Here is a 72089-nt window from a genome sequence, read left to right as displayed (position 1 = left end):
TTGGAAAATGTTGAATAATTGTTCCCTGTAGTTCACAGTGTCGCTCTTTGATTAAGAAATGTTTTGGATACAAGATACTTTATTTTGAAAACATATCTTTTGCCATGTTAGATCTTTTAGAATCCTTCAGTCTTAACACCGTTTTTTTCTTTTCTTTTCCTTTTTTTTTCTTCTGTATCCTAACTATGCTTAGACTATGTAGCTAGGACATTGGTGTCATTTCTTAGATTTGATCTTTTGTGAACATCCCTTGTGTTCCTCTTTTAGAACTTTTTAGAAACTCTCACACCAAACAATGATATTAGCAACCCTTTCAAAAGACTCCTCCTATCTGAACCACTCAGAGTTTGAATTGTCCCTTGCTACCTTTGACCTTAATTTGACAACAGTAAGATGACCGATTCTTAAGTTTGAAAAGTGTTGAGAGCTCATTGGTTCAATATCCTAAACTTAGGAGTAAAAGTCTCCCTATTTCCACAAGCAATGTTTGTTACTCAGCTGGTATAAGACACACAATCATCTAGATATTTTGACAAAGAAATACCTCTCCCTAAAATTGGAATCAAATACTGGTTAGTGAAATATCTCAAGATAAAATCTCAAGTGCACCTTAATCCCTTGGGAATTTTGCAACTTTGAAAAGTAACACGTGACTAAAAGCAAACACACAACATAGCAAAACACACTTGCAGAAAATAAACACACTTGTAGAAATAAAAATCTAAGCTAAATGTAGAAATAGAATCTAACTAGTTTTTTCTTCTTTTAGGCTTCAAAATCATGCTTCAAAAATTGCCCATTCACAGGAAAAGGAAGGAATTCCCCCTATAAGGAACTGAGCCTAAAAGTGTTTTCTTTGAGAATTTTTGCGATCTGGTAAGGACCCGTCCACAAGTATTGAAACTTTGTACGAGTGCCCATCTTTTCTTTTGCCTTATCCCATAGTAGAACAAGGTCAGAAATCCTGAATGATTTTATCATGGCTCTCTTGTCAAACCATCTCTTCATGACAACTTGATGTTTAGTCATGTGCTCTAATGCAGCTATGTATTTCTCGTCTATCTCTACAAGATTCATTAATTTGATTTGTATTTTGTTAGAATATTTAGCATATCCACTTATGAACTTCAAAATAGGAATTTTGAGGTTGAGTGAAAATACTAGCTCTTGTCTATAAACGAGCAAGTATGGCAAAGTTCCCAAAGCATTTTTGACTCTCACTCGATTTATCCATAAGGCATATTTGAGATGCTTATACCAATCCCTAGGATTTTCCTTCAATAATCATCTTATAACCATGATCAAGTTCTTATTTGTGGATTCTACTACCCCATTTCCTTGTGGGTAGTAATTTGAAGAGAACTTGATAATGACTTGATTTTCAAATACCCATTGGGTCAAGAATGCTGATGCAAAAGCAGACCCATTATCACACACAAGGGAAAATGGCATTCCAAACCTAGTAACAATGTGTTCTTCCAAGAAGTCTATTACCACCTTACCAGTGCAATTTTTGAATGTCTCTACTTCTATCCACCATGTACAGTAGTTTGTAGCTATGAGGATAAATGCATGTCCAGTTGACGATGGCGGATTAATCGAACCAATGAAATCCAATCCCCACTTTGTGAAGGGTTGTACCTTGTACACAGGCTACAATGGCATCACCAAATTCCTTTCTCTATTGGCACCAGTTTGACAAATATGGCAAGAGCTTACATGCTTGAAAGTATCTTTGAATATCAAGGGCCAAAAATAACCTGATCTTAAAATCATGTGAGTCGTTGCCTCTGCTGAACCATGTACTATACCATACTTATCATGGAAATGTTCTAAGACTTCCTTTGCTTCTTCACATCCTAAGCATTTTAGATAAACCCCTTCATAGTTCCTTTTATATAACTTGTTGTCACATAGTGTGTAGGATTTACACTTCATTTTAAGTCCCCTGTATTGTGAACTATTCATCCAACTAGGGCATTGGTCCTATAGAAGATAGTAAATAATGTCTTGATACCAAATGTCTTTCACCACACCTTGGTCAATATCAACTTGAGATACAAGAATTTTATTCTGATCATCCTCATTTATTTCAGTATCAAACTTAAATTTCTTTTCATTTCCTTCCTAGTTATCAGCTATCATTCTTGACAATCCTTGACCTCTGACTAATCTCATAGGTTGAATTTCTAGATCAAATTCTTGAAGTATGGCCATCCATTTACCTCTCCTTTCACCAAGTTTATTCTGCATCAAAAGCATCTTTACTGCTGGATCAGGTACAATAGCATACACCTTACTTCTTAGTATGTAATGACCGAACTTCTTCATAGCCTTGATTAATGCAAATGATTGTTTATCAAGGTTTGAGTATTTTAACTTGGAATTCTTCAAAGGGAAACTAATGAAAGAGATTGGTCTTTCATCTTCCTTTTCCTTTTTCTATTTCAATATCCCAACACAAGAGTGTTCTGAAGCAAAGGAATGTGTCTTAAAAGGTAACTCATAATTAGGACTCACTAAGACTAGAGCCATTGTAATGGCCACTTTGATGTCTTTGAATGATTTCTTAATCTCTAGAACCCATTCTATCTTGGCTCCCTTTTTTAATAAATCATTAAGGGGATGAATGATTTCTACAAATCTGCTTATGAATTTTTGCACAAAATTTATCTTCCTGAAGAAAAAGTTGAGTTCTTTTCGACTATAGGGAGGTGAAAACTTTAGAATAGCTTTGACTCTATTAGGATCTCTAGAGATCCTAGTTTAAAAAATGATATGACCCAAGATCTTTCCTTTAGTAAACCAAAACAAACATTTCTTGGGATTGAGGGATATATCATAACTATGACATCTATTGAATACTCATCTTAAATCAACAATGTGAGTACTTTGATCTTTTGAAAATATGGTTAAATCATCCATGTAGATGACTATACACTTATTTACCAATCCATTAAAAGCTTCATCCATGGCTTGCTGAAATGTAGCCCCTGCATTAATCAATTTGAAGGGCATTCTCTTGTAGGAAAAAGTTCTCCATTTGGTTGTAAAAGCAGTCTTCAATCTGTCCTCTTCTTCTACCATTATCTGATTGTAACTAGAATATCCATTGAGGAAAGACATCATTTTTGAACCGTTCACAACTTATAAGACTTCATCTAGCAAGGGAAATGGGTAATTGTCCTTTTGAGATGCTAAGTTCAAATTGCAAAAATCTACACAAAGTCGAATCTCACCAGTCTTCTTTTCTATAGGAACTAAATTAGCCACCCATGTAGAAACTAAATTAGCCACCCATGTAGAATGACACAGGGAAGATGATCTTTGAATCTAGCAATTTCTTGACTTCCTTCATTATCAGAGGCTCAAGGATGGGATTGATAGCTCTCTGCCTTTGTCAAAAACATTTGGTATCAGGTTCGAGCAAAATATCATGTGTAATTATCTGAGGATCATATTTCTTCAGATCTTCATAGCTCTAAGCAATGTCATCTTTATATTTAGTAAGTAGTTTGAGCATTTGAGCATTTCCTCCCTCTCTTATACATTACATGCTTTCCCTATCTAGACCATCCTCAAATCTTCTTTAGTTCCTAAGTTGTATTCATCACACTCCTCAATACCCTTTTCTTGGATCATTCTTTTATTAAGTGCTGATTCATCACGATAAAAAATGCATTCTAACTCAACCATCCCCTTAGGACCAGTATTAGTCTTCAAATTTAGAATCCCATTTTCATCTTCAAGTTCATTGTCCTGTGGTTTTTCCTCCAGATTATCATCAATCTCTTGTCCTTTAAAGTGACCACTACACATGATAAATTCAAGTATGTGTTGATCATCCTGAAAGACTTGAAAATTTATAATATTGTCTGGAATAGATGGGACAATAAATAATTCTACCAAAAATCTTTTCAACTTCATTCTTTTGATTGGTTTTAATGCGCTTGCTGAAATAGCGAGAGCATCTTCCACAGTGTTCTTCCTCCTTGGAATAGACCTTATATTTAGAGCTTTAAAATCATCCAGTAAATCCCATACTCTTTTCCTGTAAGAAAGTAACCTTTTGTCATTGCAAAATTATAATTATTTTACTTGCTGAATAACCAACTAAGAATCTCCTTCAATTATGAGAGTGGTGACTCCTTTCTTGAGTGCAAAGAGAAGTCCTCAGATCAATGCTTCATATTCTATAGTGTTATTTGTGCATCTAAACTGTAATCGATATGCTGCATAAAAAGACTTATCCTTTTGGTTAACCAATTCTATACCTGTGCCAACCCCTAATTTGCATCTAGAACCATCGAAGCAAAGTGTTAAAAGATTGCTTCTTGGGAACCCATTGCAACTTCTTGCGAGATGGACTTGATGATTCCCCATTGTAACAAGTTGATAGAGGAAATGTATTTTTTTCTTCTTCATTTTGAATTTCCTCTATAAATTTTTTAATTTCATCTATTTTGGGCTTAGGATGAATGATTAAAGAAGTCGATCCTTTGACTTTCATGTACCATCTTCTTCTTTGAACCTTGATCATCCTCGAGGGAGGAGAAGACAAACCTTCACCATCTGAAGAGGTATCACTGTATGATAAATTTAGACCTTCAATTTCTTCCTCAATTTTCTCTATCAACTCAGTTGAATTTATAGGACTTTGATCTCCCATAGATCCCTTTTTTGGAATTTGATTATCCTTACCTTGCATCATATGTGTTAGCACCTTTGTAACTACTTCTTGGCATGATGAGCATTTAGAATGGTTAACTTTGTGTAATTGGCAAAATCCCAGGAGGAGTAAGATACTAGGATCAGCTTCTTCTCCCTAGCATTGCAAGTTAGTCACCATTTTATCTATGAATTGTGTCATGATCTCACCCTTTGGGATTGATATTTTGAGTTATTTATCCTGATCTTGGGATATTTTGATTGGAATAGTGTCAAACACCATCACTTTTTATGAACCCAAATCCAATCATAAGAATACTATCTCATTTGGGGCATTGTATTCTATAATTATCATTTTCAATTTGGGTTATGCATCTATCTTGATTTGATTGTTCAATCCTTTCCATGGTAACCATAACTGAGTGAAATCTATAGAAAACCATCCTCTTAGGAATTTCACCCATTCTCTACTCAGGAGAAACCCATATGTCTGTGGAATGTCCACCACATGTATATCAATAACATCTTGAATTTGAGGATCGACTATCAACCATATTTGAATGTCTTTCAATACACTGATGACTTTCACCTCCATTTTGTCCAATTGTATCACTATCTAATTGGAAGGTTGAGGACTTACCCCTAACCTTTGCACTATTGATAGTGGCATGACATTATAGGAGGCTTCCGAATCAATCAAGCAATTGTGAAGATTCTTTCCATATATCCTAATGCTAAGCAAAAATTGGGGTACTTACAACCTTGTCCTTAAACATAGTGGGCATTTCTTTTGCAGCATTGACTTGTTGAGACACTATCTTTTGAGTGATAGTATTTGTGTTATGGGGTACCTTCTTATGATCTAGAGTCTTCATGAGTTCTTCTCATTTTTGTGAAAATGTTTACAACATGTCAAAGATGGACATGTTTGCTTTGGTTTGTTTCAAGTCTTTGATAACACTATACTTCTCAGTAGACCAAGCGAGATTTTTCAATATCGTTGGTACGTTCATTGGGTTCTAATTCTATTGTCCTCCATATGGTGGCTCAATTGGTGCCATATTATTACTCACTCTCAGATCGGGAGGAGTTGGTTGTAAAGCTGGAGGAATCCCATCCGTCAAAGGTTCCTTTCTATTTCTCAAATTATATGTGTTTCTATTATCATTGTGAAAAGAAAACATCTCATCATGCTAAAGATCAAGTTCCTGATTAAATGGAAAAGAGAACTCTTCGCTAGCTAGTTGTTTTACCTACACATGCTATGTAGAATTATAGGATTCTAGTAGCATAGCATTAAAGTACACAGGAGGAGCATTATCATTTACTTGTGAACTTTGAGCCATCTCTTAATTTCCATTGTAATACAAACCATCATTGTTGGGTACATTCTGACTATCATCATATTGATTAACATCTGCATATTGAACATTGTTATTATTGTTGTCGATAGGACTACTTCCATTATTCAGCTGAGTGTTCCATTGCTAGTCTGTCTTTAGAAGCCATTGTTATGATTAGGAGGATTGAATTTGTCCCACCCATTGTTGTTTCCTACATTATTGTTGTTGTTCCCATTGAAGTTCCTATTATAATTCTGGCCATAATTGTTATTATAGGGACTAGCATTGTTCCTTTGGAAGTCATTTTTTTGTCCTTGAGACAACCTAAGATGAGTCAATTCATTGTTCATTTGGGACATAGTATTTTTCATCTGACCAAATTCGGAAACAAAACCATGGTCTTCTTCAACAAGTGCTGCTACCTTTTGCTCAAAGAAGGTAGCTTTTGTAGGTTCAAGCCCTGGATACATTAGAGTAGGACTTTGTAGAGTGGGTGCCTATTGTAATGGAACTAGATTCATAGGTATGAATTGACTAGGCATCATTGGTACTTTGGAAGGGTATGTTGGCATTGTTGTGATAGGTGGAGTTGGAAGCATTAATCCTCCTCTATTAGGATTAGCTTTCTTAGTGAAGCTAATTGTTTCTGCGAAGACTTTATCCAATGTGTCAATATCTACTGGTGGAAGTCTTCTTAGGAAATAGCAATAAGATGGTCCATAAAATTCAATCTGAATAGCAGCTTCGATTAGTATAGTGTATGGCACCTCTAGCTTGTGATATGCCATATGAAAGTGATGGTTAAAGCGAGAAACCATCTTAGCTGGGTCCCTTTTGATTGATATTAATTGTTGATGTATCACAGTTGGGTTGATGAATGTTTTGAATTGTTCTAGGAATAATTTTTCAAAAGTGTTCCAATCTCCAATACATCCAGGCAACAAATTAATGTACCAAATAAAGGCAATTTCCCCCAAAGAATAGGGGAATAAATGAAGCACCACATCCTCATTAGCAACCTGCTTCCAGTTGCAAATATCTTTGAATACCGTGATGTGATCTTTGATAGGTCACATTTCACCATAGATGAACCTTGGGAAAAAATTATTGGGATTCTTAGGGAGGTCATGGAGTGCACCTCTCAAGTTTATCAGCGAGTCAATAGTGTTTACAAAAAAGGCCATCAGAGGGTTTGGCAAACCTAAAGGTGGTTGTTGTGGTGTAGCTATTGGAATATGTGGTCCACCAGGGGGTTGGAGTGGACGTGGAGTTGAAGAAGATGATGAATGCTCGAATGAAAGTGGGTGAATTTGGGGGTATTCCCTTATTACTATGTGGTTTTTTGAAGTGGGTAAGCTCAAAAAACTCATGTGCACTTGGCGTAGATCTTAACACTTGCTAAAATGGAGATTTTGGATCAATATCCTCTAGTTTGCATCAATTCTAGAAAAAGTGCACCTTTGCAGAAGTACACTTTCTCACCTTACTGAATTTTTTAGACCATAGAGCTTTGCACACCTGCATAGCTATAGATCTATGTACCTGCATACTTGTGGACCTGTGGGGCTACACACCTGTGCACCTAAATTTCTCAAAACTCAAAAAACTTTCTAAACTTGTGTGAGGTGTAGATTTTTTCAAAAAGGTGCATAATTTTGAAACTTTGACAAAATCTCCTTTCTTTTTTGAGAATCAAAAGTGCGGCCCTCCTTCTAGTGCCACTTCTATTGAGCTATCATTTTACACGATGCTAAATGATAGGAATTCTTATGAATTCCTCTCTTGAAAAGCTAATTTTGTGAATCAAATCCAAGGTTCTGGGTGATCTTGTTACCTATTGGAATCCACTCAGTTAAAGATAAATGTGAATGTCCATGAGGAGGCCTTTTCTGGTTCATTTTTATTTAAGATGAAATAGAGAATCTGCACACTATTTCAGAAATAACACTAAAAAAGAACTATGCTTTTGTATTTTTTATGAATGCAATCTAACCATGCAGCTAGTATGAAAGCCTATTCTAACAAAGGGTTTAGTAAAGAAAATAACAAGAACTTTAAAGAAAATAACATTAAATTTAAAGAAAATAATGTGAAATTGAAATCCTAAAAGACATAAGCTACAAAAAACAACATGTCTGCAAGTTAAACTTTCAAAGAAATCGATAGGTAACCAATGAAAGTAGGAGCAACACTTCCTCAATTTCACTAATGAAATCATCAGTGAGAAACTTAGTAATCATATGATATTTCACTCTTCATCAAATTGCAAGGCCATGAAAAGTGCACTCATGTGAGATAGAGAGTTATGCAGGCACAACACGATGCTTTCTTCTCAAGGTCATTACGTCAACAAAATTTGTCAAATTGTAGAAAACACCAAAACTAAAAGATCACACAATCATAAACTAAGAAATAAACCTTTGGCTCAATCACAATTCCATGAACAAAATTCACAAAAATATGACACATTGAGGCAATAATCACTACACTCCAAATGCGAGCACCAAAAGCATAATTTTATTGCAAAATAATGGTGGCCCCAATTACATATTATAGTATTTATAAGAAATCATCTCCTCAATTTGTGTTGAGAGTGAGAGATATCTTCATGCAATAACATACTTTTTAAATTAATAAAATAGACTAATTATATAAAAACTAACTATCTTAGTAGTGCTAAACAAGACTCCATCCAATTTTATTCATTAATTGGATGCATGAGCCTTACCATGTTGAAAAATAAAGAATGATGAGAGAAGAAAAATTGATGAAGGTCCAAGTCAAAGTGGAAGTTTCTGGAAGTGCCAAAAATAGAAGTTGATCCTTCAGAGGGTATTTTTAGGAGTTAAACTGCCATTAGAATGTTTTTTTGATGCATGGAAAGCTCTATTTTTGGAACTGGTAGTTAACCGTAGGTGAAAATTTTCCAAAAATGCACACCTACGGAGCTGCGAAGCTCAAAATAGTCCAAAATCTCAAAATTTTACTAAGTGTCAAAATAGAAATTCTAGCAACTAGGTTTTGTTCTTCTTCACCCAAAATTATGTTTGGATGTTTGCCCTTGAATTTCTCTATAATCTCAGTAATTTTGGTCGCATCCAATAAATTCAAGGCATTATATTTATCTTTGACCTTTTGCCTACAATTATCTACCTCTATATGGGTTTTAGCAAAATCCTCAAGCTTGGTATCGAGTTCTAGAAAAGCTTCTTCTATCCTGAAGGCTTGCCAAATGTCTTTATCAATAGAAACTTCTTCAAAAATGTTTCTTAAAATCTCTACTATTGTCTCTATAGGCAGTAACTTTTCTCATTACTCATCTTCAAAAATATCCAAGCATGCATCGCTATAGTATTTCTCTATTTCCAAAATTATCTCTCAGACTTCGTCCTTGAGCCTATGAATCTCTTGATGTAATGTTTCCATTACTTTATTGCTATTTTCTATTTTCTCTATCCAATCATCAATCATATCTAATTCTTTCCCTATGTATACATCTATCAAAACCTAGTACCCTTGCCCCTTTATGGCTTGCAGAGTTTGTAAATCCTTACTCCAAGCCCTCATTTCATCCATAGTATTGAAGTCCTACTTCAAAATTGCAAAAATTTTATTCACGTTCTCCTGTGTAGCATTCAATAACTTCAAATTTCTTGTGATAATTGGAATACCTTTCTCCTCAAAACTTTCCTACCATTGCTGATAGGATTTCAAAAAAGGATCCAACTACATAGCTCCTCCTTCTCTAAGAATGGTATTCAATGTGTCCTCGGGGTGCTTAGTATCAAGAGGACCAACTACTTCAGCCAAATATCCCTTTAGGATCTCAATCTACCTTCAAAGTGTTTGGAGTTTGACCTCATCCTATCCCATGCTCTTTGAGACCTCTTTGACTCCCATAGTCACTATCAATTGGGTTGTATCCCATGTAGGTCTTCCCAACATAACCTCTTTCTATTGATAATCTTTAGGACCAAGGATTTCTACATTCGTGTCTTCAGAAGGAATGACCACTTTTGCAAATAACTCTTGGTCCTGTATATTGGTGACAAATGGCAACGGTCTTGCCTCGTGTGATGCGGACTCAGGTTTATTCAAAATCTCTGCAATCTCAAAAAAGTCTTCCTCCAAATTATGAAATTGAGGTTTGGTAATTCTCATTATCTCTTTTTGGAGCCATCTTGGGATGTGCTTAGCTGAAGACCTTCTTCTCGAGGATGAAGGGGCATGTTCTACTACCTCCTTTCCCTTATCGCTCCTCATTGGAGTTGTTTCCCTCTGTGAGGGCTCTTATTCTATGGCCTCAATCTCAATAGACCCAGTCATTTGCACCTTAGTGTCTTGAGAAGATGGTTGAGAATATTCCATTATTTATCCCTCCTTGACACTTCATTGATGGCCCTTTTTTTTAGTTCCTCTCCTTGTGATGGTTCCTTAAGAGCCTATTCCTCTTTTGAACTTTGAGGCAGAGGAGTAACTGAGCCCTTATTTACCACTGTGACTTGTGGTGGAGATGGGGGAGATAGATCAGGACCCTATGAATCTGGTAAGATCTACGTCTAGTCTTCTTGTTGAGGCTCACCTATAGAGCTATCCTTGATCTTATTCCCAACTAACTTTGTACTAATGGGCATTAAATCAAAATTTGACATTTTGAAAATGTCATCACCCTCTTTAGTTTTCTCATCCACCCACTAGTGTACTTCATCTCCTGAAGAAGAGACTTCTAGGGGTCCTACTGGGGTGGATAGTGATGTACGTATGATACTTCTCCTTTCTTGTTCGGTGGCTCTAGCTAGCTAGTTTCTTTTCTGCAAGAGTAGTTGTTCCTCCTCATTTTTCTCCTCTTCTTCTTCCTCTTCACCTTCTGGAATGGTCTTAGGAACAGATGGAAAAGGCACCATTCTCCTAGTCACCCTTTTCCTTTTCTTCATTCAGATCTTGATCATCTTTTTTTTTGTTGAGGTAGAAGGGGATGTTGGCTCTTCTTACTAAGGAGGAATGGGAATTTATTGACTCTCTCCCTCTTTTGATAGTGTAGGCACAAAGGGAGGCAATTGGGGGTCATCCTGGACTTGGGAAGCTCCAGTATCCTTAGACCCTTGTACACTCTCTTCCTATTACTAGGGAGGTACCTGCACTTCACCTTGTTCTATTTGAATCCTCTGAGTGGAGGTCCTCTTTCTTTTGTTCTTTCCTTTCCTCTCTGAAGGATGGTAGTATCCAACTAGGCAGTCAAGTTGGTATACTATTTTTGGCCTAATGGGAGATTGGGTCACAAAGGTAGGAATTCTGACCTTTCTCCTTCTACCTTTCTCAAGGTGAGCTTGAGTGTGGAAGATAACCGTGTCAAGAATTGGATCAAGTTGAAAAGGCTTCTTGATCCAATCCTTGGTCATTCTCACTACATGCCTTGTCTAATTATTAATATCATCGCCTTCTTCCCTGTCAACCTTGGTGTTCATAATGGGTCTCTCTCCAATTTTGTCCGAGTTGAGTAGGGGGTGCAACAGCTCCTGTGAATCCTGTTGCCTTACTTCCTCTGAGATGTCTAGCTTGAGAGCCTTCTCTTCTATGGCATCCTCATGATGGAAGTCCTTGCTGGCCAAACTCTCCACTCTCCTGATATTGTTGAAATAGAGCCTAGGGGAATTGTACTCCTCAATAGGATAATTCTCCCATTCCCATTCAAAGGACAAAATATCTTGTTTCTATTTTATTTGATATGGTCCTATGACCAAGGGCCATGCCCAAAAAGGTCTCCTTTATCTCTTCACCCTCTCATATGCAGATTCAATCTGCTAGGAAATCTCTAATAACACCAGTTTGTCACTTGGATATCTGGGGAGCTTCTTGGTATTGATAGTGGCACCAACTACCCACAAATATGTGAATGTCTTGAATTGGATGAAGTAGGCCCCAAGAACTGTTATCTATGCTTTTGCCTCATCAGGTGGCCTCTTTGCATAATCTCCTTCTATGAATCAGATGATTGCAAAGATGAACATGTCATTCAGGATTCTATACTCCTTACTTTGAGCCAAAAGCTTCTTCCTCACCAACTGAGGGTAAAAAATATAGGGCAAAGCATTAGGATCTTGCATACTACCTTTCTTGTACAAACCAAGGTAGTTTGTCACCCTTTCTGCAAGAAGATAAACCATGTAAGAAGTCATGTAGAACTTCTTCTTTTCCTTAACTACCCCCAATTACTCACACAAGTTTTGACTTAGTGTGGTGGCCTAGTCTAGTGGCATCTTCACTGTCCTCATTGTCTTAATGAAATTAACCATGAAGGCACTGAGGTGGCCAACTGCTGGTAAATCCATGACTCTAGTCAAGAGGATAATGGAGTATCCAATATCATCCTTCCTTTATCCCCTAGTCATGTCGACGTTTCCTGTGATCCTGCCCCGAGGAGGCATCTCAATGAGATAAGATGATTGGATAATTTTAGTCACCTCTTTCTTGTGTTCCCTATACCACCTCTCTACTATTTCATTGGAAAGCCTAATGAATTGGTCTACCCTTGGGAGGTGGAATACCCTCTCAATATTGTCAGGTCGCAGGTCCAATACAACTTCTCTTGTTATGCTTTTGACCACTCTCTCTTCAGAAATAAAGTGTTGTGCTAGTATCATAATCAACTCGACTGACTGCATTGAAACCTCAATTTTTATGGTATGCCTTGAAACTTGAACACGATGGGCTTGGGTGCCATTTTCTCTCTAGAAGTGGATGCCATAATATTCAATTTGTATGACATGAGAAAAAATGTTTATTAGTTCACAATAATAAAACTTGGAAATAAAATGCAAAACCTTAAGTTTCATTAACGAAAAATAAACATAGAGAACAAAAATGAAATGCCCAATTTGGGCACTTTTATTATTTTTCAAAATCTATTTTTCATTCTATTATTATATATTTTTATTTATTTATTTTCTATTTTAATTTTAATTTTTCTCTTTTTTTAGGTTTTAGGGTGGAAGAGGCACACAGGTGCGCGGTGCAAGAGACAACACGTGCGGGCCTAGTGGAATGCATGCACACTAGCGTACAATGTGGTGCACACCTGAGGTTAGGGTTTGCGCAACACATGATGGTGGATGGAAGCATGGGGCAATAGGTTGGAGATGCACAGTGCCACTTTGGAGTGCACGCAGTGGAGTGCTCTTTGGAGACATGTGACACCATGTTAAAATTCAATGGGCACATAGTGCCATGTAATGGGTGCGCAGCGCCATGGGCGCACAACACAAAGTAAAAATGGGCGCACGATGCCAAGTAAAAATGCATGCAGTGCCAAGTAAAAATGAGCAGGCAGCCAAGTAATGTGCATGCGGTGCCATGTAAAAATGGGTGCACAATGCCAAGTAATCTATGCACGGTGCCATGTAAAAACAAGCGTGCATTGCCAAGTAATGTGCATGTGGTGCCAAGTAAAAATGGGCATGCGGTGCCAACCAATGTTTAGACACACCTTTTTGTGAAGTATGCTCACATAAAATGTTTGAGCAAAATGAACTTTTCAAATGTGGGGGGGGGGGAACTTTATAGCCCCGCCCACTCGCGGGGTGCACGACATACCCCTGCGTGGGTGCACAAGTGCACGACACACACCTCGTGAGTGGCGCGTGCCTTAATGTGGTGCACACTTTTATTATATCCATATATATTTTTATTATTATTTATTGTTATTTTATTTTATTTTATATTTTTTTTGAAATTTTATAGTTTTTATATTTTTGGATTTTATATATTTTTACTATATTTTCAATTTTCCAATTTTTTTTGAATTTTGATTTTTTTTGGTTTTTAAAATTTTTTTTTGGTTTTTTGACTTTTCAGTTTTTTGATCTTTTATGATTTTTTGACTCTAACATTTTCTAGAATCTTGAATTGTGAGTTCGAGAGTCCAAAAAAATTAGGGGGTCCCCATTTTGAGGGAATGAGGTGTGATTTGTGGAACCACAACAACTCCCACAAGCTGACTAACCTAGAAGTTAACAACCAATCATCTCAAAACATGAGAGAGGAGCCAGAATATTGCTTCATTAGGGGTGAACTATGTCCTTGATTGTCCCATTAGTGGTGAATTGTGCCACTGATTGGTTAGGATAAAATTGCACCTCTAATGATCAGGTGCACGAACCCCCAAGGTTGTATTATAGCTCCAAAACAAGTCTCAAAATCTGAAAATCAAGTCAAGATTCCAAGGAAATTTGTTTTAGTGTGAGAAGATTCCAAGTGGATAGGTGAATGCAAGGAAGGACTTAGGGGAAATAGATCCTACCTTGATTTTAACACTATAAATAGGATCTTTAAAGAGGGTCTATTATGTTTTACCCCAATTCCACCTAGGGGGAAGGACAGAAAAGGGAAGAAGAGATGAAAGAGATAAGGCAATTGATGATCTCACATTAAATATGTGCTAGACCTTCATTAAATTTGATTGCTTCCAATTTAAGATGGTACATTTATCCCACACTTTAGTGGACATGTGGATCCACCCACACTTGTGATAATTTAGAGAGAAGAATAAGAGAAGAAAAATTGGACAAATCTCAATGAGATATGACATTGCTTAATCGAAGATAACAATCCCCAAGACCAAGGGTCATAAATCTACATACATGAATGCAGATCAAAAGGAATTAAAAAAGAAAAAAAGGAAAAGTCACAACAAAAAAGTGGTTAGTACTAAAAAAATCCCATATTAACTAGTGAAACAAATCTCAGCTAAAGAAACATCCCTTCTAATAATATCACATTTGGAAAGCCATTGCAAGAGCATAAGTGATGGAATAAGAAATGAAAGACTAATATCATTGATAACATAGCTTATTGATGTATTCTACTAGCATGAAAGTGAAAGGAGATAAAAAATAAAGTGTTTAACTCTCCTAGTAGAGTTCCCACCATTACTTTGAATCACCAAGATAGTTTCTGCAAAAGATGGCATTGAAATAGTATAACGGGATGGTAACCCACTAAAGTTCCATCCATAGATCAACATAAATTGTATGACCATGGCATGATCCTATGTCAAATATGTGTTACCCATCTATGGGACTTATCATATTGTGTTTGAGTGTGTTACCTAAATATAAGATTTAGCATATATGTATTTTAATGTATTACCCATAAATGAGATTTACCAAGTTTATTTGTGCTACCTAATATGAGATTTAGCATATTTAGGAGGAGATTTCTCACTAGGATCATGGAAAAAATTAGTGCAAGAAAAAATAATAGGAGGAGGAAAAAAAAAGTGGCCTTATATTTTCCCCTATTATGAGTAATAGGAGGAGAAATAGGCTTTTCAAGGAAGGTAGAAATATCCTCTTTGTGAACTAAAGCTTGATCCAACCACTAAGGTTTTCACATAACCCAAAGAGGTAATAATCCAAACACATAGAAACCTAAGCACAATCTTGAAAGAAGGAAATAGTGTATTCATCAACCTCATAATAGCATAAGAAAGGAAAGTGTGAAGAGCCATAAACACTCTAAAATGCATGAAATTTTCATAAACATGATAAGTTCTATCATGAGATGCAAGGAATAGAGTATTGAAAAAGACAACCATACAAAAAAATATCTTCATGATGCAAGATGTATGCAAACCAAGAGAAGAAAATGAACAAGAATGAACAATCTAACTCAAAGAAAAGAAGATACAAGTTTGGTTCACCAATAAATGGTGAACACCCAATGAAAAGAATTCATTGAGTTCACCAATAAATGTTGAAAACCCAATGAAAATAATCTATTGGGGTCACCAATAAATGGTGAAAACCCAATGCAAAGAATCTAACTCTAACACAAGAAAGACATGAGTTGGGTTCACCAATTAATGGTGAATACCCAATGCAAAGAATCTATCAGGTTCACCAATTAATGATGAACCAATCCAAAGAATCTAATTCTTATACAAAAAAGACACGAGTCGGGTTTACCAATAAATGGGGAACACTGAGTAAGAATTAATTGGGTTCACTAATTAATGTAGCGTAGGAAAAATAGAGCAAGCCCACCCCACATAAATAAAAGAAGGAATGTTGAAATCTACCCCTTTTGATTTGATTAGTTTGATACCCAAGGAAATACCAACCTAATGGATAATGACAAAATAAGAGTGAATGAATCATGTTTATTTCCCTTTTGCCCCCACCTAAGAGGATTTAGATAAAAATAGGTAAATATTGAAATGAAAAATATGGAAATAAAAAGAAAGAGATAATACTTTATGAAAAGAAAACCTAAAAATTTGTTGTTGAATGATGCTAGAGGCTGATGTAACTTGGGGTCTAGGCTATAATCTACATGACAAACAAAACCTAGAAATGTTTTGGTGACCTGTCAAGGGCAAACCAATGCTTCAAGGGTAAAATAATTCATCAGGGGTGTAATGCACCCCTAATGATGATGTCTGAAGTTGATTCCAATTTAACAGTTATGTGAAAATCCAAAAGGGGTACTCTAATATGCAACCTGTTTGTCAATCTAATATCTAAATCATGCAAAACAAAGAGATTGTTTGTTTTTTTTTGGGGGGATTTGCCTCAGTCAAACCCCAATTTAGGAATTAACCTTGAATTGAAATAATTAAAATGGAATGCTAGAATGTAATAGTGATAGATCTAAATTGAAAACATTGTAAATCTATGAATATATTCTTGAATTTGGAATGAAGTCAAATATGTTGATGCAATAGCTTTAACTAAAATGAAAAAAAACTCAAGAAAAAAATTCAAAGTGAAAACAAAATCTTCATGAATATATGTGCTTGAAATCAATCTTTGTAGATCATTTAGAAGATGCAACAAAGGAACTTAAATGTATGAAGGGAGATCTTGAAAATACAATAGAAGATCCAACATAAACTCCTTCAATGGCTTGAATGCACAAATCCTTGATCTTCAATGGAGGAATCTTGAATTCTTGAATAAAACTTGAGAACTTGAATATGTTGGAAACTAAAATTGGAACAATTGCTTTTTATTGATGTAAAATCTACTGATGATACATGTTTCTATCTAATATAAATGTCTTATTTATCTGATTGATGAAGAGGATTTGAGAGTTTCTCATAACAAACACACCTAGAGGAAAGGTTGAGTTATGAAAAGGAAGCTACAATGGACATTTGATTAGTTAGACTTTGACAAGACAAAGTGATTGTTTATATCATGATGATATTCAAGTCTTTTTAGTTTAAGTCAAGATATATCACTTATGTAAAGCTTGACTGAGAAATAGAGTAAATGACTAAGGAATGCTGAGTGATGCTAGTTTTAACCAAGCCACAGTACAAGCCAAGAAAATTTACTTTTGACCAAGCATTTGTATTGACTGAGTGATAGTTTTCATGCCAAGCTCTACATGGACTGAGAAATTCAGTGATGACTGAGTGCAAGAACTTAGTTATGGCCTAGTAATTATATTTTGAATGTATAAAAGCAATCATGATTTCCAACCAACTAAGTTGATTTCTTGGGATATGGAGAACATGCTGAAGATAATATTGATTATTTGTATCATTTAATTCAAGGAGAGGATTAAGTATTATACCTAATGATCAAATTTGAAGGATGAGAAGTTTCTAGAAAAGAAGAAGATGGATAGATACAATGAACTTGATGAATTAGACCTTAAACCCTAAGATCTATTGTGATCATAAAAAATGGCAAAGCTAGAATTACCTATTCAAGGAGGTATAGAGATTAATTTTGAATATATACATACATGGAGAAAGGTGGAATAGAGACACACAAGGGTGAATGTACTAGCGTGTGAGAGAAAAGAAAAGAAAAGGAAATGCTTGCGTAGATACTATTGAAATTGATAAGTGAATCTAAGCACAAGGCTTAAGTTCGATGTGAATAAGGATGATTTCTTGAAGGGCTACCAAGTAAATAAGAGACAAAGTTGACAAGGAAGACTTATCAAGGAATCAACACATGAACCAAATAGAGATCTAAAACTACAAAGTGAGTTGTAATCATACAGATCAAAACCTAATGTTCTCTTTCTAATAATTGTGAATAATTTGTATTGAAATTTTTTCAATCAAAGGTTGACCTAACAATCATTGAAGGACTTAGCAGCCTATGTAAATCCTTTAGCAAGGTGACATTCTAAATAGAATAATCAAAGTCCTCTGACAAGGCCACTCCTAATAGAGTGATGAAATCCTATAACTAGGTCACATTTAATAGTGTGTATTGCAACCTTTAATAGGGTTCGCTCCTAATAGAGCTCACTTTGAAAGAGTGAAAAAGTGGTGACATGTTGCTGTTATTTTTTCCTAAATTGGGTTTCCACATAAAATCCTAGTGTTAAACTTGTGTTGATTTTTTTTTTCCCAAATTGGGTTTCCACATTAAATCCTAGTTTCTCAATTCAAAATTTCAATATAGGACCACATTAAGATAATAACATACACATTACATCTTTTCACAATTGCATAATATTGTCATCTCATAGTCTTCACAACTCTTCATAGATGCAACATTAGGATGTGCATGTTTGACCACTACATCTTATTTATGTCTTCTACCTCTATACAATTTCACTTAACCAAATTCTATCTATATTAGGAGACAATCAAAATATCAGTAATTTCTTCTCAGGGACTCTAAACATTTTCTTCAATAAATCTTGAATAACTGTCAGTTATCTTTATACACACTTAGTCACATCATCATGAAACTTTGTAGAACATGTCATCAACTATGCATAGTCTCATCTTCAATCCTCGAATTGCAGGACCTCAATATTTTTCTACTACTTTGTCAATCTTCTATAGAATAACATGTATATTGACATTTATGACTTAGAAGAGTAGTTGATTAATTACTCAAATCTAAAAACTACATTGTTTGTCTTCTTGATTCTATCTAGATTATACAGTATTTGGTGCTTATATATCTCACATATGTTGGATTTCTCCTTTTTGATTATTATAAGGTATACTACATGGATGAATCCAACATGTACATAATTTAAACTTGAACTATAGTTCATTTTGTATCCAATAACCTTTCTTATCAATCTAACATCAGTCTCTTTGATCATATCTATTTTCATATTCCTTCCATCTGGTATAATCTTCAAGTTTTTCTTAGCCAACTTCTTAACATTCTTAACATTAACATGGTTTATGTCTTCATTACATAATCTAGTAATTTTATGAATCATGTCATTGTCTATCATCATAGGTATGTTACAACCCTAGAACATATCCATATGAATACGACTCATAATAATTCATGTCCACTCATGGTTGTAAAATTCTATATAAAATGACCCATTTCTAGGCTTGGTAGGGTTAATACTATTCAAAAAAGGGTAAAGGTTTGCTAGACACCACCAAGGAAGGATGGGTTAAAATTAACTTTGACGGGGTGGCTAGGGGAAACCTAGGGGTCTTGAGGTGTGGTTGTGTAGCAAGAGATTACAAGGGCAATACTCTAGCCTTTGTGGCAAAACGTCTACATGATGGCATGAATAATGTGGTTGAATGTTATGCAACAAAAGAGGCTCTTATATTAGGAGCCAAATTGGGCATTAGAAGAGTCCATTTGGAAGGAGACTCAAAGATAATCATAAATGGCATAAAGAAAGGGAAGATGGAGGCTTGAAACCTAGATAAATATATTTAGTAGATCAAAGGTTTGCTAATTGAATTTGAAGACTTCAAGGTCTCTCATACATTCTAAGAAGCAAATAGGGTGGAAAACATGTTGGCCAACATGGGCACAAATGTAGCAATGGGAACCTAGAATGAAATTTTTGAGGACCTGAGACACCTTGTATTAGATTAAAGAGAGAAAAATATTTTTTCCTTGGCCAACTTTTCAAATTAAAATATTTACATCTTGGTTGATTTCTTGGGGATGTTGGAAATGATTGAAAAGATGATCAATGAAGAATGGAATTGGTAAAGAATGTTTTCAATCATTTTTTTGTCATTGATGTCAAACTTGCTACTTGTAGGAATGACAATTTCTTAAGTGATCCAAGTACTATCAATTGGTTGATTGACAAGGAGGTGGCAATCAATAAGATGTAACTAGAGCACCTAGAGAAAGGTTGAAGTTATGATGTTGTAATGAAGTATAAGGATTAGCTAAGCCATTGATGAAATAGTTTATTGATGAAATACTCTAAGAGGATGGACACACTGAGACACATCAAAGATGTAAGCTTTAACTAAATCATTTGTAAAGCTTAACTAAATTCATTGGAGAGAGCCAAGCAAGATCAACTTCAGTGTGTGCCGAGCAATCCTTCAGGTGTCGAGTATCAGAAAAAGGTAATGGACACTGAGTAAGTCTTCAAGTGTTGAGCAAAGCATAAATGCTATGGGTTCCAAGCACTAGTAAACAAAAAATAGGAGCCGAGAAAGACAGAAGGTGCTGAGCATTAGTAAACCAATAATGCCAAGTTGCTACATTATTTGTTAAGTCAAAAGATTTGCCAGATCAGTAGCGATAAGTTTGTTACATCAAATTTTGTGAATTAGTTGGATGATAAGGAAGATGAGTAGATGTCACAAAATTTCATGTGAACCATGCAAACCAATTCAAGGGGAATGCTGATGGATCTATCATGAAGTTTCTGGGTCACCAAAATCCTTAGTGTTATGGTGTGATGGATGTTTACTCTTCATGGTTGTTTAATATTTAATTGCATGCATGATAATTTCAGTTATATATCATTAAAGATTTGAATTTTTTTTTGAATTGGACATTATTGGACATTGAATAATTGATTCATCCCCCCCTCTCAGTTATTCTAAAGATTTCTAACAATTGGTATCAGAGCACACTGCTGATTTGTTTCAAGGTACTAGCAGTAGGAAGATCAAGATGTCCAAGAGAGAAGTTCCTAAGTTAAACAAAGAAAAATTTGTTGTATGGAAAAGTCTAATGAAGCTACACCTTGGATTAATAGGTGACTATGCATAGACCTCAATCACAATTGATCATGTAGACCCTACAAGACCTCTCACTATAGATGACATGAGCAAGAAGAAGGAGCACGATCAAGAAATGTTAGATATTGCTTTAGCACTAAGCTATGTTGAGTATGATGACATCAAAGAATGTGGTACTACACATTAGATGTGGGAAACATTATCAAGAATCTATGGAGGTGACAATAATGTCAAGAGAGCCAAAAGAGAGAGCCTAAGAGGAAAGTTCGATGACATGAAAATGGAAGAAGGAGAGAATGCTTCTCAATACAATGCAAGGATGAAGGAAGCAGTAAGTGCCATAAGAAGCCTAGGAGGATAGTTAGCAGAAGAAATAGTATGTAGCAAATACCTAAGAACTTTGCTTCCCATCTATGCTATAAGAGTTTCAGCCACCCAAGAGCTAAGGTATGTACCAGGCAATGCATCGTCATTTGAAGGAATAATTGGAAGACTCACTACCTTTGAGCTATCCAACTTTGACAACTACAAGCTAGAAAACTTTGAATCTACATTCAAAGCCAAGATGACAATAAAAGACAATGAGGAGGTGCAAACAAAGAAAAAGAGTGGAAAAGGAAGGTATGTATCTAGTGACAGTAGCACTGATGAAGATTATGTAGACCAATTGGAGGCATTACTAGTAAGAAGATTTCACAAAGGAAGAGGAAAATTCAAAGGTAAACTGCCAATTATTTGTTTCAATTGTAATGAAGTTGGTCACATTGTAGCCAGATGCACACAAAAGAAAAATTACAAGGATGAAGGCAACTTCAAGAACAAGAAAGAAGACAACAAGGACTACAGAGGTAAAGGAAAAAGATGCTACATTGTTGAAGGAGACTCTAACAAGAATGATGATGAAGTAGTCTATGTGGCTATGAAGGATGAATCAGATGAAGATGAATCAACTACCCTGGTAACCTGCATGAACAAGAATGATAAATGGATCATAGACAGTGGATGCTCTCATCACATGACTGGAGATAAAAGTAAGTTCATTTCCTTTACTCAATATGAAGGAAATAGTGTTAGATTTGGTAACAATGCATGATGTCAGATCAAATGGAAAGGTAGTATCAAGCTTACTAGAAAGATATCATGTGATAATGCATACTATGTTGAAGCCCTAAATTATAACTTGTTAAGTGTCTCACAATTTGGCAACATAGGATGCAAGGTTGAATTTGAAAGAGGAGTTGCTAAGATTTATGATTCTCAAGGACGTCTAATAGGAAAAGGTGATCAGACTAGGAGTAATTTGTTTTATCTAGACATGGAAGATGCTTCTTGTCTCATTGTTCAAACTGACGATGTATGGTAATGGCACAAGAGGCTATGTCATGTAAATTTTGACAATTTGATAAGCATCAGAAAAATGAAGAAAGTCAGAGGTCTAAAAAGTTGAAGAAGCCCAATAACACCCCTTTGCAAACAATGCCAACTAGGGAAGATGATCAAGTCAACTTTCAAAAGCAAGGCTAATACTTCTAATGAAGTATTAGAGCTAGTTCATACTAACTTGTGTGGTCCTATTGAAGTACAAAGCTAAAAAGTTGATAGATACATAATGCTATTTGTCGATGACTATTCAAGGATGATGACAGTCATGTTCCTGAAACAAAAATTAGATGCATTCCAAATGTTCAAATGGTACTTGGCTAGAGTTGAGAAAGAGATTGGAAAGTGTCTAAAATGTCTTAGATCTGATAGAGGAGGTGAATTCACATCAAGACAATTTGAAGAATTCTACAATGAAAGAGGAATCAAAAGGCAGACATCAACACCTAGGACTCCACCTTAGAATGGTATAGCAAAATGAAGGAATAGATCAGTTATTGACTGTGCCAGGACCTTAATGATGGAGAAAAATGTTGCACTCAAGTACTGGAGAGAAGCTATAAGTACTGCAATCTACACACTCAACAGAGTTCAAGTCAAGAAAGGGACAAATGCAACACCTTTTGAATTATGGTATGAGCATTCTCCTAATGTAAAACATTTCAAAATATTTGGATGCAAATGCTATATATATAAAGAGTCTAGAAATGGAAAGTTTGATGCAAAGAGTGAGGAAGGCACATTTCTTGGTTATTCAACTAGAAGAAAAGCTTATAAGTGCTTGAATATTAATACTAACAAAGTAGTAGAAAGCACAAATGTGAAATTTGATGAGCTTGTAGAAATTCAAAGTGTTGAGAACACCAAGAAAGTAGAAGACTACAAGAAATTTGTAAATTTTATGAAGGTATATTTAATAATGGTGAAGTTGTAACTCAGAATGATAATTAGCAACAAAATCTAGTATTCGCCGTGTCACAGACAGTGAATGCCAAACAATAGATACATTCAAAAGCCAAGCTGTAGAATATAGAGAATGTTCATTCAGATTCTGAGAGCAACCAACATGAAGGAAATGAACAAATACCTGATGAAAATATGTATGAGGATTCAGATTCTAAAAGAGACAACATGCAAACAAGGAAAGAACCAGTATTGGCAAAGTATGTAAGAATAAATCATCCAATAGATCAAATTATTGGAAACAAAGAGGCAGGACCAATGACAAGGAATAGACTCAAAAGTGAGACATGTCTACTCATAAAAATGGAACTAAAAATAGTAAGTGAAGCCATAAAAGATGATGACTGGTACAATGCTATGAAAGAAGAAATTGAAGAAATTGAAAAGAACAAGACATGGACCTTAGTCTCAAGACTAGCTGACAAGAACACAATTGGAATCAAGTGGGTGTTTAGAAACAAGTTGAATGAAAATGGTGAAATCACAAGGAACAAGGCAAGATTAGTCTGCAAAGGATATGCACAAGAAGAAGGACTAGATTATGGAGAAAATTTTGCTCCAGTTGCCAGAATGGAAGGAGTAATGACCTTACCGGAATATGCAGCCTTCAAAGGATTTAAAGTCTATCAAATGGATGTAAAGTCTACATTTCTGAATGGTATACTTGAAGAGGAAGTCTACATAGAGCAAGCATAAGGCTTTGTTGATGAAAAGAACAAAAATAAGGTATGAAAATTACATAAGGCTCTATATGGATTAAAGCAAGCCCCTAGAGCTTGGTATGAAAGACTTCACAAGTATCTAGTGCAAATAGGATTTGAAAGAACTGATGATAACAACAACATGCACATCAAATCAGAAGAAGGTAAGGATATCCTTGTATCTAAAATCTTTGTGGATGACATAGTTTTTGGAGGAAAGGAAGTGCTTGGCAAACTGAAACGTGAGTTTGAGATGTCTATGTTTGGAGAAATCAAATTCTTTGTTGGATTACAAGTACATCAACTAAAACATGGTATATTCATGACACAATCAAAGTACATCAAAGAGCTACTCAAGATGTTTGGATTGGAAGACTCCAAACCAGTCAGCACGCCAATGGCAACAAGACATAAGCTATCAAAAAATGTTGAATCAACTAAAGTCAATCAAACAATGTACAAATCCATGATTGGAAAACTATAATATGTTGTACATAGTAGACTAGACATAGCACTAGCAATTGGAATAGTCGCTAGATTCTTTGGTAATCCTAAAGAAAATTATCTCATGGTAGTAAAAAGGATAATGAGGTATCTCAAAGGAACTGATGATTATGGCCTATATTACAAAAAGAAGGAGAAGTTTGAGCTCAATGCATACACAAATGCAGATTGGGGAGGCAACATTGATGATAGGGAAAACACAAGTGGAGAAGCATTATTCTTAGGTAAAAGGCTAGTTACTTGGACTAGCAAGAAACAAACATGCAAATCTCAGTCCACTGCAAAAGCAGAATATGTGGTAGCAGCAGTCAATTGCACAAACATTGTGTTGCTCAAACATCTATTGAAAGGAATGAAAGAAGAGGTAATCAAACCTGTGATACTGTATTATGATAATACAAGTGCTATAAAAATATACAAAAATCTAGTAATGCATGCAAAAACCAAGCATATTGCAATCAAGTATCACTATGTTAGAGAACTGGTGGAAGACAAACAAGTGAAGATGGAGTACATTCACACAAAGGAAAAAATTGTAGATATCTTCACCAAACCATTGCCCAAGGATCCTTATGAATATCTTAGAGGAAAGTTGGGGGTAATGCCCCTAACTCAAGTAGTTTAAAGCAACAAAGAAGCTACCCTGCATCAATAGGAGTAGATTATTGAAATATCAGAAGAATGATGCAGAGGATGACAAGAGGAACCACAATTCCAGATTAGTCACAAGCATGGTGACAACAGGAGAAAACATGAAGATGCAAAGCTTATATTTAGCATGTTGAAAGATGCTACATATTTGGCATTTATGTCAAAGAGGGAGATATGAGAAACTGATCAATACAAATTAAGAGGGAGATGTATATGAAATTCAGAGATTCAAAAGAGATACAAATATTAAGAAGAGATAAAGCATTGATTAGCAAACAACTATGAAGGAAGGATTAGGAATACTAAGTGAGGATGCAACAGTCAAGAGGGAGAAGTAGAACAAAGGATTCAATTTGTATCAGCAAAAGGGGGAGTTATATACCGAACAGTTATATACCAAACATAAAACATATATAATTTTGGTGGTAACTAAGTTGATCAACTCAATCAATTGATTATTTTGGTTTGCCATCAATGCCAAAGAGGGAGATTGTTGGAAATGATTGAAAAGATCATGAGTGAAGAATGGAACTGGTAAAGAATGTTTCCAATCATTGTTTTTTCATTGATGTCAAACTTGCTACTTTTAGGAATGACAATTTCTTAAGTGATCCAAGTACTATCAATTGGTTGATTGACAAGGAGGTGGCAATCAATAAGATGTAACTACAACACCTAGAGAAAGGTTGAAGTTATGATGTTGTAATGAAGTATAAGGATTAGCTAAGCCATTGATGAAATAGTGTATATTGATGACATCCTCTAAGAGGATGGACACACTGAGATACATCAAAGATGCAAGCTTTAACTAAGTCATTTGTAAAGCTTAACTAAGTTCATTGGAGAGAGCCAAGTATCAGAAAAAGGTAATGGATGCCGAGTAAGTCTTCAAGTGCCAAGAAAAGATGAAATGCTATAGGTACCAAGTGCCAGTAAACAACAAATAGGATCCGAGTAACACAGAAGGTGCTAAGCATCAGTGAACCAATAATGTCGAGTTGCTGCATTATTTGTTAAGTCAAAAGATTCACAAGATCAGTAGTGATAAGTTTGTTACATCAAATTTTGTGAATTAGTTGGATGATAAGGATGATGAGTAGATGTCATAGAATTTCATGTGAACCATGCAAACCAATTCAAGGTGAATGTTGATGGATCTATCATGAAGTTTTTGGGTCACCAAAATCCGTAGTGTTATGGTGTGATGCATGTTTACTTTTCATGGTTGTTTAATGTTTAATTGCATGCATTATAATTTCAGTTATATGTCATTAAATCTTTGAAGAAATTTTTTGAATTGGACATTATTGGACCTTGAATAACTAATTCACCCCCCCTCCTAGTTATTCTAAAGAATTCTAATAGGGGAAGGCATCATGACTCCTACCCTTGATGGAATTTATCATTTTATGACATGTAGAGATCCCAATCCTCCACATGTGTCAGGTTGTGTGAAATCATTTCTTGACACTCTAGCATTTGGTTGTTTCCAAAGAGTTTCAAGCAAGTTATATTCAGGTAGAAGACAAGCCAAACCTATATTTTTTTCAAAGGGAAACAAAAATGGAGGCTAATATTGCTTTAGGATCTAAGAATCAGACATAGACTTATGAGAGAAAGATCACTAATCGACACCTTAAGAACATATTTTTGTTTAATGATCCAAATTTTTTGTAGGTATTTCAATAGATGTTTGGGCCAGAGTACCTAGATGCATATTGGAAGCATCGATCAAACCTAGTGTTGGAAATCTAATTGAAAAGCTCATTTATTGAAGATTAAAGAGAGAGATTGTTGCAAAGAAAGAATATTTTTGTTTTCAATCATTTTTTCTTCATTGATGTCAAACTTGCTACTTGTAGGAATGACATTTACTTATAAGATCCAAGTACTATCACGTAGTTGATTGATGAAGAGGATTTGATCAACAAATGTAATAAGAAAACCTAAGGAAAAGTTGAGTTATGATGTTGTAATGAAGTGTAGGGATCAGTTAAGAAAATGGTTAAATAATATATTGATAGCATAATCAAAGATACAGAGGTTGGTTACACTTAGAAATATTGGAGGAAGAAGTTGTAACAAAGGTTGACTGCAAAGCTTAAACTAAGATCATTAGTGGGTGTTGAGCAAGTTAGTTGAAGCCAAGAAAATTCAACCTTCAAGTGCTTATTTAAGATTAGGTGCTGAGCATTAGAAAATTTTTAGTTGGTGCCAAGTGATCTTCAGCTGTCGAGCATCAGGAAAAACACAGTCGATGCCGAGTAACACAGTATGTGATGAGCGCCAGTATTTCCATAGTGTCGAGCTACTGCATTATTTAAAATGATGAAGATTCACCAAATATGAGCTGGCAAAGTGGTTATCTTGAATTTTTTGAATGAGTTGGAAGATAAGGATGATGATCTAGTGGCACATAATTCTATGTAAACCATTTTTGGGCAAATTCTAAAGGATTATTCAAGAAGTTTCTAGAGGAAACAAAATATGGGTTAGATGAAATGAATCCTACTTAATCCATATGAATTGAAATTAAAAAATGCAAGAATCAAGTGGGAAAAGGAACTCCAAGATTTCTATTTAAGGAGTCATAGACCAAGAAGAATAGAGTTGCTGATACTATTGTTGCTAAAGAGCCCAATCTGCGAAGTAATCATAAGGCTATCAAGGAGAAGATCTCTAGGAGAAGGAAGAGCATAGAGGTTGGTCATGAAGAGATGATTGCACTGGTACATTGAGTATGGAGACTCAAGGGGAATAATCTTGAAAGGAGGACAGTTGTTTGAGTTACAAAGATTGAAGGCTAAGCAAGGGTATGAGCTAAGAAGTGATCTCAGATCTGCAAGATAAGTTGTATATTGTAGTCAGGTCAAGATTTTCTAATAATCTCTAGCAATTGTATTAGATCCAAAAAATCCTATGGACTTAGGTTGGTTTAATAGCCATTTGTAAATCATTTAATAGGATGGCATTCCAAGGCCCACTTCTAATAGGGTGGTTAAATTCTCTAATAAGGTCACATTTAATAGTGTGTTGTAAACCTTTAATAGGGCAAGCCTTCCATAGCGAATCACTTCAAAAGAGTGAGAATAGAGTAGCATGTTACTGGTGGTGTTTCCCAAATTGAGTTTCCATGTAAATCACTATGTCATGTGTTGATTTCTTGTGTGTTATTCTTGCATGTTGATTTACAGTAACTTGTTAGTTAGAAAGGTTAAAGCTTGGATGAATGAATGATTGAATGGGCTCACTATACTTGGTGGAAAGTTTGAATATGATATTTGGACCTTGAATAACTGATTCACCCCCCCTCTTAGTTATTCTAAAGTAATTCTAACAATTGGTATTAGAGCCATCTACTGATTTAGTTTCAAGGTACTAGAAGCAAGAAGATCAAGATGTCCAAGAGAGAAGTTCCCAAGTTCAATAAAGACAACTTTGCTACATGGTAGAGTCTAATGAAATTGCACCTTGGATCAATATGTGACTATGCATAAACCTTAATTGGAATAGAGCATGTGAATCTCATAGGACCTCTTACTATAGATGATTTGAACAAAAAGGAGCATAATCAAGCAATGCTGGAGATTGCCTCTGCACTTAATTATGTAGAATATGATGACATCAAAGATTGTGACATTGCATTCAAGATGTGGAAAGCCCTACTAGATATCTATGGAGGAGATTAGAATGTCTAGAGAGAAAAGAGAGAAAGCTTAAGAGGAAAGTTTGATGACATGAAAATGGAGGAAGGTAAAAATGCTGCTCAATATGCTGCAAGAATGAAAGAAGTGGTAAGTGCAATAAGAAGTCATGGTGTTCAATTGGAAGAAGAAACTATCATCAGAAAGTACTTAGGAACTCTGCTTCCTATTTATGCTTAGGTGTGTACAAGGAAACACACTAATCTTTGAAGGAATAGTGGGAAGACTTACTGCATTTGAGCTATCCAATTTTGACAACTACAAACCTAAGAATCTTGAATCTTCTTTCAAGGCCAAGATGACAATAAAAGAAACTAAGGAAGAAACATCAAATAAGAAGAGAAGAAAAGGAAAACATGCATCTAGTGATAGAAGCATAGATGAGGAAGATGTAAAATAGTTAGAAGCACTACTAGCTAGGAGATTCCATAGAGGTAAAGATAAATTCAAAGGTAAAATCCCTATCATATGTTTCAATTACAATGAAGTAGGTCATATTGCTACAAGATGTCCAAAGAAGAAAAATTGGAAAGAAGGAAACAAGTACAGGAACAAGAAGGAAGATGATAGCAAAGACTACAAGGAGAAAGACAAAAGATGCTACATTGTTGAAGAAGATTCTAATGAGAATGATGATGAAGTAGTCTATGTAGCTAGGAAGGATGAATTAGACAAAGATGAAGATGAAGCAACAAGATTGGATACTTGCATGAACAATAATGACAAGTGCATCATAGATAATGGATGCTCACATCACATGACATGAGATAAAAGTAAGTTCATTACCTTTACTCAATATGATGGGAATAGTGTTAGATTTGGTAATGATGCACCATGTCAGATCAAAGGAAAATGCTCTATTAAGCTCACGGAGAAAATTTTATGTGATAATGCATACTATGTTGAAGGATTGAACTACAACTTGTTGAGTGTATCATAGTTAGGCAATGTAGGTTGCAAAGTTGAATTTGAAAACAAAATTGCTAAGATCTATGACACAAATGGAAATCTGATAGGAAAAGGTGAACAAAATAGGAGTAATCTATTTTACCTAGATATGGAAGATGCAACATGTCTTGTTGTTAGACTTGATGATGTGTGGTTATGACATAAAAGACTCTATCATGTTAACTTTGATAATCTAATTAGCATTAGCCAAAAGAACAGAGTCAGAGGGTTGCCCAAGTTGAAGAAACCTAAAAACACAATGTGCAAACAATGTCAACTAGGGAAGATGGCTAAATCTAGTTTCAAAAGAAAAACATAGACTTCTAATGAAGTACTAGAGTTAGTCCATATAGACTTACGTGGTCCAATAGAAGTGCAAAGCTACCTAGGAGATAGATACATAATGCTATTTGTAGATGACTATTCCAGAATGATGATTGGTATGTTTTTAAAGCAAAAATCTGATGCATTTCAAATGTTTAAGTGGTATTTGGCCAAAGTTGAGAAGGAAATAGAAAAGAACCTGAAATGCCTAAGGTTAGAAAGAGGAGGTGAGTTCACATCAAAATAATTTGAAATATTTTGTAATGACAAAGGTATCAAAAGGAAAACATCAACAATAAGAACTCCACCACAAAATGGTATTTCTAAAAGAAGGAATAGGTCAGTGATTGACTATGCTAGAACTTTGATGATGGAGAAAAATGTTGCACTAAAGTACTGGAGAGAAGTAGTAAGTACTATAGTCTACACATTGAATAAAGTCCAAGTCAAGAAAGGTACAAATGCAACACATTTTGAATTGTGGTATGGTCACTCACCCAATGTTAGACATTTCAAAGTATTTGGTTGTAAATGCTATACTCTTAAAGATACTAGAAATGGAAAGTTTGATGCTAAAGTGATGAAGGCATATTCCTTGGATACTCCACTAGAAGTAAAGCATATAAGTGTTTGAATACTAACACTAACAAGATTGTGGAGAGTGAAAATGTAAGTTTTGATGAGCATGCAAAAGTTCAAATTGATGAGTCCAAGCAATCAGAGGATTATAGATCCTTTGTGTTCTTCTATGAAGGAATGATTGTTGAAGACAATGCTACAAATCAAGTTGGGAATTAACAAAAAATTTTAGTATTTGTCGAGTCTTAGCCTGTGAATGCTGAGTTGCATTTAGAAGCCGAGTTGTAGAATGTAGAGAATGCACATTCTAGTTCTGAAAATAATATACATGAGGGGAATGGTGAAATTTTAGATGAAGAAGAAAAAAATGACTTTGAAGCTAAAGGATCAAACATGGAACGGAATATAGAACCAAGGTTAGCCAAGTATGTGAGAAGACATCACCCTACAAATCAAATCATTGGTGACAAGGATGCCAGACCAATGACAAGGAATAGACTGAGAAATGAATCATATCTATTGAGCAAGGTTGAACCTAAAATAGTGAAAGATACACTACAAGATGATGACTGGTATAAAGTCATGGAAGAAGAGATAGATCAGATTGAGAAGAACAAAATTTGGTCTCTAGTTCCTAGACTAGCTGATAAAAATGTAATTGGTACCAAATGGGTGTTTAGAAACAAACTTGATGAGAATGGTGAGATAACAAGAAGCAAAGCCAGGCTAGTTTGCAAAGGCTATGCACAAGAAGAAGGATTAGATTATGGGGAAACATTTTCCCCTATTACTAGAATGGAAAGAGTTAGAACATTACTTGCATATGCTACATAAAAAGGTTTCAAAGTCTACCAAATAGATATTAAATCTTCTTTTCTGAATGGTATACTGGAAGAGGAAGTCTACATAGAACAACCAGAGGAATTTTTTGATGAGAAGAACACGGACATGGTTTGCAAACTACACAAAGCACTTTATGGATTGGAGCAAGCACCAAGAGCATGGTATGAGAGATTACACAAATATCTTGTGAAGATAAGATTTGAGAGAATAGATGACAACAACAATTTGTATATCAAAGCTGAAAAAGGTAAAGAAATTTTGATATCAGAAATATTTGTTGATGATATAATATTTGGAGGAAAAGATGTTCTTTGCAAAGATTTTACTGATCAAATGAAGCATGAATTTGAGATGTCAATTTTTGGAGAAAATGAATTCTTTCTTCAATTACAAGAACATCAATTGAAGTACGACATATTTGTGACCCAATCAAAATACATCAAGGCGGTACTCAAAACATTTGAGTTAGGAGAGTCAAAACTAGTTAGCACACCAATGGCAACTGGACATAAGCTATCCAAGAATGATGAGTCAACTGAAGTGAATCAGACATTGTATAGATCAATGATTGGAAAGTTGCAATATGTTGTACATAGTAGACCAAATATTGCATTAGTTGTTGGAATGGTGGCAAGATTTTTTACAAATCCAAGAGAAAACCACTTAATGGCAATAAAGAGAATACTAAGGTACCTGAAACGAATTGATGAATTTTGTTTGTACTACAAGAGGAGTGAAAATTTTGAATTGAAAGCCTACACTGATGCATATTGGGGAGGTAACATTGATGATAAAAAAAGCACCAATGAAGGAGCACTTTTCTTAGGAAAAATGTTAATTACATGGACTAGAAAAAAGTAAAGCTACACCTCACAGTCCAGTGCTGAAGCCGAATATGTGGTAGTTGCTATAAACTACACCATTTTTTTTATGGATCAAACATTTGTTGCAAGGTGTAAAGGAAGAGGTAACTGAGCCTGTGGTCCTTTATTGTGATAATACAAGTGCTATTAACATATCAAAGAACCCTCTTATGCATGCTAAAACTAAGCACATTGTAATCAAGTATCACTATGTAAGAGAGTTGGTGGAAGAAAAACAAGTGAAGATGGAATATGTTAGCTCAAAGGAATAGATTGCTAACATCTTCAAAAAAGCACTACCTAAAGATAATTTTGAGTATTTTGGAGGTAAGTTAGGGGTTATACCCCTAGCAAAGGCTACTTAAAGAGAAAGTAAGAATGCCCTAAATCAAATGAGCTGACTATTGAAGACCTTACACATTGATGTAGAGGATGTTTACTTTGGTATTCATGCCTAAAGTAATAGAAGTGCTGAAGTTCTAAATTAGTCACAAGCAAGGTGATAGAGCGAGAAATAGAATGAACTGCAAAGCTAGACTTGCATATTAAGATGCTACTATGTCTTTGGCATTGTTGTCAAAGAGGGAGAAATAGAATAAAACTAATCAAGAAGAGAAATTGATTGAAGTAATCAGAGGTTGATCAGAATAGCAGAAGATGAGCAATACAGAGGAAAAAAGAAAGAAAGAAAAAGAAAAAGGAGGCAACAACAAAGAGGGAGAAGTAGAAATGAAGCAATCAAAATAAGTAGAAGGAGATGAGAATATTACAGTTTATTTTTTGGCATTTGACTTACTATTTAACCTAGTAAGCTTATGGTTAAATAGTTTAGTTTGATGGTTGATCAGTTTGGTTTTCCATCAATGCCAAAGAGGGAGATTGTTAGAAATTTGATTGAAAAGCTCATTGTTGAAGATCAAAGAGAGAGATTGTTGCAAAGAAAGAAGATTGTTGTTTTCAATCATTGTTTTGTCATTGATGTCAAAATTGCTACTTGTAGGAATGACATTTTCTTATAAGATCCAAGTACTATCACTTAGTTGATTGATGAAGAGGATTTGATCAACAAGATGTAACAAGAGAACCTAAGGAAAGGTTGAGTTATGATGTTGTAATGAAATGCAAGGATTAGTTAAGACAATGGTTAAATAATGTATTGATAGCATACTCAAAGATATAGAGGTTGGTTACACTTAGAAATATTGGAGGAAGAAGGTGTAACAAAGGCAAAGCTTAAACTAAGATCATTAGTGGGTGCTGAGAAAGTTAGTTGAAGCTAAGCAAATTCTTAGCTGGAGCCGAGTTACAAGAAATTCTAGTGTGTGTCGAGCGATCTTCAAGTGCTGAGTGAAGATCAAGTGCCAAGCATCAAAAAATTCTTAGTTGGTGCTGAGTGATCTTTAGGTGTTGAGCATCAAGAAAAACACAGTTGATGTTGAGTAACACAATATGTGCTGAGCACGAGTATTTCAATAGTGTCGAGTTGCAAAATTATTTCAAATGATAAAGATTTGTCAAATTTGAGCCAACAAAGTGGTTACCTTGAATTTTATGAATGAGTTGAAAGATAAGGATGATGAGCTGGTGGCATAGAATTCTTTGTAAACCATTTTTGGGTGAATTCTAAAGGATTATTCAAGAAGTTTTTAGAGGAAACAAAATATGGGTTAGGTGCAATAAATCCTACCTAATCCATATGAATTGAAATTAAAGAATGGAAGAATCAAGCGGGAAAAGGAACTCCAAGATTTCTATTTAAGGAGTCATAGACCAATAAGCATAGAGCTACTAATACAATTGTTGTTGAAGAGCCAAATCTGTGAAGTAGTTAGAAGGATATCAAGGAGAAGACATCTAGGAGAAGGAAGAGCACAGAGGCTCTGCTTCTACCAGTGGTCATGAAAAGATGATTGCATTGGTACATTGAGTATGGAGACTCAAGGAGACTAAGTTTGAAAGGAGGACACATTTTTTGAGTTGCAGAGATTGAAGGCCAGGCAAGGGTATGAGCTGAGAAGTGATATGAGATCTACAAGATAAGTTGTATATTGTAGTTAGGTCAAGATTTTCTAATACTCTCTAGAAATTGTATTAGATCGAAAAAATCCTATGGACTTAGGTTGGTTTAATAGCCATTTGTAAATCCTTTAATAGGGTGGCATTCCAAGTGAATGTTCTAAAATCTTTTAACTAGGCCCACTTCTACTAGGGTGGTTAAATCCTCTAACAAGGTCACATTTAATAGTATGTTTTAAGCCTTTAAAAGGGCATGCCTTTCATAGGGCATCACTTCAAAAGAATGAGAATAAAGTAGCATTATACTGGTGGTTTTCCCCAAATTGGGTTTCCACGTAAATCATTGTGTCATGTGTTGATTTCTTGTGTGTTATGCTTGCATGTTGATTTATAGTAACTTGTTGGTTAGAAAGGTTAAAGCTTGGATGATTGAATGGACTCACTATACAATGTGAAAAGTTTGAATAGGACATTTGGACCTTGAATAATTGATTCACCCCCCCTAGTTATTCTAAAGTAATTCTAACACCTAGATGTAGCATCTCTATTTTTGGTGTTGGCACTAATGGTGGGGTAAATGAAGGAGGTTTGTCATGTAGTCATAGCTTGTGTTGATATGTAGTGGCTTTTAGGGTTGGAGGATATAATTGAATGAACTATTTTTTGCATGGGCATAGAGATGGGAGAGGAGCCTTTGAGACTAATTGTTGGTGGGGAATCATCTGTTTAGCCACTAGTAGTGTGGTCCTCTACAAATCCACAAGGAGTGCATCTCCCAAAGGCAGAGCAAGGTTGGAGAAAGATTGTGAATTTTTTGTTTGGATGAATTTGGATGTCGACTAAGAGTAAGTGAGGCTTCATGAAGGCTACATTGAGAAAGAGCATGCTTGCTCTAGGGTAACTATTGCACCACAACCTTGTGAAGAAGAATTAGCAAGAGGGGGGAGCTTCCATGAAAAAGGGTGTTTGGGTGGATGCCTCACTGCTTGAAGAGGATGGGGATGGTAGTAGCAAGTGTCACCAGATGAGGTAGAGGATTTTAGTGTTGGACGATCACTCTATGCCAAAATTGACACGTGAGGAGGAAGTGCATTGGTTTAAGGAGTAGCAATAGGATGATGGTGGAGACAACATCATTAGCTTTTGGGAATCCTTTGTTTTGTTTTGTCTTTGATTTTTTGTATTTGGTTTGGACGGTCTATGCTTTTAGCAGGGTTTTAATACTCTGCAATTTTTTGTAATGTTAAATGTTAAATGTATGGCCATAAGACAAGTAGATTTATGGTAGTAAGGTATATGACCATACCTCAAATTTTGTAATCTCTCTTTAATATCAATATAATACCAATAATGTTACCTATCAAAAAAAAAAATTCCATGTAAAACATGTGCCTAGTGATGTTTAGGTCTTTTAAATTCTCAAATCCTTGTTTAAATAATAGGTAATTTTTGCAAACTAAATCCATTTAATTATGGATATCATTATCACCTATTGTCTCAAACTTATAGTGTATGGGTGAAAGCACAAATCTGTGTCACTGTTTAGGATACCAAAACTTTTTTTGGTCAAATTTCATTTCTCTATCAAAACTCATTTTTTTCAAAAAATAAAAATACCCTTTTATAGATCTTAGATTCAATATCATCATTATATTAATTTTTGAGTGTTTTGATTAGTTATAGTATGTTATAATCTCAAAATATTATAAGTTGATATTTCAACATTTCAAAAGATGCTCCCTCAAAAAGGAAAAATAATAGTAAATCGTATCAAAAAAATTAAAAAATCATATTTATCTCTAGACGAGGGAATCCTCTTCACGAATATGTAATTTTTTTCAAGAAGGTATAGAATTTATAGGGAAATTTTGACGGAAGGAAAAAACTATTGGATTCTGATAAGGTCAAACTTGAGTACTTATAACAAAGAAAATATATGTCAAAAATAATTATTTCTTTATTTGTTCCCTAGCTATACATGTCATATATAAGATATTTTCAAATGAGAACAAAAATTGATGATTTGAATATACTTATTTGACGAGAACTACACCCTATATTTTTTATAGTTAAAAAAGGAACTTCAAAATAAAATAAAATGAAAAAATTCTTACTCAAAAAAATTATAAAAATTATAGGCATAAAATTCATCCAATTCTACAAATTTCATCAGTTTACATCATCTTCATATTCTAAACACAAATACCATTTTTTTTTTGTCATTAATGTTGAACTATTGCATTTTGATATCCCATTTCTTTATAAAAGGTGACACAGGTTTGTGCTTTTACCCGTATGTATGCTTGAATATCTTCTACATGTAACACATTATGGGGTACTTGAAAGAATGCTGCTAATGGGTCATCTTCCAGTGAAATGTAGGGATGCTTATTGAATTTATACCTAGGTCTTTCACTTACATCACATATAGTAGGGGTTTCCATTTATTTCAAATTCAAACTTCAAATTATGATTGTGTGGGTGATTAATACCTCAAATTCATAAAAATAGGGCTCGCTAAATTCACTACTTAGATCACTTCAAATTTTCCTTGAAATTTTCTCCAAAGACTCCTTTAATTCTTGCATGATCAAATGGTACTCAACAACTTGATTTCAACTTTTATATCACATGCAATTCACTTATGCATTAATTGTACAAGTACACAATCAATAGAAACATTATTCTAGTTTACTAGTGAACTCCTTTTACTTTGGACACACACATATGAACTCCAAATCATATGTAGACTTAAGCATAGCTTCATTGTATCATTCTCTACCACATACTAACTATGCAAGTATCCAAATTGTGGATTCTTACCCAAACACTATATTAATTTATTTAATATTTCCCTTCACATTATAATTGATTATTTATTAATTAATTATATTTTTCATATTCTTCTACTTATTCAATTAAATAGGTTCACCTCCCTAAGGTATTTAAATTTAATTTGAATACTTCACCCTAAAGTGTTAAATTTATTTAATGCACAGTGCTCCATAAATCCCCTTATAAATAAATTCTAATTTATCTTATTCCCTCCACTTTATTAAATTCTATAATCCTATGATAAATTAAATCCTATTTAATTTCATCCTAATCCCACCTAAAACCTAGCCTACCACCCATCACTCTCATCGTTCTACATCTACCCACTAGCTAATCCCACTTAATTATCTTAAATACCCTCTTAAATACCTTTTACCTCCTAATTGGTTGAACACACATGTGTGAACAATGCAAAATCCAAGAAAAACCCACTTTTCATTAATACTTCCAAAAGCCTCTTACACTCTTACACACTTGTCCCATTTCCTTTCTCTAAGGTTGCTCACACATGTGTGAGCACACCTTGAGCCATCTCAATCACCAAAAAGGATTATGTTGACCTTTGCATGGCTTGTCTCCTTAGCCCATGTGTCTCCCTTGTGGCACCTATGTGGATGCCACATAAATGCCACCTCCCCAAGCCATCTCTCAAGCCTATAAATAGATTCCTTGTCTCAAGAATTCTTCATCTCCCTCATTTGCATTGTTATCATGTTAGTATAGTTCTAGAGCTCTTATTAATTGTATGCATTTTGCTAATCTTTGGTAGTTACTAGCTTTATTTTATTTGCATGTTTAATTTAGTTTATTTCCTTGCATCCATCTTCACCATCCTTGAGTGCTTTGAGAATGGTTGCATCCATAACCATTGTTTAAACATTCTCTTCACATCTAGCTACCTTCATACATCTTTCATTTCATTTCAAATTATCTTGGGATTCAAATAATTGTGTTTGGGAGAGCACATCCACATCCCTCCAACTAGAGTGCACCAACAAGGTTCACATAGATGCCTTTGTTTAGTTGGTTCGAGGTTGCATGGGACTCATATCTATTGGTTGTTTATCTTAGTAAAATGCAAGTAGTTTTAGTTGTTTTATTGTTTGAATCTTGATATATGAACATGTAAAACCAAATTTTTTCTTTTTTAAGCATGCTCCTAACAGGTTAGGTTTTCATGTACACACAAACTTCTATTTAATTTTAAACTAGGTTTATGATCCTAAATTCCCAAGGTTTTAAAGAATAAGTTGTTCAATCAGACAATGATTGGTTACCAACTATCATTGACTTCAATATATTAGTAGATGCTTCAATTTCCAATACAACATATGAACTTGATGGTTTCTTAGCTATAAAAAATGACTCATCAAGGTTTCCTACAAGATATTGTATGTTTTCTCTTTGATTATTCTTATTTCTTATGTTGTTGTTCATATGCCTTCTAGAGTTAGGGTTTCTCATGTTGTTCCTCATGTTCATCCTACAAAATCTTGTTGTGCGTCCCATGTTGTTATGACTTTGACAGACTATAACATTGTTTCCATATCTAGGTCTTGGTTGTAAGTGAGAAAAATGGTTGTAAGTGGGTCCTCTTGACCTATGGTTATTTGAATAAGTCCTTGTACTTTGTCTAGCATTTTCAATTCATTGGGTCTTTTATTTACAACATCTTTTTAAAATTCTTGTGCTTGGTCTTGTAATTGGGGTTATTTTATTCCTACCATGTCTGACAAAGTCAAATTTAAGAAGGTGAAGTTATCCAAACCATTTACCTACAAGGAAAGGAAAAAGTCTAGCACACAATGATAAACAATTCTGAGATGCTATCAAAGACATCAAAAAGGAAGAATATAAACTTGATCGTTATGATAGAATCTTATACAATGCTAAACTTTAAAATTGGTTCATTTTCCCTAGAGTAAACCTAATATTTTTGTTTCTAGTGAGAGAGGATTAAGCTACCCACATAGAGACCATATCAAACTCATTTTCCACATCAAAGCATTTTCATATTTTCTTTTTCAAAGCTTCTAGTCTTCCATTTGCAAAATTTCCTCTAGAGAGCTTGATCATTTAAACCTTAATTTTTTGGATTAAGAACATCTTAGTCACAAAACTTTTGAGATTACAACACTAGCCACAAGAAAACATTTATCATAGTTACACTCACTCATTTGGGATCACAAGACCATCTCCAAATATTGAGTCCTCTATTTGGTGTCTTATCTTTCCTAAAGATCATTTGTCCATCTTTGGTAGGAGAAAGATACTTTTATCCTATATCACACTTGGTTTGCCAAATCAACAAGGTCATTTGTTCACATTTAGGTTGTTTTCACTTTTATCTTATAAGGTTTAGTTTCTCTCTCACATCTTCCATGTTGGAATTGTTTTAGAATAACTGAGAGGTGGGTGGGGCAGGGGGGGTGGGGGTGAATCAGTTATCCAAGGTCTAAATGCCCTAATAATACTTTTTCACCAATTATAATGAACCCATTAAACTATTCATGCATCCAAGCTTAAAACAACCATCTTAGCAAGTTACAGCAAATCAACATGCATGAATAAAACATGCAAGATCAACACATGACACAGTGATTTACGTGGAAACCCAATTTGGGAAAAACCACCAGAAACATGCTACTCAATTCTCACTCTTCTGAAGTGATGCCCTGTTAAGGGCTTACAACACACTGTTAAATGTGACCTTGTTAGAGGATTTCACCATACTGTTAGGAATGGGCCTGGTCAAAGGACTTTCGAACATTCACTTGGAATGTTACCTTGTTAAGGGATTTACAACATGGCTATCAAACCAACCTAAGTCCATAGGATTTATACTAACTATTACAATTGCTAGAGAGTAACAATAAGGGCTTTTGATCTTATACAACTCACAACATATCTTGCAGATTTCATATCATACTTCAGTTCAATCCTTTGCTTGGCTTCAATCACTATGGCTCTAATAGCTTGTCTTCCTCTCAAGCTTTGCCTCCTTGAGTCTTTTTGCTCATCATACCAATGCAATCATCTCTGTGGTCACCTATCAAAATAGATTTTCTGTGTTCTCTTCCTCCTTAGCTTCTTCTTTAGCACTTCATGCTTTCATACTTGACCAACCTCTTAGCTTTGTGACCTTATGACTCGTTAAATAGAAATCTGGAATAATTTTCTTGCTCGATTCTCCCTCTCCAACTTGAGGGTTTCAAAAAATTAGGTAGGATACAATGTATCTGTCCCATGTCTTGTTTTTATATACAAACTTCATCTAGAATCTAGTTGTATTTGCCAAAAAAAATGTTTTACATAGTGTTATCTGCCACCAGCTCATCATTCTTATCTTCTATCTGGTTCACAAAATTCTAGATAACAACCATGTCGGCTCAAATCTAGTGAATCTTTGACTTTTCAAATAATGCAACAACTCGACATTTTTGACTTTCTAATGCTTGACACATGAACACAACTCAACACTTGATCTTTACTCGGCACTTGATCTTCACTCGACACTTGATCTTTACTCGGCTTGAACTAGTTTGATTAGCTCCCTCTAATGAATCTAATCAAGCTTTGTAGACAGTCTTATTATGACTTCTTCTTCTACAGTTTCTAAGTGTAGCCAACCTCTTCATCTTCAAGCATATTGTCAATACATCACTTTATCATTTTCTTAACTAATCTTTGCACTTCATTCCAAAACCATAACTCAACCTTTCCCTTAGGTGCTTTTGTTACATCTTATTGATTCTTCATCAATCAACTAAGTGATAGTGCTTGGATCTTATAAGAAATTGCCATTCCAGCAAATAATAGGTTTGACATTAGTGACAAAATAATGATTGAACATATTTTGTAGCAACAATATTTTTTATACAATTTTTTTTTTCATTTAGATTACAACACTTCCACCCATCGATTTGGTCACAATTGTATGGTAGAAACATGGTCCACAAAACTCACATTCAGTCCTATGTCTCATTTATTAGAATCACTATGATAAAAAGAGATACATAATCCTTTTCCTCCTAGATCAGCCTTATTGGGGAACACATTCCCCCCTAGTATGAACTTTGGTATTCCTAGCTCAACACCCACATAGAAACTGGAGAATCCATTTTGAAACACCACTATAGGAATTAACACACATGATGAGGAATGTAATGCTTCACTATCGAACCCAAAAAAAAATAACCCAAAGTTTTAGTAAGTTTGCAAAACTTGTTTTTTTGAAAGATAAAAACCTAACAACAATAGATATAATATAGCAAAAGAAATAACATGCATATAAAAACATACCATAAAACATATTACAATCTTAAGGGTCCCATGATGTTGAATCATATTTAAGTTTAATTAACATGAAAATCAATATATAACACATCCACATAAAATAATAACTACAATTATGAATCCATTTAAATAATATACAATTATCTCAAATGCCACTTGGCAATAATAAAAATGCACAATCATCCATTGTATCGGTCACAGGATATGAAAGGCCTAAAGAATATACATCATAAAATAGATAAAATCATCATTTAAGATCCATGAAATAAAATACAATATAACAGGTATAACCATCCATCACAGTACACAAGAATAGAATGAAAAGGAATATAGAACACAAAACTCCAGTCACAACATCAAACTGTCAGATCTCAATGGTATAAGTAATAAGTACTACCACCTAACCTCATGGTAACCCAAAAAGGGTCCATTCCTACCATCTTGAGGAGATAGTCTCAAGTCCCAAATAGGATAACAAACTTAAAAGTGAAATCCAACATCTAGGTCAAGGCAATCCTGGAAGTAATCTAACTCAAGGTACTAAGACACAAGTGACATCTAAACCATGAGGCAACAATAACACAAGAAATATAATATGTAAGTGGGAAAGTGTCATCACATGATCCAAATCTAAGGTTACCCTAGTAGCCTGATTTGACTCCGGCCCCCTAGTGACTCTATGCGGCACTAGTATCCTTTCGTATTGACAAGGCATATTAACAAAACAAGGTTGCAACCAAGCATCCGCTCTACTCCCATCCTAGTCTATATCAACACTCAAGGCATGGGCAAGGAAGAACAATGACTCTTGTTAATTTATTTTACTCTCACTTAATGTAATGTTATCACTTATTAAAATAACCTACAATGGGTTACCTAGGCAACCTCTTTAGGGCTTCGACCTCCATTTAAGCCACTTCCCAACAAGACATGCATATAACCTACTCTAAGCTCAATAAAAGAAAAAGGTCTCATATGACCATAAATCATCATTAATTCTTAAACAAGCAATTGGAAAAATACTGAAATAACACTAATAGAAAATAACAGATTTCACCAATACAAGCATCCTAACAGGAGTGATAAAAATTCAAGTACACATATCTACAAAATCATGACATCACAAGACATTATTAAAAGAATAACTCCCAGCCTCTGGTAGACATCCTAAAATTGGTCAACACTCTAAGTCAACCCCAAACCTGACATACAAGAAAACACACAATAGGCAGTGTAGTTTCATAGTTTCTATTTGGTTTTGAAAACAAACAGTTTTACTTAATAGTGAGGTTCAACTTTTCATTTCATTGTAAGTTTTTAGTTTGATAAAGTTTACAATTTTTGAATTTACTTTACATATACAATTTCATAATACATTAATTTTAATTTTAATTAAATATTATTAATTTTTAATCAATAATCATTAGATTATTAGATTATCAAAGATAATAATCACTAATTTATTAATGAAATAGCTTATATTAAATTATTGATAAAGTAATTATTAATCTAATAATAAAATAATAATTATTAAAAGAAAATAATAATATTGATAATTTTTAATATTTAATAACTATTAACATTTATTAAATTAAATCTAACATCTTATAATTAAAATATATATTAAATTTAACATTTAATAAAATGTTATTAAAATAATTTAATTTAATAAAATTAATAATTAAAAAAAAAATTTAAAAAAAGAACTTACCATCTTTTTAAAAGGTCGTAGGTTGTAGTGTTGTCATGATAGTTCTATTGATCAGCAGAGTATTGCCTATGATAGTACCTCCCATTATGATAGCAGAGTCTGTCATGCGATAGCCAAGATGGCCATTGGTAGCACTCTTGTCGCCATGCAGGAGGGAGGTAAGGGGTGGGTGGGGGTTGGTGGCCCTGCCCACTATATATATGTTTTTAAAAACAAACAACTTGCCCTCCCCACATTTTTCATTTTTTTTAATAAAAATTGTGAAATTAGATCTGATAGGGAAAACCTCAATAACCATTAAAATTTTGCATTTAAAAAAGAATATTAACTTCTCTTCCCAAACCCTACTTGATTAAAAATATTCTATTAAATTAATAGAATGAGGGTTTCTAAATTCTTAAAACTCATATACATATAATCTCAGAATGAAGAACAATTAAAATATAAGACAAGCATTTCAATTTATTTAATTTGTTCATAGACGTGATCAAGAATAGAAAAATAGTAAATTTCAACATGAGGGTTTCAACCAAATCTAAAATTTTTGAAAACAAATTTAACTAGACACGAAGAAGAAATGAAATTGAAGAATAGAAAACTACTGTGCAAATAACCCATAAGATTCTACTTGAATCTAATGCTAATACGACAATGCACAAAGCACACAAGTATTTCCCTTTGCTTCTGAAAACCTTCTTCTCGTAAAATTGCTCCTCCAAAACCTGATCCTCAAGAAATGAACTCCAAATTGCTAATAAAGAGTTTTTCCCCAATTTAGGGCTCTAATTGTGCAATCATGTGAAAATTCCTTTTCCCTTATTATATTTTAATTATTTCTTAATTTTTATGCACAACCTATTTGCCATTTAATTAAAATATCTTTATCAAATTAATTTCTTTCTCTCTTGAATTAATTGTCAAGATGTTTTTGATTAAAAAAATTATTAACTTGAGTAATAATAATATTTAGCATTTATTTAAATGAACTCCTAAATATATTATTATTAAATTAAATAAATATTAGTATGCCAAAAATTAGACTTTAACTAGATCCTTAAATTTAATTCTTTCATTTAATCAATTAATTATAATTAAATATCAAATTTCCATCATAAAATTTCTATTAAATTAAATCATTAATTATTCTTTTAAATTGATTTAATTATAACAAGAAATCATCACAAACCTACGAGACTGAATATGAAAACCCATAATAAAGTACAAAATATTCATCAAGCTCAAGGGTTAAAATCATGAATTTACATCACTTCACGAATTCAGAAGGGTAGACAACTCAGATACTTGTTCTAATTTTTTAGATAATTGGCTTAAGTTTAGGATTTGGACTCAAGAGGTATCTCACCTCTTTTACCATTGAGATACTATAACAATGTACGCTCATCCTAAAAATTCAGGGAAGTTGATACTCGATACCTGCAATCTACATAAAATCCATGCATGTACATACACATATAATATAAACTAAACAAATAATGGTAGGAAGTGGTGCATCATGTAGATCTCGACTATCAGGTGAGTACGACTCCCTCCCTCAACTATATCATAAATATCATACATAAAATAAAATATATAGGTACACCATACACATGCAAGTATGGGGTAAGTATCCAAAGAAAATAAATATAAATAATCCATCTAAACTATCATCATGAAATAATGAGAATCAATGTACAATATCACTATGATCGAAGAACAATCATGCATACATGAAATAACTAGTACCAATTAAACTCATCATATAATCAATTGAGTATGAAACAATATCCAACAATCTGGAAAACAAATATCATTGATCATCAAACATAAACATAAAGTTGGCTTAAAAGAGTTTGGCAATAATAACTGAAAAGAAAACTAGGGGTAAGCATTACAAGGAAGAAATATACCAAGATGAAGACCCCATTGAAAATAATGGCATTCCTAATGATGTTCAAACATTTCTGGCAAACCCATACAACTTGGAAATGTTTGAAAAATCTATTAGGGTGAATAAAATTAATATTTTCCTAAAGCTTGTCAAGGATGGTGTTAATGTCCCTACAAGTTTTGATGAGAGCACTTTGTTTAGACAAATTACCAAAGATGATGCTCCCTTATTTCCAAATACCACCATAGCACAAACATCTAGCAAGGGAAAGGAACCTATAGTGGGAACTAGTTCTATACCTACATTAACTTTAGCACAACAATTAAGTGCAAGACACATTCAACAAATCATTAGTTCTATGCCCAACACAACTACACATGCTAGTATTTTGCAATCAACCTTAACAGGTCTAGCCATAGGATGGTTAAAGATTAGGTAAGTACCTATCCAACAAATGGCAGTCATGATACAACCAATGTGTTCCTCCTATTTAGAAATGCCAAAAAATATGTTCGAAACATCTATGACAATCCCAACAATTGATATCAATACATTGGCCAAAGTGGTGCATTACCACCTCCACCACCTCATAATCCACCAGCACCCTATAATCCATTTGGGAAGTCATACGAATTTGGAGGTGGATTCAACATCAATTCCAAACCAAACAAGGATATAGACCAACAATTAGATGAACTCCAAAGTTTGGTCCACAATATGAACAACAAAGGGATGAAAGATTTCTCTTTTGATGAAATTTGTCCCTTTCCATTTGACAAATCTATCAACATGATACTATTTCTGCCAAGCATTCAGATTCCCAAATTTGACAAATACATGAGAGGAACATGTCCTGTCACACATCTCAAAGATTTTTCCATCTTATGTCAAGAAGTTGCCTATAGTGAGAATTACCTTAAAAGGCTCTTCACAAGAAGCCTTGGTGGCCCTACAATTGAATGGATAATGAACTTACCCTAAGGATCCATCACCTCCTTTAATGAATTGATAGGAAAATTCATAGCACAATACTCATACAATATTGAACATCATGCCTCATTGAGTGATTTATGCAACACAAAACAACAAATTGGTGAAACATTTGCTCATTTTCTACAACCATGGTGGCATATTTCTAATTGTGTTCCCTACAAAATTGAAGATTCCCACCTTGTGGACATATTCATCAAAAATTTGATTCCGAAGATGTCTTTCCAAATGAAGACGGATAGTCTTGAATACTTTGCCATGTTAGTCAAGAAAGGCAAGAACATTGGAAACAAACTCTTAGACAAGGGTTCCATTAAACACTATAACTCGTCATCATCAACTAATGAAATGAACAACAATGGAAAACCAAAATTCTGGTCCAAAAACAAAGGTTTTACCCACGATGGTGTCATTGATGTTAAAAGTGTACAAAACCTTCAAGGTGGAGATAACAACAACAACTATAGCAACTGAAACAACAACAATTCAAATTGTGATAATCATAATCAAAATCAAAATAACAATCAATACAACCAACAATGTCACAATCAAACACTATTCTTTCCTTGCAACAACAACAATACCAATAACAACTATAATCATGACTATGACCAAAATAGAAAGTTCACTAGCTTTCATGAACTCTTAGATGCCATATTCCAGAAACTAGTGGATCACAATTTGATGGCTTTTCCCAACACATGGTATTTTGATGAAAATCAACCCAAATCCAAGTGGTATAGGGAAAATGAATATTGCAATTACCACAACATCAAAGGGCGTGATACTAAGAAGTGTATCAAGCTCAAATCTTCATCCAAAATCTTGTCGATGGGGAAAATTGAGGTTGAAGGAGGACCACCCTCTAAAAATGCTAAATTGAAGATCTTTCAGAAGTTGTTCCCTAACCACAAAAATGAAAATAACAATGCAAACAACAATAAAAACAATGTCAATTGAGATTCTACATCTAATGCACTTTGTTATGATTATTCTACTAGTCACATCTCAAGCTTTGATTCCTTATGTGGAAAAATAGAAACAAATGATATATGTGGCTTTGACTCCATGTGTGACTACATTGAAGAAGTAGACACTCATGTAAATACCCTTGTCTTACAAGCAACTGATTATAGTGAAACCAATCAGTGGGGACGAATTACTTTGCAAGCTTCCCAATTTGACCAATCCATCAGTTCTACATGCACCTATTGTGTCATCCCCTTCACAGAGACCCACATCTTGCTATGATGTCTTGACTTAGGGAAGACTAAAGCACAAATATCCATTATAGATCTTCTCACCACTTCACCTATCCACACAAAAATCCTAAAGACTACTCTTTTAGAGTCTCGTGTCCCCAAAAACATCAATACATCCCAAGTCACTACCATGATTGGAAATATTTCTATACAACAACAACTTGTCTTCACAGACAAGGATTTCCAAGGTCCTGATCACCACCAAAAAAATTCTCTCCACATTGAAGTCCTTATATAGTGACATAAAATTAAATTAGTTCTTATAGATAATGGATATAGTATAAACCTTTGTACATTAAAGATAATCCGCTTCTTGGGGCTCTCAGAAGATCTCCTAGACATCAATAAAAAGATAACCATTAAAGAATATGATGAAAGAGAAATAGAATAAAAAAGGGTTATCATGGTACCACTACAAGTTGGACCATCCATAATCAACATTGAATAGCATGTCCTATATTTGGACTTACCATATAACATCTTTCTTGGTCAACCTTGGATATAAATACTAAAAGCGGTCCAATCTACTTATCATTAGTGCTTGAAATTTTCCCACTAGGGAAGAGAGGTCACAGTTCGGGGAGGTCATTTACCTTTTTCTTTTTGTGAGATATTGGAAGGTGCCCCAAAGATATTTTGTCCAATTAGTGAGTTTGCTAAGGTTTTACCTAGATCTCTCACCATAATGGAGACACCTTCCACAACAATTCTAGAGTCATACAATATTGATTCTAGTCCCCATAAAGAAAAAGAGAAGGTTGAAGCTATCAAGGTCAATACTACAATGGAGAAGGTTTCCTTTGTGTTTCAAGGAGTGGGAAAGTATAAGTTTGAGAATGTCTTGTGTTGGAAAACTACTACTCTCGCCCCAATCCTTTGGTAAACATTCCCAAATACCTCCTTCTATAAATAAGGATACTATACATGTTAATAAGACAAACTTTAAATATTGGGGTTCACTTAATGATGAACACATGGAATATAATATCTTAGATTGGCTATATTTTGATGGAAAAGATGATCTTATGGAATTCCCCATAGATAAGTATGTTAAGGCTCCTCCTATCATTGAAAACATGGGATATCATGAGACTGACCTTGGACCTAAAGAGGATGGAATCAAACAACCCCTTGAGACTTCTAGATATCCTAAAGGATGAGGTTTTGGCTCCATTAAACCCAAGGTTTCCTTTGCTAACAACTATTGTATGGTTGAAATTGATTCTAATATTGAAGAGGAGGAATTCTTTGAAGTACCCTTCTAATACATTGAGGATTACCTAGATAACTATATCTATGTCATCACTATAGTCAACCTTTCATCCACTGACCTACTCCTTACTAACCTTGACATGATAGACTAGGATCTTTAAGAGACACCACATGCTCTCGATATCTATAACTTTGATGAAGTAGTGATGGCTCTTTTTGGTTTCAAGAATCTCAAATATTATGATTATGAGATCCAATCTAATGAGGAAGCCTACTTTGGTATCCAAGTCAACTCTCTTAGTTACAAAAGTGAAAAAGAAAACAAAAATAAAAATATAAGAAACATCCTCTAGTGAAAACTCTTTTAGATCACTCTTGGATGAAGAAAAAGACAAAATAAAGGATGCATCTTCTAGTGAAAACCTCCTAGAGGTAACAAAAGAGGGAGAGATTGACTTTCCATTCAAAACTTTACAACCCAAAAAGTCATCTATATTGAATGAAGATACAATTCTAGTTAACTTGGGTATGGTAGATAGTCCAAAAATCACCTACATTGCTGCTACCCTAATTCCAAAAGAATAAGAAGTGATGACTGAATTCCTACAAAAAGGAAAAATCAATTTTGCATGGACATACAAAGACATGTGTGGTTTAGAGATAGACTTAGTTGTGCATCACCTAGCAGTGGATCCAAAGATTAAACCTATTAAGAAAAAGTTATGCAAGATTCATCCCAAGGTAGAACTTTTGGTCAAAGTAGAATTAAGACTAGTAACAAGGCTACGTCAATCTATCTGATGCAATATTAAGAGCCTACTTATCTTTGGAGACTCCCAATTGGTCATTAGACAAGTTACAGATGAATATCAAACAAAGGATGAAAACTTGTTGCCATATTGCCGAATAGTAGATCTTAAACAAACTTCACTGAAATAGTCTTTTAGTAGATACCAAGGACAAATAACAAAGCATGAAATGCTATGGCCACCATAGACTCTATGGTTGCTATGCTTGAATACAGTCCTAAGTGTGAATTTCTTGTTGAGAATATTTTTCTTCCTACATATGAGAAACCTAAATCAGAGTTGGTGTTTGAGATTGTTGGTCCTAAGTCTTCATGGTACTCTAAAAATTTTATGTACCTTAATCAAAAAAAAATCCCCATAGCATTTTCCACAAACTAAAGTAAAACCTTCATCTATCATACTTCCCGATACACTATCCTAGGTGACACATTTTTTCAAAAATGCTTCAATAGAAGCCTCCTCCAATATCTCAGTTTAGATGAAGCCCAAATGATGTTAGAAGTGGTTCACCAAGGAATTTGTAGTGCCCATTCCGATGGCCTTATAATAGCCAAAAAGCTCCTCATAATGGGTTATTATTGGCCTACTATGGAGGTAGATGCCTATCATTTTGTTAAACAATGTGGTCCTTGTCAACAACATGGAGATTTGATACACAATTTTTCCCAAGACCTTGAACCTACCATTACACCATGGCCATTTTCCTACTAGGGTTTCAATCTTGTTGGTCAAATGTATCCAAATTTTGTAAATGGCCACAAGTATATTATTGTCGCCATTGAGTATTTCACAAAGTGGGTCAAGGCTATCCCTCTAGCCTACACCACCAAAAAATAGGTTTTAAAGTTCATCTTGAACTACATCATCTATCATTTTGGTATCCTCCAAGACATCATAACTGATAATGGTACTCCTTTCAAAAGTCAAGAGGTTGTCACATTGTGTAGGAAATTTAAATTCACCCAACATTTCTCCACCAAATACTTCTCCCAAGGCAATGGACAAGTTAAAGCCACTAATAATACCATTTTGAAAATCCCAAAGAAATTTGTTGATATAGTTGGCCATGACTGGCACCTCTAAATTGCTATCGCACTTTGGGCCTATTGCACCTCCATCTGTACCCCCTCAAGAGCCACTCCATTTTCCCTTATTTATGGCTTTGAGGATATATTAGCCATCAAAATTGAGCTCCCTTCACTTAGAATCTCTCTCAAGAATTTCATGTCTAAAGAAGAATACTGATTTTTTCGCTTACAATAGGTAAAATTCCTCGATGAGAGATGCCTCAATGCCCTAAACCACCTCCACATGTATCAAAATTTCCTTCAACTCCAGTTTCACAAAAAGGTTAGACCTCGAGAATTTGAAGTGGGTGACCTAGTCTTGTAGCATAACATGAGAAATCTCCAAAACTATGAAAAGAAAGGAAATTTTGAAGCTAATTAGCTTGGTCCCTTTATCATTACAACCAAATATGGTTCTAGGGTATATTAGATTACCACTTTAGAGGTAGATCTGCTCCATGACCTTATAAATATCCAACACCTCAAGTGGTTCTATGCTTGAGTTCCCTAGTTCCTATACAATGTTGTTAAAGTTCCATAAAAAAATTTAAAAAAATTAGAAAATCATAAACTCCAAAAAGTATTTGAAAAATGTTCCTAAAGAAAAGATTAAAAAGAGAAAAAAGTTCTTGAAAAAAAAGGCTTGTTGTCAATAAGGTCCATTATCTATAAGGCTCATCTCACTTCACCACATTTTTCCCATTTCATCCCATCTTTGTGCAACAGCCCTATCTGACTCACATTTTTCATACATCCAATAAAAGACCTCTTTTTTGTGAGGTCAACATTCACTTTCATCTTTCAAAAGACCTCTAGTTCATGAGGAAATTTCCCATCGAATGTTCACCCTATTCCATTGTCCTGAAATTTTTCCTACAAAAGTGTCCATGTACAATCCATATACAAAAAAATAATGTAGTACATCATGCATGATACATCATCAAAAACTCATTATATCTACATCACTATGTCAAAATTGATCACTCTAGGGATCATGTACCTAGCTATGAGGGAATTGCCCCTCCTATACCCCTTCTTTGTGAAGGCATCCCTTGTCCAACTGATGACTCTAATCTCTGTCGGCCACTTGTGGCCCATGAGTTAGACACCTCCTAAAACTCTAGTTTTCACTGCTCTACTGGCACGACATCATGATACAAAGTTAAGTAGTATCCTACCTCTTGTAGCACTTGTGCTTCCTATTAACATGCAGTCAGGGCCTCCTATATCATAGTGACCATCCCCCTATCTTGAATAATTTGACTTGTGATGTCTTCTTGACCATTATACTCGTCTACTTGATGTTGCAGGGTCTCTCTATCCACTCGAAAGGAGGCCAAATCCTATTGCAAAGTGTCTAACTTTGCCAGCTCCTCTGCATTTGCATGCATAGTGAGATTGCTAAACGTGCCAGCATCTATCCTCACCTACAAGGCTTCTAGGGCATCCTATGCACTATCTTCCCTAGCCTGCTCTACTTGTACCTCCCCCTGTAGATGGAAAACCTCTATTTGGAGGCTATCCTACTTGGTCCTGACTGTATTTGCATCCCCCTATTGTATCAAAGGTGGTCTTTGTGGTACTTGTGGTATAGGGTTGGTCCCTATGCTAGTGGTAGCCTTGTTGGTGTTTGTTCTCTCCTCTAAATAACTCATCATCCCTACAGTCCCCATGGTGGTAGTAGCCATATTAGTGCATATCCCTCATCTCCCCCTCCAGCCCCATCTCCCCTGCCTCATGCCTACTCTATTGGTGGAGGCATCCCTAGTACTATCAACCTCAGTGGTTGAGGTTCTACCCACCACTATGTGTATTTTGGTGTCATCCTAGCATCTCCCTAATCCTACCCATACACCCATGGCACTAGCTGCATGCCATGCCATGAAGCCCTTTCCAATTTGTTGGTGGTCCCAAAAACTCATAGTTTTCCATACTCCTAGTACACCATGAGATATAGGAACCTATCTTGGACATCATCCTACACCAGTCTAAACTATCTTTACACCCTAGAGGGCATATAGCACATCATAATGTGCACTATATGGATGATAAACCAATAGTTTGACTATGCATACTGCAAGTAGAGTTGATCCTCAAAATCATCCTCTCCACCTATAGGTAGTATAGCTACCAAATTCTCACAGTCTATGTATCGTGTCTAATTGAACATGATGATCTCATCTAGATATCAATGCTAGAATCTTATCAACTTAGTAGATGTGTACTAGATAGGTGGCATGTATTGACATGTGTATGACTCCCTAGGCTATCATATCTCTAATTGAGTAATAGGTCATGTCACACCTATATGCTCCCATGACCATACCATCAATAAAGTCAACCATGGGCCTACGGTCCTTTGAATCCTGTAGGTGCACATGTGTAGGTCATAGTATAGTTGGGCCAAGATAGTGTGGCCCCAACAAAAAATTTATGTCATCCTATAGTAGAGTGATAAGAACTCATGCCCATCCAATCAAAAATACATGCCTAGCATGGTGTGTTACCATCCTCCATATCAGTGAGGCCAAGTAAAGATCTAGCCATGGTAGTCTCTAGTCTAGCGCCTCTCTCCATGTCAACCATGACTGCTAAATCAATAGTCTTTGTCTCTTCAATCCAAAACAATCCTACAAAATGGATATGCTCCCTCCAGAATGTACTATGGATATCTACCATGCATCAACACTCATAGTATCTGCCACATTCCTAGAAAGGTCATTTTTATCTCTCTTGTGGGGAGATGGAAGCTCAAACTCAGTAAATGCCACTACTTCACCAATGCTGATAGCTATGGTGAATGTGACCTCAAGTTTGGCCACTCATGGACATGCTCAATTCCAAAAAGCCACAGATGTCCTCACTCCACTTCTATGTCTCTCTCTCCTAGCATCATCAATTTTGGATAGTGCTCCCATGACCAAAATGTCATCGTCGGCAACTACAGTACAAAAATGCAATATTTAGTCTACCTTTGTTTCCATGTTTTTATTCTTTATCTAAGCATGGGGGATCTTTCTCTATCCACCCCTTGATGATACCTAGCACCCAAGTTCATTAATTCATCCAAATTAGTGAAGATGCCAATCCATGTAGACATGCATTAGTGGAGATATCAATCTAGTATCTCTGGTGGCTTCACAGATGCCAATTTTCACACTGACTGTTGTTTTGTCATCTTTAGAGATGATGATGTAGAGATCATTGTCTTTGACCTGATCCCCACCCTATTTATTTGTCTATGCTAATGAAAGGATGTACTCTGTCATCTTTGAAGATGATAGGATGTATCCTATCATCTCCAAAGAGGAAGTTTCCCTAGTTCATTGTCTGTGCAGAAGATAGAGTAGAGAACTATTATCTCCACCCTGACCTCATTTTTCCCTAGTTTCCTACCCTAAAAATTCATATTTTAAATGTGTAATTGAAACTTTATAGGTTGGGGTAGTTGAGTTATCGGTGGTCCCATGTCGGCTAACCTCTGGTGCAACCAAAGGTGCTCTGCAAGTTGTAATCTCTTAATCAGATCCATCCTTTACTTTGGTTCTCTACTCTCTAGGTGTGGAAATGACTCTTCCAAGAGCCCCTTGGAGGCTTATATAAGCCCTCCAAGGTCCCATTTTTTATTCCATTCCCATTCCTTGGCCTTGTCTACACTTTCTTATCCCTAAGTCATGCAAAGTATTCGTTTATGTCTTTTTCCTTCCTTTTCTTTTCTTCTTGGCTTTTTTTCATTTTTTTTTGCTCTATTTTTGTGAGGGGGCCCCCTTCTCCCCTATTGTCACTATGACGCAACTCTTAAGACTCCTCTCCTCTCTAAGGCAACCTATATTTTTTTTCTTTGATATAATGACATCCTGACATCACATCAAAGAGGGGCAAAATCTAAATGCTTAAATCCCAAACACTATATTAATTTATTTAATATTTCCCTTGATATTATAATTGATTATTTATTAATTAATTATATTTTTCATATTCTTCTAGTTATTTAATTAAATAGGTTCACCTCCCTAATATATTTAAATTTAATTTGAATACTTCCCCCTAATGTGTTAAATTTATTTAATGCATAGTGCTCCATAAATCCCCTTTTAATTAAATTCCAATTTGTTTAATTCCCTCCACTTTATTAAATTCTATAATCCTATGATTAAATTAAATCCTATTTAATTTAATCCTAATCCCACGTAAAACCTAGCCTACCACCCATCACTCTCATCCGTCTAAGTCTACCCACTAGTTAATCCCACCTAATTATCCTAAATACCTTGTTAAATACCTTTTAGGCCCTAAGTGGTTGTTCACACATGTGTGAATAACTCAATCCAAGAAAGGCCCCCTTTTCAATTATTGTTTTGAAATCCTCTTACACTCTTACACACTTGTCCCCTTTCCTTTCTCCAAGGTTTGTCACACATGTATGAGCACACCTTGAGCCATCTCAATCACCAAAAATACTTATCTTGACCTTTGCATGGCTTGTCTCCTTAGCCCATGTGTCTCCCTTGTGGCACCTATGTGGATTCCACATAGATGCCACCTCCCCAAGGCCTCTCTCAAGCTTATAAATAGAGCCCATCTCTCAAGCATTCTTCATCTCCCTCATTTTTATTGTTATCATGCTACTATAGTTCTAGAGCTCTTAGTATTTTATGAATTTTGCTAAGCTTTTGTAGTTACTAGCTTTATTTTATTTGGATGTTTAATTTACTTTATTTCATTGCATCCATCTTCACCATCTTTGAATGCTTTGAGAATGGTTTCATCCATAACCATTGTTTGAAGCATTCTCTTCACATCTAGTTAGCTTCATACATCTTGCATTTCATTTCAAATCATCTTGGTATTCAAATCATTGTGTTTAGGAGAGAAATCCACATCCCTCCAACTAGATCACATCAACAAGGTTCACACAAGTGTCCTTAATGAGCTACTCTAAGGTTGCATGGGACTCATATTTATTTGGTGTTTATCCTAGTAAGATGCAAGTAATTTTAGTTGTTTTATTGTTTGAATCTTGATATATGAACATGTACAACTAATTTTTTCCTTTTTTAAGCATGCTCCTAATAGGTTAATTTTTCATGTATACACAAACTTCTAAATTTTTAACTATGTTTATATCCTAAATTCATAAAGGTTTAAAGGATAAGTTGTTCAATCAGATAATGATTGGTTACCAACTATCATTGACTTCAATATATTATTAGATGCTTCAATTTCTAATACAACATATGAACTTGATGCTTCCTTAGCTTTAACAAATCACTCATCAAGGTTTCCTACACTATCTTTTATGTTTTCTCTTTGATTAGTCTTATTCCTTTTGTTGTTGTTCATATTCCTTCTAGGGTTAGGGTTTCTCATGTTTTTCCTCATGTTCATCCTACAAAATCTTGTTGTGTGTCCCATGTTGTTAAAAATATGATAGACTATAACATTGTTTCCATATCTAGGTCTTAGATGACCAATTTGTGCTCTATAATCTCTCACAATGTGTCCAACTTAATATCTAAATTTTTTCCTTTATAACATATTATTTTAACTATCAACCTTCAAATATTCATAGACTTTCCAAAAAAAAAATTAATTCCTGCTAACTTAGGGTTAACATCAAGGTTTTCATCCCAAATTTATTATTATTATTATTTTTAAATCCTCAATGTAAAATACCCATTCTCTCAAGTTTGTTATGTGATGTCTTTTCAACATTGTTACTGTAAAACTAAAATATCTTGGTCTATATTGTCTAGTTCTCTTGCATACATAATCCTAATATATTTTAGTTCCTCCAGTTAAGTGTGCACATGGAAAAAAATGCCTCGGTGAATTGTGTTGACCAAAAAGGATCATGTGCTGACAGATACACTCTGTGACACTTAAACAATTTTCTTAGTCTCTAACTTAGAATTTCATCTCCAAGATCCATCGACTTGATTTGAACTATATGTTTCCATAAATTACAACATCACATATTTTTTTACCTAGCCAAATTTCCAACAGTCACTAGTGTCAAATGGTTAGTGATGAATGTAGAAGGTATTGGTTAGTGAACACAGTTACCCAAACATAATTTATTGGATGAGATGAGATAAGACAGAAGTGTAAGTATGATACAGTTATACCTAAGCATAGCATACACTAACCAATTATATACACACCTTGAATAAACCTTAATAAGAAATTAAAGTTTAACTAATTCAAAAGGACACAAGTTTACAACATTCCCACCAAGCATGAATAGAGTATACATTGAGTTATGCATGAAGCACATAAATATTTTGAATGATACATAATCTTATGTGTAATGATTCTACCAAGAAAGAAAAGAGATTTTTAAAGATTAAGGAAAGGATTTGGTAAGATTTATTGGGATTATTCATGATTCCAAGGAAGAAGGAAGGTCAATGAAATAAAAGAAAGGGAAAGAAAGGAAGAAGTGTGATTCTAGATCATTTATTTAGATCAAGAGTGAATTCCAAAAAAATTCCTAAACCTAATTAGATCAAGGATCAAAATAGGAAAAATATTTCTATTTAAGTACCTATAAGAAATAGTTTAGTGTTTTTACTATTGTAGATATTGTCGTTGATGAGGTTGTTTATTGGTATTATGAGGTTATGAAAGGGATGTACTAGAAGATTGAGAAGGTAGTTCTATTGTAGATGAAAGATACAAGTAATATAAGAAAGAGGTTGACACATCAATTTTTGGAGGTGATAAATCATTGAACAAAAAATGGATCTGTATGAAAAAGTATGTTGCAAATACACAGATTAGTTTCACTACTATTTTCTTATCATTTTAGCAATTAAATCCTTTAACAAGATAGACTTAATAGTCTAGTTGTAAATCTCTTAATAGAGTACACACATTGCAATTGTATTATAAAATCCTTGAGAAAGTTAATTTTTTTATAGATTTGGTTGTATTACTCCTAACAAAGTAGGTCACTAGAAGTGACAAAATATTTTAGCTTTAACAAGGAAACCTCTTACTATAGTAGTGAAGGATTTGTGGGTACCATCCCCACAAAAAGTTTCCCTCTAACCAAGGGTTTCTGCATGACCAACTCACTATTTTGAATGTTTTGATGATTGATTTATGTTTAATGATTATGTCAAAGTATATTAGTCACATTTTCTTTCATTTTAGTATTGAAGTAATCTATGTTCATATCTACCGAGTGGACTAAATTGTAAATGGTTAATTAGATTTGAACGGATACCAAATTTTAGAGGATATTGATTATCCCCCACCCCCTACCCCTCAAAAATATATCTTTCCTTAATATTCCAATCTTAACATTTATATCTACATGATTTACATGTTTTGATGTTCCTAGAACACATTCTATGAATGCATGATTGGCATTTTGTACATCCAACCAAATGTTTTCATTAGATGAATTTTTGTTCCCCTAACTTGGTTGGGGATCACCCTTTTGGTCATTCACATGTATCTTCATCAAGAATGGGAAATATTTTTTAAAAAATATATGACTTAGACTATTAAATGTATAACTTACATCACCAAACATATAACTTAGAGAATCAAACATATTGAAATTACATGTGAATTCCATATATATAAATTGGTTCAAGTATTTAACCATCAAACATAGATCAAGTATAACATGTCAAACATTAATCACTAATCAAGTATAACTTAGATCATCAAACATATATAATGTATCAAGCATCCATATATAAATTAAATCATCAAATCATAGGCCAATTACACATAATCATCAAACATGGATCAATCATTGAATCATAGATTAAGTACATGTCATCAACAAATATACTAGATAAAAATTATAACATGTCAAGACCATTTAATCATATATCAAGTGCATACATAAAAATTTCACACATAGATCAAGTAGATCATGTCAATCATTAAACTTACTATTGAAATTATAAAGATCTAAAATAATATCAAATATAAAATGTCAACCATCTAGATTTTAGAAATAAAATAACATCAAATGCATAATGTGTAGATTAAAATATTATTAAATTTCTATCTAATATATTAATGTGTTTATAAAAGGAGATCAAATAATATCTACCATGTACAAGTAGCTAAATGGATTGACACCCTAGGTCTCATCATAATGAATCCTTACTAAGTGATCCAAAGAGTGACTATCATGCTATGAAGGATATGTTGAGCTCTACAAAGAAAGTTATATATATGATATCTAAGAAATAAATAAATATAAAATGTGTAAAGTGCATATTATACATGTACATGTATCGATAAATTTAAAACTAACCTATCCACTTTTGACATCATCATCGAGTGAGTCATGATGACATACATGATCGAGCATCGTAAAAGGAGTAAAAAGAGGCATACCCCCAACAAAATTCATATACAAAATATTTATGCATGACATCATGTATCAATAAAATTAAAATTAAAGGAAATTTACATGTTACATTATACTACAAATTTAGTTTACAATAAAATAAGATTTACCTGTGCAGATGTTGACACTTTAATAGTACTAAAACTCTCTAGCATCCATCATGCCAACCTTGATTTTAAAATTTTTTTGGGACTCATCTAGACTCAACTCTATGTTACCCCAACTAATATTGATGTTGATGATGAACAAGGTTATATACGAGTGAAAGGTGTGTAGGAAAATTGGATAAGTTATTATGTTGTCATTGATGTCAAGCATATTGACTTACTAATTTATGTAAGTTGCCAAATAATTTGAGGATTGTGACATTAAGAAAAATATTAGTTGGTAAATCCAAAAGATGAATTTAAGAAGTGATGTTAATGATTCTTATTATGTGAGTTTAAATGGGTGATTGGTGAATCAGTCTTTGGCAAGGTAATATTGGTTTGATTTCTTTACATGATTTGATCAAGTGTAAGAGTAATGCACAAGTAAGGTACATTGGTCAGTAATAAAGGAATAAAGTTGTGAAGTGAAAATATAAAAAATAAGTGTGTTCTATTGAGCTACAAATTGTGTTAGGTAAGAAAGGTTATTATGCAGTGAAGTTTACTGACCTAATGTTAAGTATATTGAGGATGTGTTAGTATACCAAGAATACAAGTGTTCCTGAGAAAATTTTGCAACTGAGGAGAAAGTTTTAATCGAGTAGATAATTTGTTTTATTGAATAAGAACATGGGTTAGTGAAGATGAACATTTTTTGGAAAATCAATTGTGGGATGACATCGAGTGAGAATCTAAATTGATCTAGAAGATTCCAAGGAAGGAAATAAGTCTATTAACAAAATCAATGGATAAAATTTATGAGGTAAAGATCAAATGGAAAAGATTTAAGATAAGGTTTATGATTCAAGGAAATTCAAATTCCAAGGTGAATTACAATTGGCATGATACATTAAATGTTTTTTCAAGTGAAAGATTTAATGTATGTAAGCTAACATGTGATCTAACGGATGGGAGGAAATTAGGGAAACACTAATAAATGATATTAAGTGAAGAAAATTTGTCTATATAAGGGATGAGAAAGAAGGTTAATGTTTTTTATTTCAAAAGTGAAAAATAAGGGTACACCGAGCATAATAGAGCTGAAGAGAATTACGAATCAAGAGAAGGAAAGAGATGAGATGAAGTGTGTATGTGTTGATCAACTAGTAAATAAGAGTTTGAGGAAGACAATAGAGAAAAAAGGAGATTTAAATAGGAAAAAATAGTTTATATTTCTACAGATCATTTCACTCTTACTTTCTAACCATTATTGCAGAAAATCTATCAACCAAATGGATTTAATAGTCCTATTTGTAAATTCTTTGTAAGGTGGAATTTTGTTAGAAATGTTTAGAGTAACTTAGAGAGGTTGAATCAGTTACCCAAGGTCAATATCTACCACTTGAACAATTATACATTAAGCACATCATTGTTCTTCTTATCTTGCTATTTCTCGGTCACTACTATAAAAATTATCATAAACTTAACTTGCGTTACACAATGAAAACATCATCACATGTAAAACATTCATAAGACATTCATCATAGTTTAACAGTACGATTTTATGTGGAAACACAATTTGGAAAAAGCCAATAGAAAAATGTCACTCTTTTTCACTCTTTCAAAGTGAGCTCTATTAGGAGCCAACCCTATTAAAGGTTACAATAAACACTATTAAATGTGACCTGGTTAGAGGATTTAATCACCCTATTAGGAGTGGCCTTGTAGGAGGACTTTGATCATTCCATTTAGAATGTCACCTAGTTAAAACATCTACAAAAACTATTAAGTATTCAAATGATAGTTAGGTCAACCTATGTTAAAAGGATTTCAATAAAAATTGTTTACAATGATAAGAAACAAAAAAAATTAGGTTTTGATCTATGTGATTACAACTCACTTCTGCTAGTTCAAATTTCCATTTAGTCCTTCTATTGGTTCATTGATAAGTCTTTCATTATCATCTCTGATCTTGATATGTTTGGCTGATACTTTTCATCTATCTATGACTGATATTTTATGTTGTACTGAAGTATTCTACCTTAGGCATGTCCTAAAGTAGAGTTGTATTGCACCACTGTGTAGAATGTTATGTTTATCACATGTGATGCAATGCACCTTGGCTTCTTAATTGGCCTCAGTTAGGTGAAAACCCCCTAATTTAACTCTAAAATATTCATGAGAATCTTTGGGTAATGGTTTTTTCAATATGTCAACAATTTTTTCCTTTGTATTCACATATTCTAGCTTCACTTATTTGTCTTGAACTAATTCTCTCAAGTAGTAATACTAGATAGCAATATGCTTTGTCTTAGTGTGCATCAATGGATTCTTTGAAATGTTAATAGTACTTGCAATATTACAATAGATAAATATTGGATTTGTAATCTCTTCTTGCATGTCTTTCAACAATTGTTTAATCCAAATTATATTTGAATAATTCATTGTAGCTACCACATACTTGGCTTTAGCTATTAATTGGGAAATACAATTCTATTTCTTTCTTGTCCATGACACCAATTTTTTTCCTAGAAAGAGTGCACCTCCACTAGTGTTTTTCTTTTCATCAATATTTCATGCCCAATCTAAGTTAGTGAGAACCTTCAGTTTAAATCTATCATTTCTCTTGTAGTATAATCCATAGTCTTTTGCATCTTTTAGATATCTTATTATCCTTTTTACAACCATCATGTGATTCTCTTTAAGATTTTCTAAAAATCTAGCAACTATCCCAACTACCAATGCAATATTTGATCTATTGTGAACAACATATTGTGATTTTCCTATCATGGATTTATATAGGGTCTAGTTCACATCAGTAGAATCATCATTCTTAGATAGCTTATGTCCTATAGACATCGGTGTATTCACTAGCCTTGAATCATCCACACCAAAAGTCTTCAATATTTCATTGATGTATCTGGTTTGTGAAATGAAAATACAAAAATTCATTTGACATACTTGTAATCCAACAAAGAATTTTGATTTCACCAAACATAGACATTTAAAAATTCTTTTTATTTCAACATCAAATGATTTACATAATGCTTCTCTTCCTCCAAATGTGATATCATCAACAAATATCTTAGATAATAGTACTTCATTATTCTTATCATTCTTCAAATATAGATTGTTGTTATTATTTTTCCTCTCAAAACCAATTTTCACTAAATAGTTATGTAACCTTTTATACCATGCGCTTGGTGCTTGCTTCAATACATAAAGATCTTTGTTTAGTTTGCATACCATGTTCCTCTTGTCTAGATCTAAGAATCCTTCTGGTTGTTCAATGTATACTTTTTCCTCTAGTATACCATTTAAAAATGTAGATTTGGCATCCATTTGATATGCCTTGAAATTCTTGTAAGTTGAGTATCCAAGAAGATTTCTAACTCCTTCAAGTCTGGCCACAAGAGAAAAACTTTCTCCATAGTCAACTCATTCTTCTTGTGCATAACCCTTGCATACTAGTCTTGCTTTGTTTCTTGTTGCTTCAGCATTTTCATTGAGCTTATTCCTAAAAACCCAATTTTTCCCAATGACATTTTTCTCTTTAGGTCTTGGCACTAAGGTCCAAGTATTGTTCTTCTCAATCTGGTCAATTTCTCCATTCATAGCTTGTATCCAATCTTCATTTTCTAAAGCATCTTTTATTTTTTTAGGCTCAAAATCACATAATAAGAAAATGCCATCTTTGATTTTTCTCCTTGTCATCACACTTTATTCAACATCTTCAATGATTTATTAGTTTTATGATGTCTCCTCACATATTTTTCTAATATAGGTAGCTTTCTTCATGTTCTTCTTCAAGTTCATCTTGAAAAATAATCTCTGGCTCATTTACTCTTTCTTGTTCTAGTTTAGGTTTAGGTTTTTAATGCTTGGCATTCATTGTCTAATGGTCAATATTGCCTATTTTTGAATCGGCATTTTCAATTTGTTTCTTGGCACCCACTTTCTGTTGTTTGGCAATTTGTATTTGCATTCCATCGTTTCCTATCTGATGGTAACTTGTAGCTTGACTTGCCTATTCATTTTGAGTGTTGGGAGCATCATCGTCCACACAAATGAATGTACTATAGTCTTTAGGTTCTTCATTACATGAAGTATCACCTTTTTAAGAAAACTCGTCAACTCTCACATTGCACTTTCCACAACTTTGATAGTGTTAGAATTTAAACACTTATAAGCTTTGATTTTTTTGGAATAACCTAGGAATATGCTTCGTCATTCTTTGGATTAAGTTTTCCATTCCCATTATCCTTCAATATATAGCATCTACTTCCAAATATTTTGAAATATTTAATATTAGGATCATAACCATACCATAATTCAAAAGGTGTAGCATATGTACCTTTCTTGACTTGAACTCTAGTCAGGGTATAGACAACAATACTAACCCTCTTCTCTCCAATATTTATGTGATACGCCTTTCTCCATAATTAGTGTTCTTGCACAATCTATTATTTATCTATTTCTTCTTTAAGATATCCCATTCTAAGGAGGCGTCCTTGGTGACAAAATTTGTCTTTTAATTCCTCTATCATTGCAGAATGTATTAAACTCATGTGAAATGAATTCACCACCTTTGTCAAATCTCAAACACTTCAAACTCTTCATTATTTCTTTTTCAACTTTGGCTAAATACCACTTGAATAAATGAAAAGCATCATATTTAACTTTAAGAAGCATTACTATCATCATTCTAGAGTAGTCATCCACAAATAAAATGAAATATTGATCTCTACGGTAACTTTTAACACCAATGGGTCCACATAGGTCAATATGAACCAATTCCAAAAATATCATTAGAAGTATATGTCTTGCTCTTAAAACTAGACTTCATCATCTTTCCTAATTGACACTATTTACACATAGAATTGTCAGGCTTCTTTAGTTGAGGAAATCCTCTTATTTTCTTCATCTTACAAATATTCACCAAATTATCAAAATTTACATGACATGATCTTTTGTGCCATAACCAAATATCTTCTTATTTTGAAAACACACATGTCTCTCCTCATAGGTTTAGATAGAATAAGTTACCTCTTGTCTTCTCACCATTTCCAATTAGCTTACCATCACCATCATGTATCTTGGCCTTTCTATTGTGAAATTCAACTTTGCAACCTAATTTTTTCAACTATAAAACATCAACAAATTTTAGTTAAGTCCTTCAATCTAGTAAACATTTTCACATGTTATCTTGTCAGTCAGTTGAATAATTGCTTTACCTTTTATAACACATGGGATATCATTACCAAATTTAACATACCCACAATTGTATGGACTAATATTTTCAAATTTTTCTTTATCACCAGTCATATGATTAGAACATCCATTATCAATTATCCATCTATCTCTTTTGTTCACATTAGAAATTAATGTAGTTTTCTCATCTTCATTAGACTCTTCTTTCATAGCAACATAGACAACTTCATCATCATTACTCTCAAATTCATTATCACTCTTTTCTTTAGTAATATAAAAAGATTTCTTATCTTTTTCATCCTTGATTCTTCTATAGTCTTTGTCATCTCTTCTTCCTTTGTAGTTTATTTCCTTCTTTTCATCCTTGTCTTCTCTATCAAGACATCTTGTGGGAATATGACCAACTTTTTTGCATGAAAAACATATGATAGGTAATTTACCTTTGGATTTACCTCTCTTTTTTCCAAACTTTTTCTTAATGAGGGCTTCAAGTTCATCAATCTCATCATCAAAACTATCGCTTTCAATATAAAAAAGGAAATTATTTACAATGATAAGAAAGAAAATAATAGGTTTTGATCTGTGTGATTACAACTCACTTTTGCAGGTTTAGATATTCGTTCAGTCCTTATGTTGGCCCACCAATAAGTCTTTCATTGTCATCTCTAATCTTGATCTTCTTGGACACCCTTCAATCAATTAGTCCACTCTTCTCATCAACATTTAAGCCTTCTACTCAAATTCACTTATCAAAAACAACATCACATCTACAAACTTTCTCTTTTGGCATTGCATCCATTCACTTGTGTGTATTTGATCAACCTTTCTATGTATGACTTCCTCTACATAAAAACTCACACACACACTAGCTAGGGATGGACTAGACACCAAATTTTTGGTTATGTATCACCTTAAATAGAGAATATTTGCTTTACCATTTTCTACATCCACTATAGATCTTAGGGTTTATAGTTAGATTCAAATCAATTTAATGTATATGTACATCTTCTTGTTCATCCTCTAAAAAACTTTTCTAGAATCCTTTGGTTAGGTCTTTACCTAATCATCACCTTGAATTTAATGATCCAACTCATCAATCTTATCTTTAATAGGTTTTACATCTCCCAAGAAATCAACTGAGTTGGCTTGATCTTACAATTTCTTTGAATTTAATAGTTTTTTTGTCACTTGACAATCATTGGATATTAATACTCAATCAATACTAAAATACTTGATCAATGTTTAAGATTTATGGCTCGGCATCAACTAAATTTCTCAATTGATGCTAATTCTTGGTCAACACTAGATTTTCTTGACACTAACTATGGCTCAGTTGACACTAATATTACTTGACACTCCTTAGTATTTTACTCTTTTTCTTGGCTAGGATTAGCTTCCTTGACATAAACAATCACTTTGCTTTATCAAAGTCAATCTAATCAAATATCCTTTGCAACTCCTTTTCATAACTTCAATCTTTCCTCTAGGTGCTATAGTTATGAGTAACTCTCAAATCCTCTCCATCAATCAAATAGATATGATATTTAGATTAGGTAGCAATATGTCTCATCCATAGATTTGACATCAATGATAAAACAACAATTGTTCCAATTGTAAGTTTCCAAAAAATTCTAATGAATATACTAAAACCTTTAATGAGGCAACTTATTTAAGAGTAACATATCTAATTGATCTTTGTTGAAAATCACCTAGCAAGGTCACATCTAGCAAATGTGTGTGTAACCTTTAACAGGGTTGGCTCTTAACTAAGCTCACTTTAGAAGGGTGAATTTCTTTGTGGGTGGTAATTCTTGCAAAAATTTTACCCAAATTTGGTTTCCATGTTAAAAATATGGTGTAAATGAATATTTTTAATGTCATTTACTATTTTCATATGTATAAAGTTGTATATTTTGTTGGTTGGTTGAATGCCAAAATTAGCTAGTAAGGATTATTTACTAAGAAGTTCTAAACGTGAAAATTATTTAAGGTACTTGAGATAACTAATTCATCCCCCCACCCCCCACCCACCCCCATTCAATTATCCAACAACTAGTATTACAAATATTAGTTCTAAGAGCTCAAAGTTTAAAAGCCTTGAGTTAAAGATATAAAATATGTATAAGAGAGGTACCTTATTTGAACAATGAATACTTTTCTTCATGGAAAAGTAAGATGAGGTTGTATATATATAGAATTAGAGATTATGCATTATACTACTTGGATAATGACTATACTTCACCATCATTTGGAGTTGTTATAGTTAAGAAGATGATGGATAATGCAACACCTTAATGATTGAGATAACTTCTTCTCTACCTAATGTTAAATTTGATGATATCAAGAATTTTCAAAAATAAAAGAGCTATGGGATATACTTGAACTTGTTCATGGAGGTAATCAGAATGTATAGAAAGAAAAAAAATTAAATTCTTAGACGAAAATTTAATGAGATGAGAACAAAAGGTAAAAAAAATTGTTTAATACGATTTTAGAATCAAGGAGGTGGTAAGTGCTATCAAAGGAGTTGGTAGAATCATAAGTGAAGAAGATGTGATAAGAAATATTTTTATAACTCTCTTAACTCCTTATGCTATTAGAGTGTATGGTATTCAGGAATTGAGATCTATACATGGTAATGTTGTGCCTATTGATTCTTTGATAAATGAGCTAACTACACTTGAGTTTAGTAATTTTGATAATAGTTTATTAAAGACAAAAATAGATTTCCACTAATATCTAACAATTGATAGTTCAAGAAAAGAAAAACAAAGCCAATCACTTGAGTTTAGGTGGAAGTAACAATGACAACATACTATCTGAGGAGAAAGAACTAGAAGAATTGGAAGCATTGTTGGCAAAAAAGTTTCCAAGAGGAAAAGGAAACTACAACGATAAATTGCCTCTAAAATGATTTAATTACATAAAGATTGGTCATATAGCATCTAGATGTCCTAATAATGATAGGAATGAAAATAAGGACAAGGAGTATAGATTTTGAAAGTTCTAAAATAATAAGGATAAAGAAAAAGAAATCATGCCACCTAGATGAGGAAGGCCAAACTGATGAGGAATCTAATGATTTAGAAGAAGGTGAGGAAGTTGTTGGGATTTACAAGTGGGAAGTGTACTTCTGAGGAGGGGGGGTGAATCAAAAGTAATAAGCTTTAACCAATAATGCTTTTTAACTTAAGTCAATTCATGCATGTAACATAATTAAATAACATGAAAGTAAAAGCATGCATGAAAATAGTTGACACTAGATTTGATCACCTAGAAGCCCTCCAAAATGAGAAGGTAAAACTGGGGTAGGGATGACACCCATAACTTATCAATATAGCAATAATGCAACTTGTCAAGATTACAATGTTTGGCCATGAGCCATGGTCTACCCTGTGAGGGGCCTGCCTTGTTAAAGGCTCTTACACCCTATTAAAAGTGTACCTATCTAAAGTATTTACAAAACATTCACTTGGAATGTCACCTTGTTAAAGGATTTAAACAGTGGTTGTTAAACCAACCTATCTCCATAGGATTTCATTTAGCTAATACAATTGTTAGAAAGTATAGTAGACCATCTAAGGTGAACTAAACTATCTAATGTAGAAAGATTTGGATCTTTCTTTATCACATTTTCCACATAGGCTAGTTCTTTTTGTAAAATTTCCATGTGAGGGGTTAGGAAGGATTGATAATTTGGCTATTTTATTAGCCTCATCTGCTGTTAGTATGTGAAGTGTTGTATGAAAATGATTATCACTTTGAGTTGGATTTTTTGGTAGTTGCATGCTAGATATCTTCAAGTTCCTTTCCAAGCTCATTATTCTCTGGTTAGTTTCCTATGTGAAAATGGAAGGATCACATAATTTTTAGTATAATGAGAAGATATTCTCAAGTACTTCCTTCACTTTATCGATTTTATTAGCTAGTTCTACCTATGAAAGTGCTATCTCACTAGATATTATTTCATTCACCTTTGCTTGAAACTTCTTTTCTAACCATTCCATCAATCTTGCATTGGTATCATGGTCTTCACTTTGCACCTGGTCCACTATTTTTGAAAGTTGTTCCATAATGGGCTTTGTTTCATTAGGTAATTGCAGGCTAAAGGCCTCTAAAAAGATGTCCTTGATCTCATGTAGTGCTTGCTTTTGTTTATACTCATTTCTGAGTATCTCTTGCTTCTTTTTCCTCTCTAATTCCTCTTGCATTAGGTTAATTTGTTCAAGAGTAATATTGTCATAGTCATATTTGGGAATGACTATTTCTTTGTCCAATGTTGGGTCTCCATAATGAAGTACCCTTGCTACTCTTGTGGAGCTCGAGCCTGGTGCAGTGATTTGCAATGGCATGGCATTAGTGCTCAGCTTCTGAAGCATTGTAGGAGTTCTAGTGGTTGGCAAGTTTACGAAAGTGTGAATTGCCTCATGCTCCTTTTCTTTTGGATTTTCTTTCTTCTATTCTACTTTATCTTTGTCAATCACTATTATTTGGGGTGCACCTTGTTCTTGTGTTGTGGAGATAGAAGTGTCTATCTAGCCTGTTTGATCTTTTGTAGGCTCTTTCTCTTTTGTATTCTGAGTCTTGTGCTCAATCATCAAGACATTAGCTATGGAATCAACCTTGGTAGATGTATCTATACTTTTTTTCTCTATAGGTTGTCCACTTGTAGTTGTAGGGATGTTGGAAGGTGGTTCTTATGGATTCACCTTATCTTTTTTTAAGACAACTACAACTTTTTGCAACTCTTCCACACTGACCAAAACTAGATTAGTGCACAATTGTGCCTGTAAAGTGGTTTGGTCAAGTATCTTCTTGAGATCCTCTGCAGTCAATGGGTTTATGTTCTAACTAGAGTTGTTAAGAACATCCTTTATAGTTATTGTGTTTTTAGGTGTAGAGGTGTCATGTGGAGGGCTTAAGGGTGGCAGTTGTGTGCCTGGCATACTCTATTCTATTTGTTGCTCCTTAGTAGTTGCCACTTTATCTGTTCATTATTGTGTCTCCTTTGTTGTCTTATCTCCTTTCTCTTTCTTTTTTTCTTCTTCTTTGTCATTTTCTTCCTCTTCCTCATTATTTATTCCCTTAAAAGGATCTTCCTCTCCTTCTTTAAGTGTTGTTAACCAATATATTAATTTCCACATTTGAGTGGACTTCTTAACAACATCTTCAATCTTGTTTTGAAGAATGTTGAAGGCTCTATATTTGGGTGCAAATTTTCTCCCATGCTTCTTGTTAGCTTTTTTTATTTGTCTTTTGGTAAGTTCTGGCATTACTCGAGCCAATGTAGACTCTCTTATTTCCTTTTCCATGTTGAGGCAATAATGCCATTTATTTTCAACAATAGAATATAAATATTTTGATATTGAATTTTCAAGTTTAATTGGGGTGGTCTTGAACTTGGGCATCATGGTATAAACTGATTCTTCAACCATGTTCTACTCATTCCTACTTAACTTACTAAATTCAATATTCTTCAAGCCATTTAAGTCAACATTATCTTTAACATTGTCACAAATGTTTTCTAAATCAAATTTTAATGTATGACTTACCACTCTAAATTGCCTTATGTCTTTTGACTCTATTCTCTCTTCATCTAAGTTAGGTTGAGCAACATATTTTCTTCTTAGTCTTTTCTTTTCTAGACCTTGTTGCTCAGTTGCCTTCTTCTTTTCTTTGGCCTACTCCTTGGCCTTTTGAGTGGTAGCCCTTGTGCTTGCTCTTGCAGTGGGCTTTGCAAGGCTTGGCTGAGTAGCCTTCTATTTCTTTGACTTTTTTGTTGGATTTGTGCTTTCCTTTCTTTTCTTAGGCTCTAGTTTGTTAGATGCTTCCTTGGCTTGTTCCTCCTTGGCACCTTCTTCATCTTCATCTTCTCCCATGCCTTGTGTCAAGGCAAGTGGCCCTTGGCCCTATTCTCCTTCTTCTTCTTCATCTTCTTCATCACCATCCACTTCTCCTTCTGTTGTTCCTTCTCCAAATCCGGCCTTAAGTTTCTTGACCAATTTGTCTTTCTTCTTTATTGCGGGTGCATTTTTTAGTTCCATTTCCACTTTTGAATTTACAAAATCATAAGTGCCAAAGGGTTTTGCACTTTTGTCAATTTCTTCTATAAAAAATGTTGTGATTGCTACTGAGGCCTCATCTATGTTTATATTATGTCCAAGTGGCCTTGGCCTATTGGAAATCTAATTGAAAAGCTCATTGTTGGAGATCAAAGAGGGAGATTGTTGAAAAGAAAGAAGATTGTTGTTAAATGAATCTTTTCAATCATTGTTTTGTCATTGATGTCAGACCTACTATTTGTAGGAATGATATTTGCTTAAAAGATCCAAGTACTATCACTTAATTGATGTCAAACCTACTATTTGTAGGAATGACATTTTCTTAAAAGATCCAAGTACTATCACAATGGTTAAATGATGTATTGATAACATAATCAAAGATACAAAGGTTGGTCACACTTAGAAACACTAGACGAAGAAGTTGTAACAAGGTTGACTACAAAGCTTAAACTAAGATCTTTAGTGGGTGCTGAGCAAGTTAGTTGAAGCCGAGAAAAATTCTTAGTTGAAGTCAAGTAACATAAAATTCTAGTGTGAGATGAGTGATCTTTAGGTGACAAGTGAAGAGTAGGTGTTGAGCATTAGGAAAATCTTAGTTGGATATGAGTGATCTTTAGGTGCCGAGCATCAGGAAAAACACAGTTGATGTTGAGTAACACAGTATGTGTCGAGTACCAGTATTTCAATAGTATTGAGCTGCTACATTATTTCAAATGATGAAGATTCACTAAATGTGAGCTGAAAAAGTGGTTACCTTGAATTTTTTGAACAAGTTAGAAGATAAGGATGATGAGCTGGTGGCATAAAATTCTATGTAAACCATTTTTGGGAAAATTCTAAAGGATTATTCTAGAAGTTTCTAGAGGAAACAAATATGGGTTAGATACAATGAATCCTACCTAATCCATATGAATTGAAATTAAAGAATGGAAGAATCAAACAGGAAAAAGAACTCCAAGACTTCTATTTAAGAATTCATAGACCAAGAAGCAAATTTTTTTGATATTGTTGTTGCTGAAGAACCAAATCTGTGAAGTGGTTAGAAGGGTATCAAGGAGAAGACATCTAGGAGAAGGAAGAGCATAGAGGCTCTACTTCTACAAGTGGTCATGAAGAGATGATTGCACTGGTACATTGAACATGAAGACTCAAGGAGACTAAGCTTGAAAAGAGGGCAAGCTATCAGAGTTGCAAAAATTGAAGGCCAGACAATGGTATGAGCTAAGAAGTGATCTAAGATCTACAAGATAAGTTGTATGTTGTAGTCAGGTCAAATATTTTCTAATACTCTCTAGCAATTGTATTAGATAAGAGAAAATCCTATGGACTTAGGTTGGCCTAACAACCATTTGTAAATCCTTTAACAGGGTGGCATTCCAAGTGAATGTTCTGAAGTCCTCTAACTAGGCCCACTTCTAATAGGATGGTTAAATCCTCTAACAAGGTCACATTTAACAGTGTGTTGTAAGCCTTTAACAGGGTAGGCCTTTCATAAGGCATCACTTCAGAAGAGTGAGAATTAAGTAGCATGTTACTGGTGGTTTTTCCCAAATTGGGTTTCCAGGTAAATCACTGTGTTATGTGTTATGCTTACATGTTGATTTACAGTAACTTTCTGATTAGAAAAGTTAAATCTTGGATGAATGAATGGTTGAATGGGCTCACTATACTTAGTGAAAATTTTGAATAGGACATTTGGACCTTGAATAACTAATTCACCCCCCCAGTTATTTTAAAGTATTTCTAACATAGCCATCTAATTCTTGGTATTGCTCCTTGGATGTAAGTATAATCAATATCAACTAAAAATAAAATGTCATTGATGTGTTTCTCTATAAGGGAA

Source organism: Cupressus sempervirens, chromosome 4 (assembly GCF_028749045.1).
Source record: "Cupressus sempervirens isolate cs-2001-9-10 chromosome 4, ASM2874904v1, whole genome shotgun sequence".
Taxonomy (NCBI): Eukaryota; Viridiplantae; Streptophyta; class Pinopsida; order Cupressales; family Cupressaceae; genus Cupressus; species Cupressus sempervirens.
The sequence above is the reverse complement of the archived record's forward strand: the minus strand, read 5'-3'. Positions refer to the sequence as shown.